General features: G+C 36.6%; 1 long non-coding RNA gene across 3 annotated transcripts; it reads left to right on the forward strand.

Moving 5' to 3' along the window:
- The first annotated feature begins 343 nt into the window (after positions 1 to 343).
- LOC107970690 (uncharacterized) lies at positions 344 to 35,273 on the forward strand. Of its 3 annotated transcripts, XR_001713451.4 has the most exons (6): positions 344 to 498; positions 660 to 773; positions 16,938 to 17,079; positions 19,203 to 19,378; positions 19,959 to 20,065; positions 31,919 to 32,254. It is a non-coding gene; the product is annotated as an uncharacterized LOC107970690 (long non-coding RNA). The 3 variants fall into 3 exon arrangements; XR_001713452.4 differs by lacking the exon at positions 19,203 to 19,378 and having other exon boundaries at positions 19,956 to 20,065; positions 31,919 to 35,273; XR_001713450.4 differs by lacking the exon at positions 19,203 to 19,378 and having other exon boundaries at positions 31,919 to 32,577.
- The last annotated feature ends 36,816 nt before the right edge of the window (positions 35,274 to 72,089 follow it).

The following is a 72,089-nucleotide window of genomic DNA, read 5'->3' on the forward strand; positions in this document are numbered from 1 at the left end:
GACAACCAAGTTTGTCCCTCTAACTAGAGCATCTTTAATATGTGGTTAAGTTGACAGTCCAAAAAAGATGATGTAGGCATTCAGGGGAAGCTAAGTACTCAATTTGCTTGGGAAACCCTATGTATTTGGAGTTAAGTGCAGAGTTCCTGGAGAACCAAGAAATAATCTTTATTCTCCACATCACTCCGGGTTCTTTTGCAATTTCAGCAATGTATGGCTAAAAATTATTTTTACTCTCAACAAATATTTTGGAAGAAAATGGGACAAGTTTATACTCTTATCCTTCTTTAAAGAGAATTTTGACACTGGTAAGAATATTAGTTATGTGTTCCTGAATTAACCTATGATGTCATAGTGCATTTGGGTGTGGTGTTTTGGTACTTAATCTAAAACTATCCTATCAGGAGTATCTAGAATTAAGACACTGAGTGGCAAGAGAGATACAAATATGTCCATAGAAATATGGAAGGTTTTAAGCCAGAAAATCCTTAAATGAAGGTCTGTAGCAGTATCTCTCCAGATATTTAAAAATACAATGATCACCAAAATATGCTATAAATGTTTAAAATGGACTCCTATCGAAAATTCAGAGGTTAAAGATGATGTTGTTTATGGTACTCCTAGAAATTGATTCTTCTTTATTTTTTCTTTTCGTTAAGAGTTTAATTGCCACTAGAATTATTTTCAAGTTAAGAAGATAAGAGGATTGACTTTTTAAACTTCAAAATGAACTTCCCTGCTGTGACTGACTATATTCCCCAGTATGGAGAATTGTAAGTTTTCACAATGAAATCATAAACTTTTAGTGTACTTTTACTCTCTGCTTTATGCTTCATCCATCTGCCATATAGGAGCATTCTAGTTAGTGTACTGATAATAGCTTGCGTGCTTACCAGGTACAGTTTTAAACTTATTACTTATCATATAGAAACTGAAATGCTATATATGCTTTAAAATATATTCTTATCTAAAAAATAATAAAAATAATTGATGACAAAAAATCTAATTTTAGGGTCTTTAAATAAGATATATTTGGGATTACTATACAGAGATTATCTATTTAATTTAAAAAATAAAGTTAGCTAAAAATTTTTTTAGTAAATTTCTCTTTCCTTCAGTTGGCATATAGGTTCATGTAAACATTGCTTCCCCAATTGAAAAAGACCGTGTTTTGGACCTCACTAAACTTTTTCCCATTATAAAAGACCATGATTTTTATTTTCCTAAAAGCAGGTTTCCTGTCATTTATTTTTAAATTCTCTGTACCCAGCACAGTGCTTACAAATGGTAAGCTAGCAAATATTTTTAGAAGAAATACATGAATCATAATGTAGTACTTCCTAATGGTTTCAACTAATGGCATCAAATTTAAAATACATACCACCTAGAAATTAAACTCACTAAAATTTTTATTTTACTAAAGTATCATGTATATTCCACTCATATGAAAAGAGATAGAGGGTCACAAAAAATCAGAAAATACTAGGCAGCTACATTTTTGACAAGATCAAGAGTCACTGAACTCTTAGAGTAACAGGAAGTTATATTTAGAAGTAGACTTAAAATATGACAGTTCATGACATGATATTTATTAAGGAACACACTTCACAAATGGGAGTTGGCTTTTTGCCCTAGTATGGCTTGCCTTACACCTCTTTTATATAGAACAAACAAAAGTGCTTTTGTACATGACATTGTGGCAGGGATTCTCAATTCGATTCTCTGATCTATTTATAAGAAAGGTTTTCTACTGCATAAGTTACCATGTCAATATTCATAAAAACTAAATATAAAATTGGTGTCTGCAATGTATTATTTCTAAAATATTTTTCTTGATTTTTTTTTCTTCTTTGATCATATCCCTAGCACTTACTTAATACTATTTTCACGGACCACTGTCTTAATCAGTTCAGGCTGCTATAGTAAAATATTATAGACTGGGTGGTTTACAAACAATAGAAATTTATTTCTCACAGTTCTGGAGGTGATAGTTCAATATCATGGTCTCAGCTTAGTCAGGTTCTGGTGAGTGCTCTCTTCTCAATTGTAGACTGATGACTTCTTGTTGTATTCTCACATGTTGTAAAGAGTGAAGAGCGCTCTCTAGGGTCTCTTTCATAAGGGACCTAATCTAATCTCATTCATGAGGGCTCCATCCTCATGACTTAATTACCTCCCCAAGGCTCCGCCTCCATATACCATCACATGGGATTAGGGTGAATTCTGTGGGGATACAAACATTCAGTTCAATGGAACCAACATCCTCATGCTCTCCTTGCCTGAGGGTAGAAATAGAAAAATGTCCAACAAAATATTTTCTCCTATTCTTTCATAGTAAATTTGTTGTTGGGCATGTAGCTGCCTAGCTAGAGACGTTTCTCAGACTCTCTTCCAGCTAGATGTGGTCCTTTGGCTACATTTTCACTAATGGAATGCGACTAAAAGTGAAAATGACACTTCCAGCTATAGGTCTTAAAAATATTAGTCAAGCAAGTGTTTTTATACTTTCCCTTTCCTGTGAGCTGCAACATGGCCATTTCTGGAACTTAGCTATGGCCATATGGATGAGAACAACAGCCTTGTTGATGGCAGAATTACAATGTAAGGAACATGAATCTCTGAATGACCTCATGGGGCAGAGCTGTCTGCTTTCCTGGACTGCTACTTACATCTGTGACACAAGAAAGAATTAGAGTTATATTTTTTAACCTCTATACTTTGGACAGTTTTATTATAGCGGCTTAGTCTTCATCTTAACTAATCAGGTGGACCCAGCAAAAGTTTTAACTCATCTTAGTCCAGGATGAAATCAAACTCATTATTTTACATGCTGGCACTTTTCCGTCCAAAATAAAAACAGATTTACTTTTATCTATTGATTAGTGCATCATATTAAAGGTGATATGTTCATTTAAGCAGTGTTCATATGAAAACAATATTTAGTTTGTAGTGACTATTGAATAGAATTTCAGCCTATGTTGAGGTGAAAATGTTTAGGTTATTTAACAATGATCAGATGTATATAAACAGATTCCACCTTGTAAGATACTGAGAGTTCCAACATTACACAGTGCAGATGTCCAACTGACTGCTGCTCTCCAACAGTGATACTAAAAGGTAAAAGCCAAAGAAAGACTTGGTACTTTTCATGGCCTTTACTTCATTTGTCCTAGAAGCTCCAGATGATTGATGGTCTTCTCAACCTTGACGTTATCCATCAGTTCTATTTTGCTTTGGGCAGTTGTATGAGTTATCATCTGCCTGACTTTAAGCAGAGAGGTATGAAGTTCAGTTAATAATATATGCATTCATTCAACAGATGGGTGATAGAGGAATGAATGAACATGTATTTACTTATTGAGTTTATCATGAGTTAGGCGTTATTCTGTTAACCAGAGATTCAGCAATGAATCAAAGAGACAAGTTTTCTTCCCTGGTAGAACTTGTCTTTCAGTTGGCATAGAGAAGAGCACATACAAGTAAACAAACAAGGCAATAAATAAGAAATATTTAGGTATTGATAAATAATATGAAGAAAATAAAAGCAGGATGATAAATTAGAGAGCGACTCAATGGAGAGAAACAATCTTAGAAAGTGTGCCCCCAAATTTCCTCTCTGAGAAAGTCATAGGAAGCCACATTCTGAATAACAAAGTGAGAGCAGACATTGGAAAGCTAAGGGAAGAGTGTTTTAGGCAGAGAGACCTCTGGCAATGTAGTCAAGTCCTTAGAAATCTTTACGTTCATTTTTGGATGCCACATATATGCTATTTACCTAATGATCATCTAATAATAAATAACATGCTAGTGATATGAAATAAGAATCAAGGGAATTGATATTTCTATAGAGAGCAAAAACTGAAATATTCAAATCTCTGTCTTCACTTGGTTTAGTATTAGATGCTATGTGAATGAGGTATGCCAGTTTCCTAACTGCTGGAAAAGGGTTATCATCTAAAATTGATTCAAACAAGGGATCTTGTTTATTATAATAGTTTATTTTACTTATACTATTTTCAGTGGGAAAATGTAGGCCCCATTAACTGTAATGTTGTGCTTGGCAGGTACCATTAGGAAGTAATTGGCTTTGACTAGTAAAATCTCATGAATTGTCATGACTTTACTTTTAATTGAGTCTAAGAAAGAGGCTGGAATGATTGAACAATAAAAAGTTGAAGAGGTCTGTTGTTTTGATGTATCATCTAATAGACATAAATATAATTAAATAATATAGACAGTAACTTAGCAAAAGGAGGAAAATCGGAAGTTCCTCTTGAGCCATGCTTATTAGGAATCACTGAAAAAATACTGGAAATACATACACTGTTACTCTGTAAAAATGTCCAAAAACCTGAACTTGAGCTCTTCTGAGGATAAACCTATTAAAACATCACAAGAAATGTAATCAGTATCTTGTAGAAGCTAGTAAGGACAATTTCACTGCTGAGTAGAGTATCTGTGACCTGGAAAACAATATAAGGATTAAAAAAATGACTCTCAACAGTTATTTTAATAGGTTCAGGTAAATTGGAAATCAAGTATGCAATATGGCACTTACTTTACCTCTATATCCTGTCTGCAGTGCATGAAAATATCAAAATGATATTTGCAATAACACAACATGAGCCAATCTATGAAATTTAATGTCCCAAAAAAAGATTCAGCATGTCTGAACAAGAATACAATGAAGAAAAAGTTACTATAATTATGAAACTTATGACCATCAAGCATCAAGTTACTTATGTTCTATACATTTGCTGCATCTTTTTTGTAAACCTTTAAATAAGCAATCTAAGAAAATAATTTTCTGGGAAATGACTGAGATAACCAGAGATAAGAAATTAAAATGAATTATTTGGCAGCCACTGTATAGTAACATCAGATTCAATCCTACTGTTGAAATTGCCTCTGTATTGTGAGCAGTTAGAAAACACTTTCTCAAATGATCAACATCTATTTCCAAAATTGTAGTTATGGATAATATGCATAGCTACAAATGATCATGGACTTCCTTCCAAGAATTCAAGGAGAGGAATTCAGACAAATAGGTGCCTTTTAATAAGTCAAGTTCCAGCTGTGAACTTCAAGGCAATTATAAGAGATAAACATAAAGAGTCCAGGCAAATACAAAATAAATAAGTTCTATAAAATTGGAAATTTGCAGGGTTCTAAATCTTTAGGAATCCACAGGATGTTCGCAAATGCATTTGGAGGGCAGGACTTTCAGAGCTAACATAAAATCGGACTCATTATCTTTCTGTAATTTAGTATTTCCTCTTATAAGAATTCTAAATAGAGGGTAGCTAGAATAGCTGAATTAATCAAAACTTCTTTTCCATCAAAAGTTCGTTACCAGCGCCCTTGGCTCTGTTCTCATCTCCTTCATGCCTGCACATCTCTCCTGCATGACTTCAAAGGCAAATCTCCACACAGGAGATAGGAACGAGAGGCTGGGGGATGAGAACCGGGCCACCTCTGTTAAAAGAGAGGCTTAATTAAGTACATATTTGAAGAGTGCCTTTCACATGAAAAAGCAGTAAGAAAACTCAGTACTATTAACACTGAACAAGAAGTGCCTGGTCCTGGGAGCAAAGCCTTACTGAGATTAAGGAAAATGTTTATATTCTCCTCCTCCAGGCAAGCATTTTTCAATGGGATTCTTTATTGATCTGTCATCCTAAGAGAGTCTGTAAATCTAGCATCTGCATATTGATTCCTAGTTGGTTTGGAAGAAGAGGAAGCAGAGAGCAAAAGACACATCTTTCTTAAGTCAGAGTAAAACTGCATGCTTGCAAATGTGCACTCATTTCTCTGCAAAAGGACTTATAGTACATGTAAAATTTGGAGACAAACACTTTTTGTGTGTGTAATGAGAAGATCTTAATTTTCATTTGTTACTTAGAAACTTAACTGGCATGATTTATTATTAAAATGACCAACGTTATTGTAACAGCATGTTAAGGCCAAACTGTTATTTAATGTCATACCAATAATTTAAAGATAAATCAAAGCATGGATAAATATTAACTGTGATTTATGCAATGTATTAAGAATGTTAGACAAAAGTTTTCATCAGAAATGAAAACTTGGCAGGTATATTCTAATGGTTCCAGTAGATGTACAATCATTGGAAGTTTAGAGTGAGGCACCATATTTCCACAGATACAAAGTCCTGAAGTGAGATGCCAGGTCGAAAAACAAATCCTCTGAGAAAAATAACTGGCTAGAAGGCTCTAATTCTGATGATAAAAGGACTGAGTAAGAAAGTAAAGTAAAAATATATTTGCGAGAGATTTCCTTGAAAGGAGCTGATGCTGGGCTCTAAATCTCACCACCCCTCTCAAAGGTGAGGACTGGGAATCCATCCTCCTCAACCTGAAACTTAGAAAGAGGAGCTTCATTGGGAGTATTTGGAAAGCTTGAGAAATGGCTCCGGAATTTAGGGAACTCTGGCCTACTGTCTGACACATGTCCTGACATTCTTCAGGGGAAGGCCATGACTTCTGAGGTAGCATGTTCAAAAGAAAGAAGAGTCTGTTTGTATAATAATCACATTCCCACTAGTAACAGAGCAAAAGCTCATTTGCATTTCCTGTACACCAGTTGTAGATGACAAGAGTGGGAGCACATTCTAGCAATCACGCTTGGCGGGACTTCCAGGATAGGCAATAGTACTCTAACTGCTAGTCTGTGTTGAAGAGGACACCGTGGAAGTTAGAACTAAGGGAGAAGCAGACATCTGAAGGAAAGGTACTGAACAAGCAGTCACAGATGTTGTAGCCAGGGAAGGTTAGCTTCCAAGGTCTGCAAAAGCTTTGAACATCTGCCAGGCCAAGTTCCTATAATACCATCTTGTGATAATACCTGCCTAAGTGAAAGCTCCCTGTCTGCCTTTGGCCTCCAATCCTTTTAATTTACATGAACAGGTGAGTAGAGGAGGAGATGAGTTAGATAGAATGACCCATTCCCTCCATCCTCTACCACTGCAATGGCTACACTACAGTCAGGCTCTGATTGAAGAGGGGAAAAGTTCAAGGTTGTATTTTTGATTACTGTGGACCGAACAGTGTCATTTCTGAAACAAGACTATGCTTGTGACAGGAATGGAATGAGGAAACTTCAATTACCTAAAACCAACAAAAGGATCATGAAACCTTCAAATGTTTCATACAGTATTGGAAAACTACCTGCAATAGACACAATAAGACAAAGTGGGTAAAAAAAAAAATAGTTTTGTCTTCAGTTTACCCTTTGAATTGTGCTTATTAAAGGCAATAATAAGCCTAAAACCAATTGTTTTTTCAAAGAAACTGCAGCTAAGAAGCAGCTGGTTAAAATGAGACACATCTGTCATTTTGCTAGCTAATCAAAGTAATCACCATTGAACACAAACATTGTTATAAGTAAAAATACAAATTTCAAACTGAAGGGGATCGTAGTTGAATAAAAAATTCACCAAGGCCTTCAGCCATATCTTCAAAGATATTGAAGCAAGAATTAGTCTATTTATAATTGTACCTGTAAAGCCAAACTGTTATTTAATGTCATACCAATAATTTAAAGATAAATCAAAGCATGGATAAATATTAACTGTGATTTATGCAATTTATTAAGAATGTTAGACAAAAGTTTTCTTCAGAAGTGAAAACTTGGCAGGTATATTCTAATGGTTCAAGCAGATGTACAATCATTATTTGAAAGGTTGATTAGATGTGTCACTTAAAAAAAGACTCAGTGTTTCTATTTCCTTGTCTGAGTCTTCAATGGAGACATTAATAAGAAGGAAATATCTATTCATGGAAATCTAAATATTTATAAATATTTATTAGTTCCGCCATGCTGTTTGGGTTGTGAACTTGAGTTAGGTAAAATCTCTTTGCCATGATTTGTCAAAAGCAGATTTTTTGATGACTTGAGTGGATTTTGTTTTCTGAAATCAATTTGGGCAATAGTGCTTCAATTCTCCTAATTAGCTTCCTTGGCCCATTAGAAAACTGAGTTTCTGTCCTCCATTTTAGAAAGCAAAGACTAGGACAAAATAGCACATTACTGTAGTGGTAGCGAAGAGACAGATAAGGTTTGAGCTACAAAGAACAGTTTCAAAAAAGTGGTTCTGAGCAACCTTCAGTTAGTAAATAAAATCTGTGCAAATAGCTATTTGTGAAACTTGTATTATTTTCTCTTTTTTGAAGTTATTTGCAGGATTGATCCAGTGCTTAGAAAAATGACTGACAGATGAATCAGTTTTGAATCTCTCAGTTTCTATTCACACTGTCTAGATCAAACCTTCATCTTTCAACTAGGTTTTGACAATACCTTCTTTTTTCCTAACTTCCCTTACTTCAATGTTGCTCTCCTCTAATGAACCCTTCATTATACTGACAGATTATTTTTAAATGCAAATCAGTTAACATTTGTCATCGTTGTTTAAAATAAATTGTTAGACTCCCATTTCCTAAAGGAGTGTTTCTCTACAATTTTTTTTCTGCCTTAACATGCAAGATAGCTGGTATTCATACAAAGGACAAACAGCGTGGACATACATAGCTTTAGTGTCATTAGCTATTTACTCCACTTTTTTCTTCCTACTCACTCAAAAAAGCATATTGAAATGCAAGAAACTGAAAGGCATGTAAGACTAGAACTCATTTATTAGAAACAGTAATCAAATTTTTACTGACTGCTATTATTAACAAATTATTGGTATAATCGTGTATCAAGACATTGTAGTTAAAAACCCATTGGACTACAAGATAAACCCAAACTACTCAATTTGATATCCGTAGTACTAGCCTAACTCATTTTTTGCTCCTTCTTCAATTATATATGCCTCTGAAGGGAAAGAATACAAATCACGCAGGAGGGGAGAATTTCTTAGCAGAGAACACGTAGAGATATGGGAAACCAGAGAGCAACAGACCTCTGGACTCCACAAGTTCACCTAAGGCTGGTTTGGATCCATGAGTCTTCTCATACATTCAACGGACTATCTTAACTAGGCTTTCTTACATTATTGACAGTGTTTCAGTGTATTACTTTGATAAAATAATAGAATTTAAAATATGGATCTGTGACATAGTTAAGTCACTATACTTGTTAGTAACTCAGGAGATTATAGGTTTATAATTTAAATTTCATAGTCATGTACATTTTTTACTACCATGTGAACTTTTAGAGGGGCAGAAAGTCCCAATCAAATAAGTAGATTTCAGTTATTAATATTATATTTGATTACCTTATGTATTTTTAATAAAAATATAAAGAATTCTACACCTATGAGATTTATAAAAATAAGATTAATTACTATATCTGCAGGTAGAGTAATTCATCAGAGCAGAGAACTGATGAATTACTGTCTCTAAGATAATTTATCTTTGAAAATTCTGTTCTAAGCTGAATGTGTAAAATTTCCCATCCATTTTTATAGCAGAGCACTTTTCTTAGCCACGGATTTAGTAAAACTAGAATATCTTGTGCACAAATGTCTAAGTTCTGATAAAGAAAATCTCACATTCTTAAATTCCACATACATCTTTTTAATATAGGTTTTTCTTTCTAGGTTTAATTTTCTTTCTAAGCCCTCATTTGACAATTATGTGTCACCTTGAGTATGCTTTTTGATGAAGTTTTCTGTCTTCCTAGCTAAATTATGGTTTCTTTAGAGGAGCAAATATGTATTCTACTCTTTGTCTCCTGAATATATAGCACAGTGCTTTGAGGATAGTCAGGCAAATTTAGTTTAGAGGAAACTCATTTTGAGAGGAAAATTTATTAGCTATTTTTTCAAAGTGACAAAACCATTATCAATCAACAAATATTCAGATGCAAACACTCTCTTAGGTATAGCATATGTTTTGCGACACTTGCCCTCAAAGTCCTTTTACAGAGACAAGCCACATAGCCAAGGCTCATTTATAAAATACCTAAATGAGTGAAATATATATATAATATATATTAATATTTAATACAAAGGACCTAAATGAGTGAAATATATGTGTACAGTTATATATTATATAATTTTAATTATATTTAATTATATATAATTAAATTATATATTAAATTATATATTTAATATATATAATTATATATTTCACTCATTTAGGTCTTTTGCATTAAATGATATTTTCTATAATTTTAGTATATAGAATAAGTAGAGATTTTTTAAAGATGACTTTACAAAAAGATTATCCTTGCACTTGTACATTAGGTAAAGAGACAGTTTGAGCTCATTGATCCTGTGAGAAAAGGCTTCCCCAGGCACAGGTTTACATGTATTTAAATGTATCACTAATATTACTTTGAGAACTAGACTTCTCTTTTTTTTTCTATTGCACAACTATACTTAATAAGAAATCATGCACATTTTGTAATGTAGTTTCATATTTACAAAAATCTCAAATTAGAATCATGGAAGTACGGTAACAAATTTACTGCTACTTTTGCTTTGTCAAGTAGAGAAGTTCAAAGGCCAGAAATTGAAGAAAAATAGTGGTAAAGGCCACTATTTACAAAAATAAATGAAAATAAATTGTATCCATGATAATGTACAATATTTCAATAGTCTTGCACTGTCATGGCTAAGCCTTGTGAGATAAGAACAAAGGCCTCTGATTTGCAATTTTAGTTTTACTAAATTACAAAGGGAAACTAAAGTTCTGGGAGCTCTAACCCTAGATCTTATATCATATGCCAGTTCTAGTCTATTTGAATTCCAAACCCATATTCTTTCCACTTCACTGTATTAAAGTTTACCTGGCCACTTATGCATACATGCATATGTATGTGCACACACACACAGGTTTAATTTTCTTTCAGGTTCGGGGAACAATTTTGGCACCAGAGATTTCTCTCGGTTGATCAATACTATGTTAATAATTACATAATAAGAATTCCTGCTTTTCCTGTTGCATCTTTGCATTTCTACAGTCATAAATATTATTTACGCATTTATATATTCTGCTAGGTACTGAGGATAAAGAAGACAGTCCCTATATTCTAGGAACTTACTGACCGATTGAGAAAAACAAGTATGCGAACAAATATATACTACAGATAATTAAGATGAAATTAGTTTTCAGGTTCAAGGAAGAAATAACAAGGATGAGTGGACAATTCATTACATGGGAGCTCCAGTAAACTGGAGCCTCTGCCTTCTGAAATCTGTTCTTTGTTTGCTGTAGAGATAAGACAGTCTTATTACAGGGTCCTTTTCATAACTACAGTTTACCAAGTTCTTGGAAGGTGTCCAGCAGTGACCTCTCAAATGATGAATTTAGCTCTTTTTCTTGTGCCTTTCTTTAGCCTGTACATAATTCTGTCATAGATGTTGAAACATTTTAGTCTTTATTATTTATTTCTTTATATGTTCTAACTTATCTAGACTTGCACCCTAAAGCCAGTGTCTTTATTCTCTGTTTAGCTAAATCCTAACACAAAATCAGGCTTATATAAGGCATCCAATAAATACTCAGTAAAGTAAATGAAATAAATATGCAGCATTTGACAGTTTATAGTTTATAAATCCTTCTACAAAGTATGTGACATATATTTAATTCGTATATATGAATACATATGTATATACACACATATGTAGGTATATGTATATGCGTGTATGTGTACATATATACACAATATATATTTATCATTATTATTTTAATACAAAGAAGAAATTGCATAAATAAGCAATATTTCATCTGAATTACTGAATTTTTAAAAATTCTAATAGTAATAAGCAAGATAGATCAAAGACTAATACATTTATTTTCATCTATTAGGAAAGTGATGCTTAGAGAGTTTGTTATTAAGGCAAGTTTGGGTGGAAAGCCAGAACTAGGGCATAGGTTTACTGATTCCCAGATCAATGCCCCTCCATTTTACTACACTAGTAAATGCACTAACACAGGAAATAAGAATAATAACACCTATTTGTTCCTTTCACCCAAGGTTCTCAGCATGCCTTGCTAATTGTATCTACAGTCAGAGAAAATAAAGCTCTTACCCCTTCAGGATTTTGTCTAATTCATTCTGCAGCCAGTGGCTGAGCCCAAAATACAGCCCTTCTTTCATTTTGATCAAAAGATCATATTGGTTATACCAACCTATTAGTGTCTAAAGAAGCTGTGAGTTAAATTTCTGTGCTTCAAAGGATAAAAAGCATTATTTCTGTTTTGAGATGGTATTAAAAAAAAAAGATTCTGCATGTAGGAGGTTCATTCAGCACACACACTTCTAACATACTTTTAAATCTATCTTAAAATAGAAATCTGTCTAGTTCCTCTGGATCTCTTATAAATTGCTAATGTCAATGCTAAGAATATGTTATTTAGTTTGAACTTTTAAAAGCAGTATGGTTTATAAGTTAAGAATTATTACATAGGATCTCAATTAGATAATGCAAATGTTAGCATTTAAGTGCTTATATTTTTCATCCTTATATCAGTTTTGGGAGATCATATTTATAAAAGATGGTTGTCATACTGCAGCCGTTCTTTAATTCAGTTCTTTGGAGTAAGTGATGAATATGATCAAGCATTTATAGATAATATTTCTGGAAATAAATATGTGTAATAAGGTTACATAATGAATCAGATTAGAAATAATTATAGCTAAAATGGTGGAGAAAGGTTTACATACTTGAAACTTGTGGGGTTAAACATACTATAAAATATACATATTTTATAAATTTTAAATCTTACTCTTTGAGCCTTTGACTCAAAGCCTCTATCTCATCTATATTTATTCAACTATTGCTTCTTTATTATATAGGTACTTTGGTTTCTGCAGATCTAAGATAATTCTCCTTTTCAGAAATTATTACATAATAATCAGATATTTAATTGGATTCCCAAATAGCCCGATTGGTTATAGCGGCAAAAATAATGAAATTGTTGTTTTCTGGTTTAAGTACTGACACTGTTACATTATCTAATTTATTAATCTATAAAACTCTTTGGGAGTCTCTAGTTGGTAAGTTGGGACTTACTGCTCGATCTTTAATGACACCTGTTAACTTTCAGAGCTGGTTGCTCCCCATAATGTGATCCTTTCTGTCAAGAACATCCATTCCAACACCAGTCCTCGGTCTGCAGCATTTTCTAAGATGAGCACAATTGGCCAATCAATTTAATAATTATAATTATTAAGTACCTTAAATATGACAATAGTATTGTGTTAATTGCAAGAATATAAACATTACATGCCATGTTCTCAAAGAACTTATTAACAGAAGACAGAGCATGTTTAGCACAGCTACTGTACAGGAAAGTTCATGGCAAACAAATTAAAGGGTATATAAATTGAACAGGAATACATTTTAAAAAGCTAGATGTAAGATTCAGAGACAGTACAATGTATTAGTTTTGAATATTGTTTCTCTATCCAGACTACATCCGTTTAAATTACAACTTAGCTAATTAGTTGTTGAGTGATTTTGGGCAAGTTACTTGAACGTGCTAACAGATATTTATTATGTGTTACTTCTTTATTTATAAACTAGTGATAATAATAGTATATATGTACTTCAAAGATATATTGTTAGAATTAAATAAGTAAATATACATAATAGTGTCTGGCACATGGAAAGACTGTATGAGTGTTAGCTTTTATTAGTAGTAGCACTATATCTAAGAATAAGTAAGATAATAATGTATTGTACATGAAGTGTTTAACAGAATGCCTGTTTTACAGTAACCAGTCAAAAATGTTACTTTATTATCAGCATTATTTTATGTGCTGGATTGCTGTGCTGTTTTGAGAAAAGTAAAACCAAACCAAATCAAACCAAATGAAAAAATATATGCACAGAATGAGTAAGGACTGATAGATTCATACAACTCTTCATCTAATTAAAAAACAAATAATATGTTTTGATGTGTTTAAGAGATAGATTTTGAAAGTTATATGGAAAAGGGGATGAGGGATGGTCTAGGAAATTAATACCAGAGTACGTCTCAGGGTGAGACACACAAAAGTAAATAAAAACCACCAGATCTGGTATTGCTTCTGTATTCTGGCTGTGCTGAAAGTCAACTCCCAATATTAAACCTTAATCAGTTGCCATATGCTGGCAAAATAAATATTTTTATTCCCTGAAAAATGGCATAAGGTCTATAATGGTAAGATGAGTGCTAAAAAAGAAAAACAAAGCCACTACAACCTAGAACTTCCCCTCCCTCCCAAAATAGCAAACAAAAATGAATATAACATTCTAAGTAAGATTGCATGTATTTATGCCTCCAACAAAGACTTGTAAGATACATCTCTGTTAACTTGACTATTTGGAAGAGAAGTCAAATGAATTCTGGAGAATGACAATGGGTTATCATAAACATAACCACTAGCAATTCCAATTTCTGTTACTATTCTAGATCTGTTCTCTTTATTGGAACAAATCAGTGCAGCATCTGGTAACTGGTATGCAACTACTGAGTTAGTGAATGCTTTATTTTCTATGCTTAAAGACTACCAAAAGAGTTTTGAACTCATTTGGCAGAGTTAGCAGTACTCCTACTGTCTTAGTCCATTTGGGCTGCTATAACAAAATACCATAAAGTGGATAGCCTATAAACAACAGAGATTTATTTCTTACAGTTCTGCCCACTGGGAAGTCCAAGATCAAGACACTAGCATGTTCAAAGTCTGGTGAGAGCCTGTTCCTTTTTGCATAGATGACATATTTTTTGCTACAGCCTCATATGGTGGAAAAGGAGGAAAATTTCCCTTAGGCCCCTTTTTATTTTTTTGCAGATAGGGGTCTCACTACTTTGCCCTGAGCGGGCTTAAATTTATGATCCTCCCACCTCAGTCTCCCAAGTAGCTGGGACTACAGGAGTGTGCCACCATGCCCACTATCTTTAGCCTCTTTTATAAGGGCACGAATCTCATTACAAAGTCTCTGTCTTCATGACCTGATCCACCTTCCAAAAGGCCCCACCTCCTAATATCATCACCTTAAGGGCTAGGATTTCAACATAGGAATTTGGGAACACACAAACATTCAGATTATACAAAGCACCTACTCTTTCTAAATTCTAACTTGTCAGGTTTTCTGTCATAAGCTAATCTCCAGGGATTTTGCTTAGTCTGCCATTTCTTAGAACATCATGCTGATCTGCTACACCTAAACGTATCATACATATTAGATTTGGTGAGAATGACTTAGTAAATAACCCATGCACATGGTGACTGATATGGTTTGGCTGTGTCCCTACCCAAATCTCATCTTGAATTGTAGTTCCCATAATCCCCACCTGTCCTGGGAGGGACCCAGTGGGAGGTAATTGAATCATGGGGATGGTTTCCCCCATGCTATTCTCATGATGTGAGTAAGTTCTCACGAGATCGCATGGTTTTATAAGGGACTTCCCCCTTTGCTCTGTTCTTATTCTTTTTTCTGCCACCCTGTAAAAAGGACATGTTTGCTTCTCTTCCTACCATGATTGTTAGTTTCTTGAGGCCTCCCGAGCCATGCTGAACTGTGAGTCAATTAAGCCACTTTATAAATTACCCAGTCTTGGCCAGGTGCAGTGGCTCACACCTGTAATCCCAGCACTTTGGGAGGCCGAGGCGGGTGGATCACCTGAGGTCAGAAGTTCCAGAGCAGCCTGGCCAACATGGTGAAACCCGGTCTCTACTAAAAATACAAAAATTAGCCAAGTATGGTGGCGGGTGGCTGTAATCCCAGCTACTTGGGAGGCTGAGGCAGGAGAATCGCTTGAACCCAGGATGTGGAGGTTGGAGTGAGCCGAGATCACGCCATTGCACTCCAGCTGGGCAACAAGAGAGAAACTCCATCTCAAAAAAAAAAAAAAAAAATTACCCTGTCTTGGGTATGTCCTTATAGCAGCATGAGAATGGACTAATACAGTGAGTTACATGCATGCCAGAGAGTAGGAGATAAACACAATGGAAATTTAGGGGATGGGACCTCAGTGGTGGAAGAAATGGTGCACATTACGGTGGCAAGAGGAAGAGTAGGTCACGGCAGGCATTATGGAAATTTGAGTGGGGCCTTAAAGAGTGGATGAGTCTTTTGTTGTTAGAGATGGGGGAAAATGATGCATTTCTAGTAGAGAGAAAAATATGGGGGAAAAACATGGAAATGAGAGAGTGGAGCAGCACCAAAGCTGTTTTGCAAATGAACAGTAAAAACTGGAAAATAATGTAACTGGAAATGAAGCTGAAAAGGCAAGCTGGGTCTTGAATTGCCAAGCTAAGAGTTTGAGTGTTATTTTTGATAATGAGGTGTGCATTTGAGCTAAAGGAAATGTTTCCATAGACCTGTTATCCTACAAGAAAATGCAGGAACTGACAGGAGGAAGTGGGTATGAGGGGAACATCCTATCATTTTTTCCCTTCCCCAACTCACTGACCTCAGGAGTCTGGTAGATTTTTATTGACTCCAAGGTAAGAGCTGCACCTTTAATTGAACACTTACAAAAATCGGGTAGGTTCCTTTACCTAGACTTCTAAAATCTCAAGTTGTAGAAAAAAAGACATAATTCCAAATCACACTTTCATGAATGATAATATCCACTGCTATGGCAGTTGCTCTGTCTGTTAGTTTTTAACTCTTTGAATAGCCAATCCCTTAAAAAGAGAAATTATTATAGCAAATTACAATAGCAAATTATTGATTGGATTTCTTACATAGAAATGGCCTGAAAGAAAAGGAATTGTTGATATTTGTGCTTTGTAATGAAATTTTTCCTTAGTGGGCTATATAGAAAGATGTCACTGGTCCACTCTCAAGGATATTTGCAGTTTAATAGACTTCTCTTGGTTGCAGAAGGAGTAATAGCGATAGCGACAGTGGTAGTAATAGTAGTGGTAATATTATAGGTCATATTTATTTTGAATTTCCATGTCAGAAATAGTTCTCTCAATCCTGCCAACTACAGCCCTATGAAGTACTTGCTATTATTATTCCTATTTTACAGATGAGGAACCTGTTGAACAGAAAAGTCTCTGACCATAATCAAGGTCACACAGTCAGAAGGCATCCCAGCAGACACTCCACACTAGCCAATGTGGATTCAGAGACTGCACCCTTGATTACTGTGTTGTTTCATGATACTAGTGGTATGATTCATCCTTCATAGAAATATAATAAGTCTTGGACATAATTACTGGAAACAGATTAGAGTTGTTTGTGTTTGTTTGTTTTTGATGGGTGAAAATAATTAGCCTATATTTAAATATGTGATCTCTGCCCTATTTGAATGTTTCTCTAACGCCAGCCATAATGAATCATAAAGGTGAATATGAATTATTATCATTCCTTCTTTTTAATCAAGTCACAACAGTTGTTAGTCATTTTTTAAAGTTTATGGCATTATTTTGAAAAGTATAGTTAATGTACAATTTCACGATTATTCTGAAGTCGTGACTTTTTGGTCAATTTACTTCCAATATAGACTTCCTTGCATTACACAAAGGACTTTACTTTAGATTAAAGTGTTTGGCCTTGTGACCAGTTACGTTAACACTTTGTTCTCTGTACTTCATGTTAATGCTATTGCATTTGTTACAGACATGTGATTGTGTGGCTTTTGATTTTTATTTTTCTGTGTTCAAATATTTAAACCTCATTTGTGAATCCTGTTTTTAGTTCCATCATATAAGATAGCTCAGGGCTGGGCCCAGTCAATCCCTCTAAATTCTAATCATCATAATTCTTATCTTGTTTGATAAAGGTATAAATTATGCCTAAAGGACAGTGTTCCTATGCCAGAAATAGGGAGGACCAATTAGTAAATGAATGACTCATCTTTTTGTTTATAATTTCCACAGTCTAATTTTGCTTAAGCAATGCCTCATGCTTTAATCATGAGGTTAGTGTATTAAAGCAATGGTTGATTTTTGGCTCCTCCCATATACTGTACGACATGATATGCTAATATATTCAGAAACCTAGGAATAGTTTCATTTATTGCTAGTGGTAATGGTCAATAATCAAGGCATAACTTCATAATAAGAAATTCACTTTCAGAATGAAAACACATCTAAAATAAGAAGTTTTAAATTTTCTAATTGTTGTCCTCTCCTGTAGATGATAGTTAAACTATTTTGTCAGCTATGATTTATAAGTACAGTACTCATTATATTCCTATTCCTTTATATTTTACTATGTTCTTTTTACCTTTCTCAAATGGGACATTTCCTCAAGATAATGTATATAATTATTCTCATTAAAAACTGGTAAACCTAGAGAAAATACTCTGTATTTTATTACTTAGCAAGTCTTTACCAAACAGGTGATTTTTGAAAACATTTAATACTCTTGTAATAATTAAAGCCTTTTTGTTTCATTCCAATAACATTTCTTAGCATTTCTCTCCAGGTGAGTACATTTTGTGTTTTTAAGCTAAAAAAATGCAACACGGCCTGCCATATATCATATTTGTTATTAAATGGCTCAAAATTTTAATTATATTTTTATGTTGGAAAGCAAGCATGTATTGCAGAAATCTGAGGTCACTTTTAAAGTTCAAGAGACTTTTCAGAATGGTAAAATGAATATAAACTTTAAAAGAAATGTCAATGTTATTCGATACAATTACTGTTAAAAATGAAATAGTTAAGGATAACATATTTTGAAAATTAAAAAGGAAAAGGGAAAACAAAATTATGTTGCTTTTCTGGTGTTGTTATGTTGATATTGTTGTAATTTTACAAGGTTTGCTATATGTTAATTTTTTTCCTTTCTTTATTTTCTCTTCTTTTTACGTAAAAAATGTTGCTGTATTCCACTATGTAATGGACAATTAAGTATTAGAACCAGCTGTTTCATCTCTGAATCTTTTGCTTATCATTGCTGGGCAAGAAGCAATCTTCAGTGGGACAAAATGAGAGTTAATGTTATAAAATAAAAACAAATCAGAGAAAGTGAAAGGCTTTTTGGGCAGACAAGCCTTATGGATTAAGGATGAAAAGGGCCAAGTTTAGGTCCCAAGTTCATGAAAAAATTCATTCTGATTACATGGACATCTTATGGCTTCTGAAATAATTATTTAAGCATGTAACATATATAGTTTGGCTTCTCATTAAGGAGTAAAGAATTGAAAAGTTCTTTAGCGGAGAGTTGAATAGAGTACATGAATCTGGCATTTTAATAGAAAAATATTGCTAGCACCTATGAGGTTTTCCATTTTATGTTGATTGGCTTGCCTCAACTCATTTTTGGTTGTTTGCTTTTTGGCTAGCACCTTCATGAATCAGAACTTTCCATATATGGAGGTTATTCAGCATGTCCTTTGTGAGTAATGGTTACAGGTATAAGGTGCATACAGGTAGATGTGAAGAAGGCAGTGGAGGATAACAGGAAAATGGAAGAGAATGAGGAAATGTATGGTCCTGTGGAAGAAACACTGGAATTAAGGTCAGAGTTCTCAGCTTTAAATTCATACTGCACCCTTCTAAGAGTAACTGTGGACAATTTCTTTAATCTTCTTTTGAGGTTCACTTTCTCCATCAGCCTGTAGGAGAATACAGGGTCTGAAAAAAAAATCCTTGAGATGCTTGCCTCATAGGCTCCTACATCAGATGATGTGTGATGGTGGCTTGTAAGTGGGGACACATTATTTAGATGTTAGGGGGTATTTGCAAACGAGTGCTGCAAAATTTGGAGCTCCTAATACATATTCCAAAATGTCTAATAGTTTCTCTGAAACATAAATATTTATGGTGAAAAAAAACTTATGAAATCCTAGGTACAGTTTGGATGACTCAGTTTTAACAAAACATCAACTATTTCCTAGGTACTTCCCCAAACATAAGAGTTAACTACAAAATAAAATAACCTGTCTTTCTTCTTAGATTTCTATAAGAAACTTTCAGTGTTGTTGATTTGTTCATTGGCTGATTTTACATGTTCTCGTTTTCTTTTTATAAAGCATATGTAGGAAGAAAGAAATCTGAATTAAGATTTATGCTTTCTTGTATTATTTTTGTTTAAGCAGGCATCAATTGCGGGCAAGGCTGAATCCAGGTTTTGGGAGCCTGAAGCTTAATCGATGTGGAGGACCTCTTTGAGGAAAAGCATGCAAAATTACAAATACAAAATTAGGTATGAAAGTGGAATTTCATGTAGAATGAGAGAACAAATTAAAATAAATCACGTCCCTTTTTCTCGGATCTTTTTTGGCTATTTATTGGAAATGCTTACATAAAAATGCTTCATGATTACAAGCTGACTTTCCCTCCTCATGTGGAACTTTACAAACCCCAGCAATTCCTAGCAGCCACATGGGCTGGTACAAGGTTTATCTGACCCTGGCTGTGAGGAAAATCTGTTAAGCTCCTTTTGCTCTTGTTTCTCTTCATTGGGGCTACCAAAGCACCCCACACAACTCTTTAAAAAGCAAGAGAAGACACTTTTTGAAGGATTACAATCTTTTACCCCTTCAGTGTAACTGCTAAGTGTTATCAGGCAACGATCACCCAAGGGTTCTTCATATAGTTTTTTGTTTGTTTTTGCCTATGAATTTTAATAAAATTTCCTAGAGGTTAGACAAGGAGGCTTTGAATGATCAATTGCTTTCTACCTCAAGGAGATTTGTATTTTGTTTTGTTTTCCAACTACCCTTCTTCCTTCCTCCTCAAGGCTGGTGCAGGCTTCATTTACTTATTTATTTTTAGTCTCTTTAATTTCATGGCATATAGTAGTCATTCTCAAACTTGGCTGCACATCATCTGGAGAGCTTTCAAAACTGCTCACGTGCAGTTACACTCCCAGAGATTATTATTTAATTAGTCTGGGGTGATTTTACCATGCAGCTAAAGTCGAGAACCATTGTCTAAGATCCCAACAATCTATATTTCCTTAAGATCGATCTTTATTTTTTTTAAAGGGGCAGAAATGGCTGAAAAATCTAGTGGTAAATATGCATATAAGGCCCATTAATTTGACACTGTTTTGTTTAAAAATAAGATGGCTGCTGGGTTATTTCCAAATAGTGAAGATAATTGTTATCTTACTGAATAATTCTTAAAATCAATTTGGACATTGCAATATCCTCTTAACCACTGAAAACATGCAGAATTTAGAGATTAACTTCATTCTGGTCTTTAGATTTACTAACTTTTTAAACTTTATTGAAACTAGATGGCTCCATTTATCAGGCTAGAAGTTTTTGGTTTTTTAAGATTTCTTAAAACTTTGTACTTGATGATCCCTTTACTTGAGGAGAGTCAGTGGCAAATCAGAGAGTACAGAGCAGGGTAAACATAAAAGAGAGGGCTGAAAGCTGTGCTATACAGTAGAACGGCTCTAGGATGGGGAAGGACAAATGGGAAAGTTGGTGCGAGGTACTGATTCTAAAGTCCAGTCAGACATTCTGCCAAGTTAGAGGATGTGAGCAAGTTTCTCTGTCATTCTGTGCAGGGAATGACAGTGTAAAGATTTACCTTCTGAAATAAATCTGTTATTTCAGTGATGGGACTAAGGTGAAGAGATACCTTTTGAGGTGTTCTCAACAACCCAGCAACTGAGGTGTGATGCTGATCCGAGTGCTTTTATTAGACTTTTTGATGTGAGTAGATGTGTACAACCAGAGGGCATGTTTTTTTCCAGAATGAGGCAGGATTCTGTAGTGGCTGGGACTGAAGCAAAGGACACATCCTTTTGTGAGTAACACAATCAATTTAGGATGTTGTGACCAGCACTTAAAAATAAATGAAATTTAATAGAACTGGTAGAAAGTGCTGTGGGGTAACTGCTGCTTCACAGAACTTAAATGGATCAACCTAGACTCAGAGTGTGTGGAATGAACTTCCAACTAAGCGTATTTAAGAGAGAAGAAACATAGAACAAAGGGAATCCTCACAGTAGCTTGGTACTTTTAGTTCTAGAATATCTGAACAAAAGCTAAGAGTTGTGAGTAGGGTAGTGGAAGGCTGGGAATTATTTCAAGTGCCTCCTCTGCGACTTAGGAAGAAAATGGGCGAAGTATGGTATTTTGATAGGGTACTGTGGAAATAGGATGTCTTGGTAGAGAAAACAGTGCATCTTGGTATAAGAAAAAGTTTTACTGTTTCGAATATTAGTGAAGAATGAAGGTAGCCACTAGAGGAAAAAAAATATACCAGGATGTCCACATTTCTAAGAGGAAAAAGAAGAATATATAGCAGCTTGATTAAACCAACCACACTAAGAAAATAGGTAACAATGTATGATAAATGATAAACATAAAATAAGATTTAAAAAGTAAAATAAATTATTTAAATCATTGAAAAAATGTTTAAGGCAATTCTTCTGTCAACCTAAAGAAAAGAACTGAGGCAAAATTAATATAAGTTGAGAGTTTATTTGGGCCACGTTTGAGGACTGCAGCCTGGGAGCATCGTTTCAAGTTGCCCTGAATATACACCCTGATTAACCACAGCTATAAGAAGGTTTTTAAAGGAAAAGAGGAGACAGTTCCTAAGTGGTTTACCAAAAATTTATATTAAAATAACATAAGCTATTATTGGCTACACATTGTTCTTTGTATCACAAATTTCAGGAACATGAAGATAATGGGTGAGGCAGCTGCTCAGGACCAAAATTACTTTAAACAATGACCCCTGAACATGGGGAGAATGTGACTGAAGTACCTACTCTTGTCTCTCTGGACCTGATACATTTTGAATACCTCACATAGCTCAGAACACTCTGAGCTATTTTCCTTTTCTCACTTCTGTTGAAAGGAAAAGGGACAATAAGCTAAATAAAAACAGAAACAAAAATTCCAGTTAAATACAGCTTATAAAAATAATTGAACAAAGTAATAAATTATGCCAGTAAAAAAGATATATCTGGCCAGGCGCAGTGGCTCACGCCTATAATCCCAGCACTTTGGGAGGCCGAGGAGGGCAGATCACGAGGTCAAGAGATCGAGACCATCCTGGCCAACATGGTAAAATCCCGTCTCTATTAAAAATACAAAAATTAGCTGGGTGTGGTGGTGTGCACCTGTAGTCCCAGCTACTTGGGAGGCTGAGGCAAGAGAATCACTTGAATTAGGGAGGCGGAGGTTGCAGTGAGCCGAGATCGTGCCACTGCACTCCAGCCTGACAAAAGATGGAGACTCTATCTTAAAAAGAAAAAAAAAAAAGAAAACATATCTCACTGTGAGTTATGGTCCAAAAAATTAATAGCCACTATTTTAGGTAGTTGGATGATTTCAACCTGAGTGTTATGTACTTAGTTGGTTGATTCACTTATTCTTTCATTTATTCAACAAATATTTATTAAAATCCTTAATGTTTTTCAAGTACTGGGGAAAATGTGTGCATTACAAAGAAAATAAGAAAAACAATTCCTGATTTCATGGTGTCTACATTCTAATGGAATAGATAAGTAATAAACTATTTAGTAAGCCAAAAATAACTTCTTGCTATAATAAGAGTTCTGCGGGAAAGAGACGGGGTGCTTGCTATAGAATAACAGGAGGTGACATAATGTAGAAGGTGTGATCAGGGAAGGTTACTGAGAAAGTGACATTTAGTTGAATTCACTTCAACTTCTGTTGGATACAAGGTTTGAATTTTCACATCTGATATTTTACCGCTAGTTTCCTGTTTCTCAACCTCAAACCTCACATAACATTTATAAAGGGAGTTATTTCATTTCCCTCTATAAAATGAGGATCTAATTTCCACAGAATTACAATGGGCTCATCCACTTAATTAAATTATTTGGAATCGAATTAGACTTATTGTATTTGCCTTTAAGTTTAAAAAGACATCTGAATTTGAAGGGAAGGAAAAGAACCTCTAAAACAAATCTCTAAACCAGTCTTCTAAAAATAACATCAAAAACCCAAGTAATTAGCTAAATAGGCTTCATATTCAAAGAGAAATTACCAATTAACCTTCCCCTGGCCCCCTATGAGGAAAGACAGCGAGAGAGTTGAAGAGTGAGGAATTCCTGCAGTGGGAGGATCTGATCCATTTTGCGGGACGCCCTTGCTGAAGGCAATACTCACTTGAAAGAAAATCCCAGCCACTGATTCCACTTAAGTTTAGAACCTCTTAAGGGCTGAAAGGGCGAGCTTTGTTTGCTGAGAGAAAAACAATCAAGATGCGGAAGGAGTTGGCTAAGGAAAGTCTGCCCAGAGTCAGGTCTGTTTTCTGTCAGTAAGTTTGGGTTTGGCAATAGATACAACCAAGACAGTTGTTTTATTTTGAGCTCAACGCTGGTGAGATGCAATATACAAATATTGTCTAAGCTGTATAACCTTAATTTGCTGATAAAAATTGGATGTTATGTTTGTGTTAGAACCTAATGCCTTTCTGGAATTCAGACACTATGTGCCATACTGACTGCTTCTCCTTGGTAGGTTAGGCTGTCCTTACGTGACTTACAGAAGCAGCATATTTTAAAAAAATCCTTACCTGAAAATTGAAAATAGAAAATCAAAAGCTGAGTATTCTCTTTTCATTGCTCCCATAACACTATCTGTCCCTCTATTTTTGTATTTAGTGAATAGTTTTAACACTGCTTATAAATGTTTTCCTTTAGATTATGAACTCCTTGAGGGATCTTGTATTTTTCTTTCCTTTCTTTCTCTTTCTTTCTTTTTCTTTCTTTCTTTTTCTTTCTTTCCTTCCTTTCTTCCTCCCCCTCCCTCCCCCTTCCCCTTCCTCACCCCCTCCCCTCCCCTCCCCTCCCCTTCCCTTTCTGTCTCATTCTATCACCCAGGCTGGATTGCAGTGGCACAATCTCACTGCAACCTATGCCTCCCGGGTTCAAGCAATTCTCATGCCTCAGCCCCCAAGTAGCTGGGATTACAGGCACATGCTACCATGCCTGGCTAATTTTTGTATTTTTAGTAGAGGTGGGATTTTGCTATGTTGGCCATGCTGGTCTTGAACTCCTGGGCTCAGGGGTGATCCGCTTACCTCAGCCTCCCAAAGTGCTGGGATTATAAGCATGAGCCACCGCACCCAGCCAGATCTTGTTTATCTTTGTAATATCAGTGCCAAACCATTTCTGACCTACTTAGACAATGCTGAATTTAAAACAAAATTGGGAATGCTTTATCAACCTTACTTAAAACGTATAAACTCACTCCAACTTGGGCTTTTGTCCCTTTCCCTATGATAAAATTATGTTTGCCACTGACTTCCATGGCCTTCAGTGGCCGATACTGTACCTATTGTCAGCGTTGGGCATGATTAGCTTTGCTTTCCTTCTGGGACAACATAATTTTTTGTTTTTCTCCCCTCCTCAACCACCGGAGTGCCTCAGGGCTCAGGTCTAGGATCCGTTCTTCATCAGCACTGTCCACATGATCTTTTTTACTCTCTTTGAATGTGGCATCCACATTTGTATTGAAACCCCAAGATCTCCCCGTTAAACAGCAGTATCATCCTGCTAGTAGCTTTCTCTTGGTTACATAACTGGGATCTCAATAGTACCTGGTCAACATCAAGTCCTGATTTTTCTCCCTCAAGCCAGTTTCTCTGCAAATCTTTTCCTTCTTTATAAATGGCAAGTCCACCCTTCCAGGGACTCAGGACCCCAAATTTGGAATGTCCTTAACTCCTTTTTCTGCTATCCCACGCAATGAATTTACTAGAACAATCCCATTGTCTCCTCCTTCAATATGTATTCAGAAACTGACCACTTTCCCCCACTGCTATTACTATTGTCCAAGCCAATGTAATCTCTCATTTGGACTAAGATTTGAAGCCTGAGCATTTAATTACAAAGTTCATGCTCCTTTCACCTTTTCTAGGTGGTTTTCAAACCTGGCTGTACCTTAGAATCACCTGGGAAACTTTAAAAACAACTAATATCCAGGCATCAAATCACCTCAGATCCCCTGATGTAATTTTTCTGGTGTGGAGCCCAGGCATGGGTATTTTTCTTATTTTGATAATCTATGGGTGATTCAAAGGTATAGTTGGGATTGCGAACCACTGCTATATCATGTTGAAGGTGTGGGTGGGGGTTGAAGTATATCATAATGTAATGTTTTAAAAGTGTGGTCTGCGAACCCCAACTATCTGAGACAGGTCTCAGTCAGTTTAGGAAGTTTATTTTGCCAGAGTTAAGTATGTGCACCTGTGACACAGCCTCAGGAGGTCCTGATAAGATGTGCCCAAGGCAGTAGGGGCACATGGTTTTATACATGATTTTAGGGAGATAGGAGACATCCATTAATATATGTAAAATGTACATTGGTTCCATCCAGGGGGCTTCCAGGTCATAGGTAGGTAAGAGACAAACGGTTGCATTCTTTTGAGTTTCCGATTAGCCTTTCCAAAGGCAGCAGTCAGATATGCATTTATCTCAGTGAGCAGAGGGATGACTTTGAATTCTGTCTGTCCTTTGTCCACTAGGAAATTCCTTGTGAGGGAGGTGTGTATCTTTTTTATTTAGTAGCTATCCTTTTTTTTTTTTTTTTTTTTTTTTTGAGATGGAGTTTCACTCTTGTTGCCCAGGCTAGAGTGCAATGGCGCAATCTCGGCTCACTGCAACCTCCGCCTCCCAGGTTCAAGCGATTCTCCTGCCTCAGCCTCCTGAGTAGCTACAATTACAGGCACCTGCCACCATGCCTAGCTAGTTTTTTTTGTATTTTTAGTAGAGACAGGGCTTCCCTATGTTGGCCAGGCGGGTCTTGAATTCCTGATCTCGTGATCCACCCACCTCGGCCTCCCAAAGTTCTGGGATTACAGGTGTGAGCCACCGTGCTTGGCCGCTAGCTTTTTAAAGAAGAAAATGGGAGGCAGATTTGCCCTAAGCAGTTCCCAGCTTGACTTTTCCCTTTAGCTTAGTAATTTTGGGGTCCCAAGATTGATTTTCCTTTCACAGGTCCAAGATCAACAGCATCAGTCTTCTCTGAGGACTTGTCACAATTGCAAAACCCTGAATTAGAGACTCGAGGCTTACGGTTTAACAACCCACATTTTAACAAGCCATCTAATGCACAGCCAAGTTTGAGAACCCTTAACATAGAGATTAAGGGCCTTGACTTTGGGTTGAAAAAGATCTAGGTTTTAAATGGACTTTCAACACTCGATAGCCATGCACACTAAATCAAGTAACTCAACGCCTCTAAGCCTAAATTTACCTAGATGTGAACAAAGGTAATGTTATTTACTGCTCTGAAAAATAATGAGTTAGTTAATGTAAATCACTTGGCCCATACCAATTGTTCAACAAATAGTAACTAATACTAAGGGGTATTTTGGAAAGAGTAATGAGTCAGAAACTGAGCCTATAAATAAGCCTATTTTTAAAGATCTGGGGAAGACAGTTATGGGAATGTGAAGCAGGTAATCTGAGAATTGTATGAGTAGATTATGCTTTAGAAGACATCAACAGCTAATATTGAAAAATGGACAAAAATGTCCAGCCTATGGAATATTTAAAGAGTTGATTTCCTCAACAGAATTGGAACTAACTCATGCACATTGTTGGACATATAGTAGTTATATAACTAATAGTTATACTAACATTTCCTACTTTTTCATTTTGTTAGATAAAGATATTGCTGACTTGCTTTTAGGGTCATCTGTTTAAATACTCTTTGGATGTTTAGATAATAGATTTGGTCATGCAAAGTACTGATGGCAAATGGGTTAGATTTGAACTTCGGGCTTATGTAAACTTCCTTTTTGAGCCAGGCCTCACTCCCTCCTATTCTCCCTTAGAGATCCGGAGTCTAAAAGCATTTGTACGTGGCCAACAGGAGGAAGGCATGTGTTGAGAGAATGAAAGGATTCCTGAGATTTTAAATCAGATTCACCTGTTTATTCTAGAATTTTTCTTTTGTGGTTTAGTGGCAAAGGACTTTGTATGTGTATGTATGTGTGTGCACATGTGTGCCTCTTTAAGATATCCTTACAAGGTTACCAAATATTATCATCTGTTTTAAATTACTTAGAATGACTGCATGTTATATCTATCTATCTATCTATCTATCTATCATCTATCTATCATCTATCTCTCTCTATCAATCAATCATCTATTAGTCTATCTATCTATCTGGATGTGTGTGTGTGTGTGTGTGTAAATTGTAAAATAGTAATGCCAGAAAATGGCCTTATAGTCTTTTAGGGTGTTTGTAATTGGATTTACTATTACCACTGAAATTGTCATAAATTTGAGGAATGTGAGATGTTGTACAAAAGAATTGAACTCAAGCTTGATTCCTTTGCTTCAGAAGATGCTTCAGGTAGATTAGATAAAATTCTGGAGGTGCTTGAAAAGTTTTGAAAAACAATGAGAATTTAAACTTGGAGATAGGTAGATAGAAAGAAAAATCATTGAGCAAGATGGAAGTATTGATTTGAGAACATTTGCTGAAAAATGTGAGTGCAGGGGATATTGCATAATACACTGGCACATACACATGAAGAGAGTTCTCAGAAATATGCCATGGTGTTGGAGAGAAAATGCCAAGAATAATTTTCCCATTGATCTAAAAGTTCAGTTTTTGGTTTAATATTTCTCATGAATTTAGGATAAAAATAATTGATCTAACTAACTGGTTTATGTTTAAATATGACTTTAACACGTATTCTATCAGGAGGTAAAATTTTTATTCATGGAGTTTAGAATATGATCATGTCACTTATGTGAAAAAATAACAATCAGTGAATCAAAAGATATACTATAGTATAGCAAATTTTGAATTGTGGTTCTGGCATTGATTTCATTAAAATTTCTTTTATTGAAATGAAAAAATAACATAAGCAGATATACATTTGGATGGTCAAAAAGGGAGAGAATCTCAGTTTATGCATTTAAGCAGTTTTCAGTAATACATTACTGCAAAATTTATAATACCATGAATTCTAGATCAGTACTCTAAATGAGGCAATTAAACCTTTGTGTAAGTACTTGTGTCTTTCTTCTGAAAAAAATACTGGTCACTAATTTTCTGTTTTATATTTGTTAAAAAGAAAGCTTTATAGTTTAATTTTACCCTGGTTAACCTTAACTTGTCAACAGATTATTGAAGATTTGTAAGACTATTTACTAATCCATAAAAAATGAGGTTACCATAGTAACTAGAATGTCTTTAATACTCTGCTTATGTAACCTCTGAGATTCAGAATAGTTTTTCATCTGAACTCTTCTATTAGCTACACTGATTTCAGATGCTCTATTGAACTTCGTACTATAGAGGGAAGTGCTTTCTTTACTGATTATGCAAGCCTGAGTATTTTTAGACAATTTGTTCATAATATAGTCCAAGTGCCTTGGATGTTTGGGAAATTTTAAAGGTAGAAATAATTTAAAACCACTTTCAAAAGACTTTGGGAATAGCAAAGAGGTGGTGTTGGAATATTTGTTTAAGAAACTGTGGACTTAAGAGTTTCAATTTTCAGAAATGCCTTGAAGTAAAAAGGATCAGTTGTTTGATGCATATGTTATTCTGAGAAATTCTTCTATAGGGAGATTACATCTTGTTATTGGGAGACTATCTTATTAACTCGGATCATGTAAAGAAACACAAATCTTGCTTACTTCCTAATAAGTTCTACTACAAATAATATATACATGATTTTTGCAAGGAGTGAGTGGAATTGAGGTTCTGGAAATTTAACACACTCTTCGTATGGCTCATTTTCATGCTGTTGCCTCTATTTGGAATGATTTCATCATTTCTGCACACCTCCATCCCTAGCATGCCCCTAATATTTCTTGGTTTACTCTTATTTATTCTTTACATCTTATCTGAGATGTCATATTCTCTAGGAATATTGCTACGTTAAGACTTTTTATACATGCTTGTATAATATCTCTTGAAGATAGTTTCATGACTAATTATAATGGTTGGTTCACTTCTCTGTCATTCACTTGCTCAGGTGTCCTGAAGGAAAAGGCCAAGGTATTATGGCTTGGCCTTGGTGCTGTGGGCTTGAAGACCCATTTAGTGCCTTCATTCATAGTAGGTTTCCAATAAATATTACGTCCATTAGCTGTATTAGTTTCCTATGGCTGCCATAACAAAATACCACAAACTGGGAAGCTTAAAACAACAGAAACTTATTTTCTTCAGCTCTGGAGGCTAGGTGTCTGAAAACAAGGTGTTAGAGTTCGTTCCCACTGGAGGCTTTCAGGGAGGATCTGTTCCATGCTTTTCTCCTAGCATCCTTGCAATTACTGGCAATCCTTGGTATCCCTTGGTTTGCAGTCATCACATCACTCTAATCAATCTCTGACTCTTATCTTCACATAATGTTCTCCCTTGTGTCTTTGTCTGTCTCTTCTCTTCTCTTCTCATAAGGACACCAATTATGTTGGATTAGGTCCACCCTATGACCTTATCTTAACTATGTCTCCAAAGGCCCTATTTCCAAATAAGGTTACATTTACAGGTATCAGAGTTTAGGATTTCAAGATATCTTTTAGGGGACACAACGCAGCCTGCAACAGTAACCATCTAATGCATTTTGCCTTTAGGACTGGATTGATATACAATCTTAACCAGGGGCAGGTTAGTCACTAAGTTGCTAACTAGTTCATTGCTTAGTCATTTTACTTAACAGGATGACATTCACAGAATGAAAAGTACTTGGTCTGATTATTTGAATTGTCTTGACATCCAGACCTGATAACTCCTTAGAGAATTTTACATACTGATAGTGGTCTCTGTGATTCAGTCAGCAAATGTATGAACTAGTTTGCTATATGGATACAACTTCAGCAGTTCTAAAAAGGATAAATTTATTTGCAGCAATTTCAGAAAGAATTAGACCCCAGGAACTGTGTCGTATTCAGGGTTGTTAATTCTTATGTGTAACTCAAATTCTCACATTTTTAATTTGGGTCATCTTTATTTGGCACCCACTGCAAGGCAGGGGGAGAGGAGGCAACAGAAAAGTTATTTCTTGGCATTTAGAAACTAGTTGATTAACATGCAAATTTTATTCAAAGTAATACAAAATATGCATCTATTTGGTTCATCAGATTGAGTTATTTTTAATTTTAATAAGATGCAACAATAATTAAGTGATTTAAAATATATAATTTAATAGTGAACTAGTTTTGTAGTAGCAATGATTGCCAGGTTTCACATGAAGCTCCAGGTACAGTATCAGCTACAAGATCCAACAGGCAGTAGGCAGAGAATGGGACCTGGAAACAAGCCCACATTGGTGACAACTAGAGAAGTTTTTAGAGTTCCAGGGAGAGGATAGCAAATAAACTTGAACTGGCACTAGGCAAGAGAGGGATTTTTACACGTGTGTGTGTGTGTTTGTGTATGTGTGTGTGTCTGTTTCCTTTTTAAATATTGTTTTAGGTTAAAAGGTTGATGTGGTTTTGGATCTAATTGGGTTTGAATGTGGACAGGTGGAAATACACATGAATGTTGATGGGTCTGTATATTTAGTACATAAATGGATATTGCAGCTACTGGTAGATGCTTTGCAACTTCCGAAAGATATGTGTCCTAGTTCTCTAAATTAATAAGACGTTAGTGTTTTAGAATATAAAAAATTATCACAACGGGTTTTCTTGTTTTTATTATTCTACTAAGCCAGCAGGGGGAAGTCACACATTACTTTTTGGTGGGCTTCAGAAATATTTTTTCAGACTTTTTCTTAAAAAGGTCCATGCTCTTAGTAAAAAAAAGTAAATAATTTAAAATAGAGAGCTTGTAGTTATGATTCTCATAAGCATGCTAGCATCAGTTCTAAAAAAGCAGCCTGAAACTTTAACTTCTTTACCTTTTCTAAATAAAAAATATACACCTCAATATTCCTGGCAGAAAATATTAAATAATTACCTTGTTGTTGAGATATGAATAATGTTTCCAAATGGTTAATTTTATTTGTAACATCAGAAATGTAATCACTGAATTTAAATGGCACTGCAAAAAGTAAAGGAGAATCTCTTCGTCAATGTTTAGTGCTAGAAGTAAATTATTTTGATATATGCTACTGTATTCTTCATCTGGTTTTTTATTTTTTGCAGTTTAAAAACATCTGAGGAAGATAGAAAACATTTTATCTTTCAAGATAAAAAAAGAAAAGCTCTTTGCCAACAGAAAACATAATATGCGGACTCTATGGCTATTGTTTCTGAAAAATATAAGAGATGATTACATCACATTGTGTATTCTGTAGGAAAAACACTGTAATGCTTATATGGCTAATAATGGAATGATCTAAGTCAATATATTGTGCAGTTTTGAGTGACAGAAGAATTACACCATTATTCTTTGTATTTTGGTTTCTGCACTAAGTTAATCATGTTCACTGTTTCATCATCAATTATCATTCACTCATTTTATAAAATTTTAGCATCTGCATTTAATGTTACTGTATGGTTTCTGTTTACTACAGCTGGTTGCAACAGATGACAATTTCAGAGCTGTGTATAAAAGGTCACAAGAAGTAAACATTCAAAACAGAAACATCTTACTTCCAGAAAGTATAAAATTGACGTATGAGTAAGATGTCAAAAGTTATGAAAACTGGAATGTGTTCATCTCATTACATGTAAATGCATCTATTCGAAAAATGTGTTTTTTAAAGTAGATCATTAGGTAACATTAGTCTTAAAAATCATAAATTCTCCATCATTATGATTGTTCCATGTTGCCAATTACATATAAATGTTAAATTACAGAGAAAACAAATAGAAAATAATCATCACATGTTTAAAAATTTGCAAAAATATAAAAAGTTATAAAAAAATTCAGTTCAAGAAGTAGAACAAAGGGCATAAAAATAGTACTTGCTGTAAAGACAAAACCACATAATTTATATAATACATATTTTATAGAATTTTAGTTATACTACACACACACATGCACACACACACACACACTAAATGCTAAAATGTGGAATAAAAAATTTACAGTGGTAGGGCAGGCAGAACAAGGTGACAAGATAGCTATACCTCCAAATCTATATCCTCCATCACCAAGACTTATCTCGAAGTGTTAAACCTAGAAGTGTATCCAGTAACCAGCCTTCAGAAGAATATTTTTTCCAAAGTGCTGTTGAATTAAAATCATAAACAGCTAATGGAATAGGAATGAAATAATTATTTTCTTTCATTTGCTGGAGAAAATACTGAGCTATGAGCTTTTCTTTTCACTACTGGGGTTAAAATTTTAAGCATTCTATTCTTAAAGGAGTGTCTTTTTTCTAAAGATTTACGTTCAGCAGCTGAATTTTAAAGCTCTGAGAACACAGCAGTTATATGTGAAGCCTAGTGCAAACCTGACCTAGATTATTTTCACTGGCTAAAAATTATGAAAAATATCAATAATTTTATTGGCAAAAAGATACATAGAATAAGTAGTAATCTTAAGAACTGAACAAGGCATCCAGACATACTGAAAAATTTGGAGCAAAGCAATTAGAGAAAAATTAGTCATTTTCTTCTAGATAGATTATATATTCTTTAACAGTAAGGTTTATGACTATTTATTTCCCCACCTGCTCTTCCAGGAATAGCTGCATATAATAGTTACTAAATACATATTTTTTAAATGATCAGGTTTCCTTTTAATTCATGTAACGTTTTAATCTGTAAATGTAATCACAGAAAGTCACCTCATTTTTAGCTTTACTGATTGGAGATGAGGATTGATATTACGATAAGAGTGATATAACATATGGTAGACCTAAGTGCATGAATTTTGTATTCCCAGGTATCATTTAAATTTCCTGTCATTTTATGTTGTTATTTGTAATATCTTTGTGTTAACATGCCTCATGGTAATTTAGGAGCAGTGACACAGTCTTACTAAAAAAATGCTAGGGCTCTTGGCTTAAAATGTTCACTTGCATTTAATATTACAGAAATTTACATGTTGGGATTAAGTGGCCTGAAAATGTAAGATAAAATGGAAGTAACGCAACCTACTGCAATAATATTGTGCCAATATTCAGGCAGGGCACAGAGGAAAAACACAACAGGTTTTGAAACCAATCAAATTAATCACAGCCTAAGCTGGACAAGAGAGAGGGAACAATTGCTATTCATCAGATCATGCTGTGATGATGAAGGAAACAGATCTGATAATTTGATTACTGGGCTATAGATACAGAATTTTGGAAATCTTTCTCAAGTAACTAACTTCTGGGAATGTGTGCGAGTATTTCTATGGCTTGGAAGTAGGAGTTGAATCGCTCTTATAACTCGTATGTTTTAAGGTGAGCAACCCAGACACAACAAAAACTGTTCAAATATGAGATCAAGCAATAATTCATGATTCACAGACAACAATCAGGGAAAGGGAGCTAATAGTATGAAACTGATGAACAGAATATCAGAGTAGTAGCCCTTGAGGTATTATGAGCCAGAGATCTATACATGCAATTATAGGCTTCCACTTTTCATTTTAATGTCATGTTAACCCCTTAAAACCTTTTATTTGTGTCCAATAGAATCAATGTACCTAATAGTCATTCACCTCATAGACTCTACCTCAGGGTGGTAATTTGAGAGCCTGGAATGCCAGCTGAGGGAAGACATGGGAAGACAGCCAAGATCAGCACTGCCTTTCTGTCAGCCCCTACTTGATTTTCCTTGCATCAGTGGTGCTATCTAAAGGAATTGCTAAATGGACTGATGGATGTATTTGTTAATAATGACTTTATCTATATAATGAAGTGATGGTTGGTACTCCTGGCCTCTGAGAATTTTTGAATCCAGATTTTATAAAATATATAAGTCTTGCATTACTCTGAGGCAGCAAGACAGTGTATCTCTTTGAAATGAAGGTGAACTTGACTAAAATTTCAGGTCTAACATTTTCTAGCTGTATGACTTTGGACACCTCGCTTATTCTCTTTTCCTCACTTTCTTCTTTTATAAAATGGAGATGTTACATGTCCATTTATATGGTTCATATAGCAAACACTTCATATGGTTGCTGTAAAGAGAAAATGAAATCATCTATGTGAACTGCTTACTGGAATACTGACAGGTAGAAGATGCTTACTTGTTAATAGCTATTTCTATGGCCACAAGATGCTCTTAACTATTTAAAAGCTTCATCTTTTGGAAGTGAATACTATTATGTAAACTTGGGAGCTATCAAATGCATTTCATATTTTCTGTTTGAAAAATATGATGTAAAATAAGTTAATACCAAGGAAATATTGGTAGTTCACAAAGTCATTTGCAATAGTCTCCCAAGACTGAATACTTTGGGGCACCACATTATGGAAGGCTAGATAAGTGCTTCTGCATTTTAATAAGTGAAGCTGATACTATAACTTTTTAAAGTAATGATGTATTTTCATGGCTCCTGTCTCTGTAAAAGCCAAGTGTTCAAAGAAATGCATTAAAAAATTAATGGATATACGAATGCTTTTGGTCTCCACTCTCTTCTTGCTATGACAGACAAAACAATGGGTGAAAGGAGAGCTTATTATTTCAAAGAGATAATTCCTTAAGTTAAAATGGCAGTGTTTTCTTTCTTTCTTAGGATTTCCTTTTACAGGAAGAGTTAAACACCTATTACAGGTTGAATTTTGTCCTCTTCAAATTCATATGATGAAGTCCTAACTCTCAGCATCTCAGAATGTGAACTTACTTAGAAGTATGGTTGTTGCAGATGTAATTAGTTAACATAAGGTCAAATTGGAATACAGTGGGCTGCTAATCTGATAAGACTAGTGTTCTTTTTTTTTCTTTTCTTTTTTTTTTTTTTTAGACAGAGCCTTTCTCTCTCACCCAGGCTAGAGTGCAGTGGCGCAATCTCGGCTCACTGCAACCTCCGCCTCCTGGATTCACACCACTCGCCTGCCTCCGCCTCCCTAGTAGCTGGGACTACAGGTGCCCGCCACCACGCCTGGGTAATTTTTTGTATTTTTAGTAGAGACGGGGTTTCACCGTGTTAGCCAGGGTGGTCTTGATTTCCTGACCTTGTGATCCACCTGCCTCGGCCTCCCAAAATGCTGGGATTACAGACATGAGCCACCACGCCCAGCCAAAGACTAGCGTTCTTATAAAAAGGGGAAATTTAGACACAGACATGCACAAAGAGAGAATACCATGTGACCACGAAGGCAGAGATTAGGGTGATGCATCCAAAGGCCAAGGAATGCCGGTGGCCGCCAGCAAACCACCAGAAGCCAGGAGACAGGCATAGAATGGATTCTCTCTCACAGCTCTGAGAAAGAATCAACCGTGCTGAAACCTTATCTTGAACTTCTATCCTCCAGAAGTGTGAGACAATAAAATTCTGTTGTTTAAACCAGCAGTTTGTGGTACTGTGTTACAGTACCCCAATGAAGTAACACCAGATAATTAATTAGAATATGAATTCTGGGGAACTGTGTATAAACTTGTATTCATCTTCACAGAGTTATTGCTATGAAATAAGTTACCATGATTAAGTAGCTTAAAAGAACACACATTTATTATCTGACAGTTTCTGTAGGTCAAGAGTCCAGGCACAGGTTAGCTGGATTCTCTGTTCAGTTTCTCACAAGGCTGTGATCAAAGTATTAGCCAGGCTACATTCTTGTTTGAAGGCTTGGAATAGGGAAGAATCTACTTCCATGCCCATTCAGGTTGTTGACAGAATTCTTTTCCTTGTGGTTGCATGACAGCTTCCTGTTTTTTCCCCTAATTGTTGCCTGGGGACTAGTCTCTGCTCCTAAAGGCTATTTGCTGTTCCTTACTTGGCACCCGCTTCACAGTCAGTTCACAACACTGACTGTTCACTTTTTCAGGGTTCTCTTACTCCATTCTACTAAGTGTAGGTGTCCAGTGGAGCAGTGGAGCCTTATGTAATGTAAGGTAATGTTAGTAGCATCTCATCACCTTTGCCATATTTTATTGCTGAGATAAATTCACAGGATTTTTTTTTTTTTTTTTTTTTTTTTTTTTTTTTTTTTTTTTTTTTTTTTTTTAGACTGAAACTCGCTCTGTCGCCCAGGCTGGAGTGCAGTGGCATGATCTCGGCTCACTGCAAACTCTGCCTCCCAGGTTCAGGCCATTCTCCTGCCTCAGCCTCCCAAGTAGCTAGGACTACAGGCGCCCACCACCATACTTAGCTAATTTTTTGTATTTTTTTAGTAGAGACGAGGTTTCACCATATTAGCCAGGATGGTCTCAAATCTCCTGACCTCGTGATCCACCTGCCTCAGCCTGCCAAAGTGCTGGGATTACAGGCGTGAGCCACCGTGCCTGGCCAATTCACAGGTTTTATGCACACTCAAAGGGGGATTAACTACACAAGGATGTAACTCATTAGGAGTCACTCTAGGGTGGGCTGATAAAAAATGGTGTTTTTGTTTGTTTGTTTTGTAACAAAAAAGCACCATCAGCATTCACATGTGCACATGAGCAGGAACACACACAGACACACACACACACACAAAGCAGATCAGCTGTTCAATTAGAAAATCATCATAGCATAACAAAGCCTGCAACTCCATCAAAATCAAGTTCTAAGGACAGGGCTATAGAGTTCTATTTACCTGAGGAAGATTAACCACTACAGACCAAGCCAAGATACTCTGGGATGTCCATTGCCATTCTTCAAAAGGCTCTTTAGTTTTTCAATATTTCCCAAGCTATGGTTAAACGTATTACCATCTTTTATATACATAGAAAAGATATATTTAAACACCTCTGGTCTACACCTGAAATAAGAATGAAATGTTGGGGGGGGTGGAGCCAAGATAGCTGAATAGGAACAGCTCCAGTCTACAGCTCCCAGCGTGAGCGATGCAGAAGACGGGTGATTTCTGCATTTCCAACTGAGGTACCGGGTTCATCTCACTGGGGAGTGTCAGACAGTGGGTGCAGGACAGTGGGTGCAGCGCACTGAGCGTAAGCCGAAGCAGGACGAGGTATTGCCTCACCCGGGAAGTGCAAGGGGTCAGGGAATTCGCTTTCCTAGTCAAAGAAAGGGATGACAGATGGCACCTGGAAAAATCTGGTCACTCCCACCCCAATACTGCGCTTTTCCAACGGCCTTAGCAAACGGCACACCAGGAGATTATATCCTGCGCATGGCTTGGAGGGTCATACGCCCACAGATCCTCGCTCACTGCTAGCACAGCAGTCCAAGATCAAACTGCAAGGTGGCAGTGAGGCTGGGGGAGGGGCGCCCGCCATTGCCGAGGCTTGAGTAGGTAAACAAAGCGGCTGGGAAGCTCAAACTGGGTGGAGCCCACCGCAGCTCAAGAAGGCCTGCCTGCCTCTGTAGACTCCACCTCTGGGGGCAGGGCACAGACAAACAAAAAGACAGCAGTAACCTCTGCAGACTTAAATGTCCCTGTCTGACAGTTTTGAAGAGAGTAGTGGTTCTCCCAGCATGCAGCTGGAGATCTGAGAACAGACAGACTGCCTTCTCAAGTGGGTCCCTGACCCCCGAGTAGCCTAACTGGGAGGCACCCCCTAGTAGGGGCAGACTGACACCTTACATGGCCGGGTACTCCTCTGAGACAAAACTTCCAGAGGAACGATCAGGAAGCAACATTTGCTGTTCACCAATATCCGCTGTTCTGCAGCCTCCGCTGCTGATACCCAGGCAAACAGGGTGTGGAGTGAACCTCCAGCAAACTCCAACAGATGTGCAACTGAGGGTCCTGACTGTTAGAAGGAAAACTAACAAGCAGAAAGGACATTCACACCAAAACCCCATCTGTACATCATCATCATCAAAGACCAAAGGTAGATAAAACCACAAAGATGGGGAAAAAACAGAGCAGAAAAACTGGAAACTCTAAAAATCAGAGCACCTCTCCTCCTCCAAAGGAGTGCAGTTCCTCACCAGCAACAGAACAAAGCTGGATGGAGAATGACTTTGACAAGTTGAGAGAAGAAGGCTTCAGACGATCAAACTACTCCAAGCTAAAGGAGGAAGTTCGAATCCATGGCAAAGAAGTTAAAAACCTTGAAAAAAAATTAGATGAATGGCTAACTAGAATAACCAATGCAGAGAAGTCCTTAAAGGACCTGAAGGAGCTGAAAACCAAGGCACGAGAACCATGTGACAAATGCACAAGCCTCAGTAGCCAATTCGATCAACTGGAAGAAAGGGTATCAGTGATGGAAGATCAAATGAATGAAATGAAGTGAGAAGAGAAGTTTAGAGAAAAAAGAATAAAAAGAAATGAACAAAGCCTCCAAGAAATATGGGACTATGTGAAAAGACCAAATCTACATCTGATTGGTGTACCTGAAAGTGACAGGGAGAATGGAACCAAGTTGGAAAACACTCTGCAGGATATTATCCAGGAGAACTTCTCCAATCTAGCAAGGCAGGCCAATATTCAAATTCAGGAAATACAGAGAATGCCATAAAGACCCTCCCTGAGAAAAGCAACTCCAAGACACGTAATTGTCATATTCACCAAAGTTGAAATGAAGGAAAAAATGTTAAGGGCAGCCATAGAGAAAGGTCGGGTTACCCACAAAGGGAAGCCCATCAGAGTAACAGCTGATCTCTTGGCAGAAACTCTGCAAGCCAGAAGAGAGTAGGGGCCAATATTCAACATTCTTAAAGAAAATAATTTTCAACTCAGAATTTCACATCCAGCCAAACTAAGCTTCATAAGTGAAGGAGAAATAAAATACTTTACAGACAAGCAAATGCTGAGAGATTTTGTCACCACCAGGCCTGCTCTAAAAGAGCTCCTGAAGGAAGTACTAAACATGGAAAGGAACAACCAGTACCAGCCATTGCAAAAACATGCCAAATTGTAAAGACCATTGAGGCTAGGACGAAACTGCATCAACTAACGAGCAAACTAACCAGCTAACATCATAATGACAGGATCAAATTCACACATAACAATATTAAACTTAAATGTAAATGGGCTAAATTCTCCACTTAAGAGACACAGACTGGCAAATTGGATAAAGAGTCAAGACCCATCAGTGTGCTGTATTCAGGAAACCCATCTCACGTGCAGAGACACATATAGGCTGAAAATAAAGGGATGGAGGAAGATCTACCAAGCAAATGGAAAACAAAAAAAGGCAGAGGTTGCAATCCTAGTCTCTGATAAAACAGACTTTAAACCAACAAAGATCAAAAGAGACAAAGAAGGCCATTATGTAATGGTAAAGGGATCAATTCAACAAGAAGAGCTAACTATCCTAAATATATATGCACCCAATACAGGAGCACCCAGATTCATAAAGCAAGTCCTGAGTGACCTACAAAGAGACTTCGACTCCCACACAATAATAATGGGAGACTTTAACACCCCACTGTCAACATTAGACAGATCAACGAGACAGAAAGTTAACAAGGATATCCAGGAATTGAACTGAGCTCTGCACCAAGCAGACCTAATAGACATCTACAGAACTCTCCACCCCAAATCAACAGAATATACATTCTTCTCAGCACCACACCACACCTGTTCCAAAATTGAGCACATAGTTGGAAGTAAAGCACTCCTCAGCAAATGTAAAAGAACAGAAATTATAACAAACTGTCTCTCAGACCACAGTGCAATCAAACTAGAACTCAGGATTAAGAATCTCACTCAAAACCGCTCAACTACATGGAAACTGAACAACCTGCTGCTGAATGACTACTGGGTACACAATGAAATGAAGGCAGAAATAAAGAAGTTATTTGAAACCAACGAGAACAAAGACACAACATAACAGGATCTCTGGGACACATTCAAAGCAGTGTGTAGAGGGAAATTTATAGCACTAAATGCCCGCAAGAGAAAGCAGGAAAGATCTAAAATTGACACCCTAACATCACAATTAAAAGAACTAGAGAAGCAAGAGCAAACACATTCAAAAGCTAGCAGAAGGCAAGAAATAACTAAGATCAGAGCAGAACTGAAGGAAATAGAGACACAAAATACCCTTCAAAAAATCAATGAATCCAGGAGCTGGGTTTTTGAAAAGACCAACAAAATTGATAGACCGCTAGCAAGACTAATAAAGAAGAAAAGAGAGAAGAATCAAATAGATGCAATAAAAAATGCTAAAGGGGATATCACCACCAATCCCACAGAAATACAAACTACCATCAGAGAATACTATAAACATCTCTATGCAAATAAACTAGAAAATCTAGAAGAAATGGATAAATTCCTTGACACATACACCCTCCCAAGACTAAACCAGGAAGAAGTTGAATCTCTGAATAGACCAATAACAGGCTCTGAAATTGAGGCAATAATTAATAGCTTACCAACCAAAAAATGTCCAGGACCAGATGGATTCACAGCCGAATTCTACCAGAGGTACAAGGAAGAGCTGGTACCATTCCTTCTGAAACTATTCCAATCAATAGAAAAAGAGGGAATCCTCTCTAACTCATTTTATGAGGCCAGCATCATCCTGACACCAAAGCCTGGCAGAGACACAACAAAAAAAAGAGAATTTTAGACCAATATTCCTGATGAACATCAATGCAAAAATCCTCAATAAAATACTTGCAAACAAAATCCAGCAGCACATCAAAAAGCTTATCCACCATGATCAAGTGGGCTTCATCCCTGGGATGCAAGGTGGGTTCAACATATGCAAATCAATAAACGTAATCCAGCATGTAAACAGAACCAAAGACAAAAACCACATGATTATCTCAATAGATGCAGAAAAGGCCTTTGACAAAATTCAACAACGCTTCATGCTAAAAACTCAGTAAATTAGGTATTGATGGGACATATCTCAAAATAATGAGAGCTATCTATGACAAACCCACAGCCCATATCATACTGAATGGGCAAAAACTGGAAGCATTCCCTTTGAAAACTGGCACAAGACAGGGATGCCCTCTCTCACCACTCCTATTCAACAGAGTGTTGGAAGTTCTGGCCAGGGCAATCAGGCAGGAGAAGGAAATAAAGGGTATTCAATTAGGAAAAGAGGAAGTCAAATTGTCCCTGTTTGCAGATGACGTGATTATGTATCTAGAAAACCCCATCGTCTCAGCCCAAAATCTCCTTAAGCTGATAGGCAACTTCAGCAAAGTCTCAGGATACAAAATCAATGTACAAAAATCACAAGCATGCTTATTAACCAATAACAGACAAACAGAGAGCCAAATCATGAGTGAACTCCCATTCACAATTGCTTCAAAGAGAATCAAATACCTAGGAATCCAGCTTACAAGGGACATGAAGGACCTCTTCAAGGAGAACTACAAACCATTGCTCAATGAAATAAAAGAGGATACAAACAAATGGAAGAACATTCCATGCTCATGGATAGGAAGAATCAATATCGTGAAAATGGCCATACTGCCCAAGGTAATTTATAGATTCAATGCCATCCCCATCAAGCTACCAATGACTTTCTTCACAGAATTGGAAAAAACTACTTTAAAGTTCACATGGAACCAAAAAAGAGCCCGCATCGGCAAGTCAATCCTAAGCCAAAAGAACAAAGCTGGAGGCATCATGCTACCTGACTTCAAACTATGCTACAAGGCTACAGTAACCAAAACAGCATGGTACTGGTACCAAAACAGAGATATAGACCAATGGAACAGAACAGAGCCCTCAGAAATAATGCCGCATATCTACAACTATCTGATCTTTGACAAACCTGAGAAAAACAAGCAATGGGGAAAGGATTCCCTATTTAATAAATGGTGCTGGGAAAACTGGCTAGCCATATGTAGAAAGCTGAAACTGGATCCCTTCCTTACACCTTATACAATAATTAATTCAAGATGGATTAAAGACTTAAATGTTAGACCTAAAACCATAAAAACCCTAGAAGAAAACCTAGGCATTACCATTCAGGACATAGACATGGGCAAGGACTTCATGTCTAAAACACCACCAGCAATGGCAACAAAAGCCAAAATTGACAAATGGGATCTAATTAAACTAAAGAGCTTCTGCACAGCAAAAGAAACTACCATCAGAGTGAACAGGCAACCTACAGAACGGGAAAAAAATTTTGTAGTCTACTCATCTGACAAAGGGCTAATATGCAGAATCTACAATGAACTCAAACAAATTTACAAGAAAAAAACAAACCACCCCATCAAAAAGTGGGTGAAGGATATGAACAGACACTTCTCAAAAGAAGACATTTATGCAGTGAAAAGACACATGAAAAAATGCTCATCATCACTGGCCATCAGAGAAATGCAAATCAAAACCACAATGAGATACCATCTCACACCAGTTAGAATGGCGATCATTAAAAAGTCAGGAAACAACAGGTGCTGGAGAGAATGTGGAGAAATAGGAACACTTTTACACTGTTGGTGGTACTGTAAACTAGTTCAACCATTGTGGAAGTCAGTGTGGCGATTCCTCAGGGATCTAGAACTAGAAATACCATTTGACCCAGCGATCCCATTACTGGGTATATACCCAAAGGATTATAAAACACACTGCTATAAAGACACATGCACACGTATGTTTATTGTGGTAGTATTCACAATAGCAAAGACTTGGAACCAACCCAAATGTCCAACATTTGGATAGACTGGATTAAGAAAATGTGGCACATATACACCATGGAATACTATGCAGCCATAAAAAGGATGATTTCATGTCCTTTGCAGGGACATGGATGAAGCTGGAAACCATCATTCTCAGCAAACTATCGCAAGGACAAAAAACCAAACACCGCATGTTCTCACTCATAGGTGGGAATTGAGCAATGAGAACACATGGACACAGGAAGGGGAACATCACACACTGGGGCCTGTTGTGGGGTGGGGGGAGTGGGGAGGGATAGCATTAGGAGATATACCTAATGTTAAATGATGAGTTAATGGGTGCAGCACACCAACATGGCACATGTATACATATGTAACAAACCTGCACTTTGTGCACATGTACGCTAAAACTTAAAGTATAGTAAAAAAAGAATGAAATGTTTAGAGTTATATAGAAAAAAATAAGAGTATGTTTGAATTATAAGAATCAAAAGAAGAAAAAATAAAATTGACCAAAATTATTGGTGTATTTTGATTAACTACTTCTTTCAATGAGATAAATAACTAAATATAGTTAGTAAAGGGCTAAAATACTAATATTGTAGATAAATTTTCGAAATTTTAATTAAACATAATTGGAAAAGTATTTTCCAAGTCCTAGGTCTATTTATTCTGAAAAAGTTTAGACATTGTGATTCAGTTATAATTTAGACATATACTACAAGGTAAATTGCATTTCTGTTAATACTATATTTTTCTAGGTATACAGTTTATAGATAAAAGGGAAAACGTTTCAAAATTTAACTCAAACTTGTATATTATCTGAGTTTATATTAAAATCATGGAGTGTAGTCTCTTACTTGTATCTTTACATTTAAAAAGATTTTTTTGAAGTGATATATTGATTAAACAGACATTCTGCAGAGTTGAAATTAAAATGTACATACCATATAAAAGGGTCAGTCAGCAAGGATTGCTTTCGACATTTTACGTCCCAGACAGCCATCAGGCAGCCAGCAGAAAAATGCCTTTCGTAGCCATGGAATCTCCAGTTTATATCTCTGACATTATGTTGAGATTTGACAGATGGAAGCCCAGCAGTAGACATGCAAAGTGGATGCCAAATGAGGCACATATACATAGCAGAGTGGTGCCCCAACCAGGTGGTCATCTTCTCCTTTCCAGAACCTTTCACATGGCTCAGTCCAAACTTGACTACGCTGTAGCGATATTGACATGTTCTTCAGTCAGTGGTGAATGTCAGTGGGCTCTTGGATCTGTGCATAAGAAACTTTAGCATGCTTTCTGCTCTGTACATATGTCCAAGTTGGCAGTGAGTTGGCATGGTTGCTGAAGTGTCTCTATCTGTCAGAAATCCTCCTCACCTTTGGGACAGAGATAGACAATATGAGTGTGTCAGCAAGAATGCTATCATTGGCTGAGAAAGGATGTCCTTGGAAATAAAAATTTGGGGATATTTTAGAAGCAATTTTATAAGTTATCTCTATCATTTAAATCAAGGATCTATTAATCTTCTCTAATACAGGAAAAATCCAATTAAAACAGAAAAAAATTATGGCCAGTTTAGCTAAGATTTCCATAATCTTTCATAGTTCATTATCATACCTTGAGCAATTGAGCCATGAGTAGAGATCAACCTTGTGGAGGACTAGAACAGATTTCTAACATAACATTGTGCAAGGTATTAAAAACAAACGAATAGCCAATATTTTTAATAAATTAAAATTACATGAACAGTTGACAAGAAGCAGAATTATGCAAGTACTCTAAATCAAGCTTGTCTAACCTGCGGCCCCAGATGGCTTTGAATGTGGCCCGATATGAATTTGTAAACTTTGTGAAAACATTATGAGATTTTTTTTGTATTTTTTTTTTATTTAAGCTCATCAGCTGTCGTTAATGATAGGGTATTTTATTTCAGATCTAACATTTTCTAGCTGTATGGCTGAAGACAATTCTTCTTCCGATGTGGCTCAGGGAAGCCAAAGATTGGACACCCCTGCCTAATGTTCACTAATAAGTTTCCAAATATTTTCAGCAGGATGTGTAAGTTTCTGCTCTCATATGCACATATGTCTATACTTCCCATTTATTCTCCTCATCACCCAGCTAATGGAAGACATCCAAATCATTTTTGCTTCAAATTTGTCAGGTAACCTTGAAATAATTGGTTGAACTGGCTCCATTTTAAATGAACTTCTCTATTATCTTTTCATGTCCGTAATGGTATTTTTAATTGTTATATTCATTCATTCATCTATTCATACCAACAACTATTTACTGAACTCATGACCTCCTCCTGTTCAACACTTAAAGAAGTCCCTCCAACTCTGCTCCCTAACTAATTGCATGAATCACTATCTGCTCACTCAAGACAAAAACTTGAGAAACATCCTTGACTTTTTCCTTTTACTCACGTCTCACATGCAATCAGTTCTTAGTCTTCTAATTCTATTTCCTAAATGTCACAGATCAGTCATCCCGTTTCCAAAGCCAACAGCAGTATTTTTTGCTATGTATTCAAATAACCATGAATAGAACTGTTCAACCTAAACGTTGGGAAATATATCAATGTCATTCTCTTTTATGATAGTAAGGACACATTTTTCACAAAAGGATAAATATTACCACTTTTAGTCATCCTTGGAAGAATAATTGTGAAATAGTATGAGTAGGGATTAGAGCAAATTATGGAAATAAATTTTTCCTCTTGCATAGGAGTGGAGGTGAAGGACAATTGAATCTCATTTTTAGATGTGGAAAAGTTGTTAAAATGCTCTTTAAAAAATTAAACTTATTATTTCACTGACACGCCTATATCAGGAATGGAAACCTTAAACTTTTGCTTTTTTTTTTTTGGTGGTATTGATAGGATAGAAACAGCAGACAAGAGATTGTTAAGTCCCTATGCAGCCTGAATCCAGGACATTTCTGGTCTACTACAGACCAAGGGGGCTTACCTGAGTTCTAGTTCGATGGGTGAGTAAGCTGCCCAATGCCCTCCAAGAAAAAATGAATAATAATATCTAGAACATTCTAGGGCAAAATAAAGAAAGAGAGGACTTGAGATAAGACTGGAAATACTGGCTGGAATCCTGACATCAGTCATCATTGGTTAAGTCCTATGTAGTTGCAATGGAAATTAGTGGCTACAAACATGAGATCTGGCGGTAGATTCGGCCCATGAGCTTGAATTTGGATCCTCCTGGGATCTTTAGCAAATAATTTACCTTCTCTGTGTCTCAGTATCCTCATATAAAAAGAGACATAATAATAATAACACCCATCTTGTAATTGTGTGATGAGGTTTAAATGAGATAATACACATAAACATTTAGTACCCCATTGGCCATGGAATAAGTGAAAAATAAATGGATGATATATACTAACTCTGATCGCAATTCAGACCATATAGCTGAAAGTGCAATTTATACTGACTTCACTTCCACATTCTACCTGCCTCCAGGTTGCCCTCTCTAACTCATCCTCCACCATTGCTCACATAATTGCCAGAATGTTCCCTAAAACTAGAATTAATCATGTCATTTCCCCAGCCTCACTTTTTCTGGGAACTCTTCATAGCTTTCAGGTTAGATCAAAACTTCTCAAATTGAAATGTTAGTAGGGTGACCATGATTATCCTAGAAGGTTAAGAGTGAGAATTTGCACTTTTAATTACTTTGGACAGCAGGCATAACTCTGGCCTATCCCAGGCAAACAGAAACATGAATACAAAGTCCTTCTGGGGTCTGTTCTCCAACCTCACCAGTCAGTTTCCTGGTCCTTTGCTGCAGCCACACAGACCCAACAACTGTCCTTGAACTATCTATCATATTTTTCTGTGCCTTTGTACATATCACCCTCTTTGCCTGATAACCATTACAACCCTCACTCTCTCCTCCTCATTCATTCACAAAATTATTTGTGTTCTTTTAAGCCATTGCCAAGTTTTGGAAATCTCCCTAGATTCATGAAATCTGAATCATTTATGTTTCTATGTGTAATGCAGTCTGGGCTTTCTTTATCACTGTAGAAATAAAATGATAATAGTTGCCAGATATATAATGTCTTCAATGCCAATTACCCTGATATCAGGATGATTTTTTTATTTGTGTTTTCTCTAAACAACTCTGCAAAGTGTACTTATAATTTTTGAATTTTTAAAATTCAAAAGTAAGTGGTGGAGACAATGTTCAAGTTCAGATAGATCTGTATCTAAGCACATCTTTTCACCAAATTGGCCTCTCAACTCATCAAAACACTTATTACAAAGAATTGTGAGAAGCTATTTATTATCTCTCTGCCTACATTATAGATTTCTTGAAGGTTAATATTATTCCTTATTCATTTTTGCTTTTAAATTTTCTGTACCTTAGTCCAGTGTTTGGCACATGATAAGAGTACTATAAGCGTTTGATGAATGAATACATCACTAAGTCTTGACCAATTCAATGACTTCGTGAAAAATAGCCAGTGTCTTTCAGTTCAAAGGCATGCTTCCTGAGTTTTGTACCATTGGACATATTTCTTCACCATGAATGGGGCTCTGGTTCTTATATCTCAGTTGACTACCTAAGAAGGTCCTGGAATCCTAAAACCAGCACTGGGTTAAAGCATTTATAAAAAGGTCAAGGTAATCTACACATATGGGAAGGCACAAAGGGAGTACTTTATAGAAGGATAGTGGATCAGGAAAACAAAACATTTACTATATGATGCATCAGGAATTTTAAATAAAGACTGCCTCCATTATTTTGTTTTAGAATTAACCAGAAATGCTATTTTTCAACAACTGGCTGAGAGCATTAGCGAAATGAAAGTTTTGATAAGGTTAGGAAAAGGAAGAATGAGAGGTAATTTTGGAGCATAAGGGTACTGTGGAGGAGGCCAGGTCTTAATGGGATTTTGAAGCAGGGGACTTTGGATAGCTAGATGACAATATGGCGAGAGTGACAGTATGGTGGCTCTGAGATTCTGGTGATTTGGGGAAGGGAGGGTCAGCTCATGAAAGAAGGGCAGTGGCACAGAAAATAGTTTAGTGCTGGGAACACCGAAAGGCAAAGCGAATCTGCGGTTTGACTCTCATATTCCTGTCGACCGCAGGCTGACTGCTGCAGGCACAGATGGAATACCTCATAAACATGATTCCTTGTACTACGGAAAGAAAAAGTGTCTGAGCATACTTTATGACATGAGCAGCTGAGCATGCAAACCTTTGGAAGGATCTGTGGAAATCAGTGACCTTTAATGCTTTGGATCTAAAATGTTAAACTCTTGCTATGCTATCTCAACACAATACAGAAATCCTCCCAGTTTTTATTTCTACTTTGGTTTTACTTGAATTACAGTGGGTGTGATTATGCAATATCCATAACATAGGGAGAAACTTAGACTATCAGAGCTAGAAGAGGACTTATGAATCCCCTAATTCAATGACCTAATTTTATAAATGAGAACATGGAAGCAAAGAGACGTTATATGATTCGTCTGTAGTTACTCAGCTAGATCGTAGTAAGCTAAGCTGGTCCAGGGTTCTGGTTTCTAGATTCAAGCTTCAGGTTTTCTTTCCAGTAGTGCACAGTTCCAGTGACAATTATGTTATCAACTTACTGCTCTCTCTACATTGATAAATGTCTGATAAACAGTTGTTACATATATGCATGTGTGTGTGTGTGTGTGTGTGTGTGTGTGTGTGTGTGTATAGAGACAGAGAGAGAGAGAGGGAGACAGACTCTCACTATGTTGCTGGACTCAAACTGCTGGGTTCAAGCTGTTCTTCTGTCTCATCCTCTCAAGTAGCTGGGATTACAGGAGAGTGCCATTATGCCTGGCTTGTTCATATATATTTGAATATTTTAGAGCTTCATATAGTTAGGGAAGTCAGGATATTTCCGATGAGAAGGGGTAGATGCTGCTAAAGTTGATGTATAACACTGAAATATGAAGTATTGCTAAATTTATTACTAGTAGATAGAAGTATGGAGGACAATAGCAACTTATAGGAAAATGTACTTCAATTAAGAGGAATTGTTCAATGACACAATTGTCTCTTATATTACACTCCTTTTTTTTAAAAAAAAAACTTGTTTCTCAATATGTAGTCTATAGGGCAACACTGTTGGCATCACTTAGGAGCTTGTTCTAAATACAGTTTCGAGTCTCATCCCTGACCTACTGGATAAGAATTTGCATTTGGAACAATTCTCAAGAGATTTATATGCACATCGGATTTTTGAGAAGCACACTTCCAGAGCACTGACTTTTTTTCATTTTTTCCCACCTTGAAATAAACCCTAGAAACTGATTTTCTTTTTAAAAGCACCTATGTCTGTATGAAAGCTCAGATCAGGCTTTTATGAGGCTACAAGTACAAGAGAGTTAAGGTTAGGGTAAGAGACCTTTATGTTTTCTTCCAAAAATAAAAACTGTTGATCTGTAAAGGAACTAAAGTTGAAGCAAATATAAACTGGAATTAGATCACGATTTTGGTCTTTTCTGGTTATTTTGGACACAATACCAAAACAGTTTCTTTATTTGTTACAGGTGAGAGTAATTATTCCTCAGGGCCAGACTCCTCAGTGAGGTGCCTCATGGCCCTGAGAGTGGGAATCACGCACCCTGGCCACCTTACTTGCCTCCTCCCAGTTCCAGCCTGTTATTCCTACACCACAGCATTTTTGTGGGAAGTGCAAGAGGAAGGTATTGGAAGGTGCCATTTATTCTTCATTTATTCAAAAACCACTCATTGCACATCCTTTATAGCACAATAAATGAGACATTGTCCAACACTGAGAACATCACGGTTTGGATAGTTCAGAGGTGGCCTTCAGCAAATCAGTGCTGCAATAGGATCCTGAAACCAGAATTCTCTCTCACCTCTGCCAGTAATGAACACACGATCTCAAGCAAATCTCTTGGTCTTCTTGTGTCTTGATTTCCTGACGCTTAAACTGAGGGTGCTATGCAGGATAACCCTCAAGGTACTTTGAATCTTTAGAAGCTTATATTATTCTTAACTATGCTAGAAATGCTGAAAAAGCGTGGAATTTTGGAGTAGCCAGATCTAAGATAAAATCTTCAAATCACCACTGGGTAAGCTTGGGAAAGTTATGTATCCTATCTGTAGCTCATTTCCCGTCTGTAAAATGGAGTCATATTGCCAGCCTTGCAGGCTTGCATGCGACCGTCAAATAAAATCAAATGTGTAGCTGGCATCGTATCCATAGAAGGTATCAAAAATGGGAGCTATTATCAGGACATTTTTACAGGCTGAGGAAAGTCTCATTTCCTATGAGAGGCATGGCAAATGGAAGGCTCAAGTTACTGTTTGCATTCTTTACCCGTGAAGGTGTCCATGAATTGAAATTAGCACTGTGTGTGAGCCTCATGGGATTTGAGTGTTGCTAAGGCAACCACTAATTTCCAAATCAGGGTAAACAGTTTCACAGAATGTACAGTTTCCTTTAACAAATTGGATTCCAGTGAAGGGTGTACCTTTCCTTCCCCTGCTGCTCTGCACCCCAGTTAGGGTTGCGCACCTGCAGATCTGTGTGCCAGGGGCTACTTTGATCTTCTGCCAACCACACTCTAAAGGTAACAGTCAGTAACAGAGATCCCTGAGGTCTGTCAGCTTTACCCAGTATTTACCTTTTGTATGTTGTCAAGTTGGAGTCACTTTCTTGACTCACACAGTAGGGCACTGAAACAGCTCCTTGGCACATTCGTGTGATAGACTTCTAAGCAAAGAGGCCATGCGGTTCGCAGTCATGTCGTTCTGCCTTCCTTTCCCTGCCTCGCAACAATCCTTATTTCCCCTACTCACTCAGGAATTCCTGCAGAGAATGAACCTATTATTAAGCCAGCATTGCCTCTCTGCTACATTCTTGTGTTAAATTAGTCCTCTTCATTGTTGCAAATAATAGGCAACCACTTATATATCAATGAAAATTCACTGCACTGCTGTGGGATTATTTCAGCTCTCGATAAACTACACATTCCTGCCATTGTTTATGGGTAGCGATTTTAAGTCTCTCTTGCTTTCTTTTAAATCTTTTCTTGTGGGAGGTATGGCCAATCTTCCTCATGTACTTAGCATATTTTCTCCTTGAACCCCTCTCAACAATGGATACTGTAATAGTGGCATCTTTTTGCGATAATTCCTAGTATTGGCTCCTGCTTTTGAATATGCCAGGAGCAAAGCATGGATACAATACTAAAAACACATAGAAGCATGCTAATTACCTTCTTTAGAATATTTATGATTTTTTTTTCTTTTCTGGTCAAGTTCTGAAATCAGAAATAGCTCTACTAGCTTTTTCACAGCTACATTAGGAAAAGAGCTTGGTCATTCACTTTTGCTGAGGTTCCACCTTGTGCCAGGCACAACATTACGCCTCTTATGCATGCTATCTCGCTTAGAATTTAATATAACTCTGCAAAGTATGTATTGGTTCTGTCCATTTTACTAATGTGGAAACTGATTGGAATTTTTAAAGATTTAACATAAAAAAATTTAATCTGGAAAACTCGTGTATCTCTGTGGTGCACCAAAATTACTGATATCATTCACTAAGCCAGACATTTTTCCCCATGCTAAAAAAGGGCAAATATAGGTATATCACACATAAAAGGGAGCATATACAATGTATATATTTACTGTAAAGAATAAATAGTAAAACAGACACTTATGTACTCACCACTCACATAAGGAAAAGAATTTACCTTCCTACTGTGCTTGTCCTGGGCCTGTTGGCACTCAGATCCCTTGTTCTCTATCACAAGAGGGATGGCTCTTGCAGGTTACATTACCCCAGTTCACTTGTACCTGTGTTAGGTCAGTGTGATTCATGGCAGGAAACTGGAAGTCAAGGAGGAAGTGAGAAACTATGGTGTCTCCTTTCCCCAACCCATCTTGAGTAGCTTCCTTGACTGTGGCTGTGTGTTCTCCAAAGCTCCAGACAGGCCCATGTGGTTCTAGTCTGGACTCTGTTAATATGACCTCCTCCCTTTTTCTCTTTGACCCAGAGATGATAGTGAATTTCTGCTTTTGCTAATTGCTGCATTACCTTACTCTCCTATTTGGTTCCTTATCTCTTCCATCACCTAAGTCAGTAATTCCTGATTAAATTGTCTGTGATGCAAATACTTGAAAGTTGCTTCTTTCTTTCATGTTTAGATCCTAATAAATCTTAGAAGCCCTTGTGTGCTCCCCCTTGATTACACCTCTTACTCAACCCCAGAAGCAACCATTTTTAATCTTCGCATTCTCTTGATCTTCTTTATTGGTTTTTACAAGGTGTGTGTCCTTAAACACTGTATTTACTGTTGCCAGTTTTGCATTTTATATAAATGGAATCACGCACTGGTTTCTCTTCTGTGACTTGCTTTCTTTTTGCAACAATATGTTTTTGAAATTCAAGCATATTGACATAGGCAGTGGTTCATTCATTTTCACTGCTATGTAGTATTTCACTGTATAAAATATCACAATTTATTTATGTGTTCTACTGTTGATGGACTTTTGCCTGTTTCTAGTTTTCACTTTTATAGATATGCTACCATGAACACTTCAGTGTGTGTCTCCTGGTACATACGTGCAAACAGTCTCTCTGGGACATAGGCCTATGAATGTAGAGCTTCAGGGTTGTAGACCACATAGATGTTCAGGGTGACATGAAAATGCCAAATTCTTTCTCAAAGTAATTGTACCAATTTACAATCCCAACAGCAGTAAACCAGTGTTCCATTTATTCCAAATTTTAGCCTGCACTTTGTTTTATTAAGGAGTATTAAAGACTTATATGTAGACAAATCTATAAAATATATTTAAATAAGTTATAAGGTACTCTTGTGTTGATACTATTTGTGTATTATGCAAGCAAATACAAACATTTCCACAGTTTCTATGTAAGAAACTCTTGCTTTTTTGTAGATAAGACTCCCATAGCTCATTATGGTCAATCTTTTCATTTTATGGAGGTTAAGTGTTTTGTTAAAAGTGGCTAGTTAGAGTGTAAGAGGCTGAAAAAATTGTGGCTTTTTGTAGCTCATGTTTGAATGAGGCTTCAAGATGAAGAGAAAGAAAAGAGAGCAAATCATTCCACAATGAGGTTCTAGACCACTTACTCCTAACTTGCTGAGGAGATGCCCCGAATAGGTTTTATAATTTTTAGCCCAACGCCTACTTGAGTAAATAAAGCATTGAGATTGAAGGGACTAAGAAAAATATTTCTTTGAAAAAATTTGTTGCATTCTCGTAGTATCCTCACCACCCATGGGAGAAGGAATAATGTGCTTTTCTCTCACCTTATGCTGAATCTGAGGCTCGTTAAGGGAACACCTTAAGAGCTTGACTTCGGTTGACTGCATATTTAGGCACATAAGATGGTGTCAGGTCCATTTCTAGAAAATCCTAAAGGTAAAGGCTGAGACTGGGCAGTTGCACTGATGGGACAGTAAGGAGACCAGGCTGTCCTGGAAGCCACCTGTACTCTAAATGTTTGTCAAGTCAAAGGATCTACAGACTGCAATGGCCTTGAGAGATAGCTTTGTGCTAGAAAATTTGGCTGGAAGGACTGTAGGATCCAGAGAGTCTGAGCAGGGTGGGTTGCCAGAGGTTGAAGAGTGAGCTGTAAGCAACGCCACAGAGGAGAGTCTTCACTGTGTCAGCTGAGCTACATTTGGATGTTCCCAGGGTGTGTGGATAAACATGAGCATGATGTCTTCCAAATATGTGCAAAGGATGTCAAGGGAAAGATTCACTTTTGAATGCACAAGTTTAGAGAGCACCAACCCCAGATCACTGACGTACCAGTAAGCCAGTAAAGTAAGACCTTTCTTGCTCTCTACCTGTCTTTCTCACTCCCTCTTCCCAGTCCCTACAGAACCTGAGTTATGAATGACAGGAAGAAGAAAAGAAGCACGTGGTGGGGAAATAGAAAGCTTCACTCACCATGAGGTCCAGCGTTACAAATGCCAAAGCTGAGAGAGAGGACAACTGAAAATTCACAGGAATTTCTGAGTTTTGCTATTACCTGTACTGGACAACTTAATTACCTGAACGAAAATGTTTTGTGAATAAGAGTGACAGGAGAACATTTGAATGATGACAGAAATCATAGGAAAAAAAAGGCAGTTTGAATATAAACCGTTGCCTCTTTGCTATGTGAAATGCCAATTAAAAGTTATATATATAATATTTTTAAAGATGTAAACCCTTTGGGACAAAGACAGTAGGAGAGGAGGCAATAGGAGATCCAGCAGCCAAAGTTTCCAAGCCTGTACACCAGCAGGGCTACTGGTACCGACAAAGCAGAAGCAAGAAAGCTCAATCCTACAGATTGGGAAGGCCAACAATCTGTTTGATTTAATTAGAGACTTACTAAAAGACTCAGAAGTTGGCTAACACTAGACACCTGTGGTGAAGGTGAAGGTGGGTAAAGCAGGATTATTAAATGTCTGTTTAAATAGCATTAGGCTGCTTAGGTAACCTCCAGATTGTTTGATGTCTATATAGCCCTTGTATATATCCCTCTATATTCCCAAATAATATGCTTACATTCTCCTTTCTCACTTTTCACTTTCAGATATTATCTTCTAAGTCCCAGCTATTTACTTCCTCATACCTTTTTCTATCCCTGCTAGTTTTACTGTCATTTTGGATGTTTAATATATGTTATTTACATTATTACGACTGTGTAAATGCCACTTACTACTGAGCCATTTAGGTTAGTTAATGATTTTTCCTAAAAATGTGTTTGTTTTCCACTGTATTAATACATTTTTCCTTTTGAAATATTGATTAATTGTATATAAACACATGCGCTCAGTGGAATAAAATGGTGAGTCATGTGGCTGTTCAGTGGGATAAGAACACCCGCATTCACAAGATAAAGGAAGAACTTTAAGAAAAAACTGAATCTTGGTATCAGCAAAAATGTCTGGAATTAGAACCACCAGGCAAGTTATATTAATTGGGGGGTTTGGTGTCACTTCTGTTCAATTAATTTAATATATTATACTCTGCATAAGGCACTTAGAACACAAGCATACTCATTTTTATATATGATTCATGCCTCGGCTGTAATATTATAGTGTTGACAGAGAGACAAATAACCAAAAGTTATATCACAATGTATTTGAAGAAGTGTTGTGGGGATGATGATAAATCAGAGAAAGCTTCTCAGAGTTGTGAGACTTGTTAATTCTTATGAAACTGGTAGCAATTAACTAAAGGAGATTGAGGAGAGTGGAGTTTCAAACAGAGTAAATATTTACAGAGTTGTTTAGTATATTATGCTATAGAAAATATTGTTTAGTGTTGTCAAGGATGAATAGAGAGAGGGCAAATCTGGAAGGAGTTAGATCAGTTTGGAGCTATTGCAGTAGTCTAAGCAGGGAAGGATGAGGGGAGAAACGAACACTCTGTTTTGCAAGAGGAAGAAAACAAGAAACTGATTAGAGATTGCATTAGTCTGTTCTCATGCTGCTAATAAAGAGGTACCTGAGAATGGGTAGTTTATAAAAGAAAGAGGTTTGATGGACTCACAGTTCCATATGGCTGGGGAGGCCTCACAATCATGGTAGAAGGCAAAGGAGGAGCAAAGTCATGTCTTAAATGGCAGCAGGCAAGAGAGAGTGTGCAGGGAAACTGCCATTTATAAAACCATCAGATCTGGTGAGACTTATTCACTACCATGAGAACAGTATGGAGGAAACTGCCCCATGATTCAATTATCTCCACCTGGCCCTGCCCTTGACACATGGGGATTATTACAATTCAAGGTGAGATTTGGGTGGGGACATAGCCAAACCATATCAGAGATCTAGTGTAAAATTTGAATGAATAGGACAGTGTTATTACCTGCACACTGGGGATACAGAGGACTCGGTTACTTAGATATTTTTGTTTGGGCTTATTAGACGAACAGTCACATTATTCACTGAGATATTCACACAGAAAGCTGATAGGTTTGGGTGGAAGATGATGAGTTTTAGATCTATTGAGTGTATATTATCTATGGGACATATATATGAAGAGAATGATGAAGTAGGGTAACATTTTGAGATGTAAATGATGTTTAAAATATTTTCTCCTGGAATCAGTAGATCTCCTAGTCCAAGCAGCTAGGATATTTCATCCTCACTGCCCCAAGAGAAGAGATGACCAACACAGAGCAGATAAAAAGAGTTAATTCTTAAGTTTGTTTCCATAAGCTTAAGCCCTGACATAAAGATTTTTTTAGAAATGCATCATGAAAAAAGATAAAATATTCCTTTTCTGTAACTCTCTTCCCCTCCTTAGACTAGAGAAAAGTTTTATGGGTTTCAGAGAAGAAAGAAAGGGACCACTGTCATTTAACTTGAGTCTGGAGACTTGGTAAATTATGATGTTCTCGTACAACAAGCAAGGGCAAGAATAGGAACAAGTCATCTTTTGCTATGTCTAGGTAGACTGGCCACACTGGGCTTCACAGATTTTCCCACAGCCATTAGTGGTTTGGGATCAGAAAAGGATTTTCCACATACCTTAGGATGTCTCCTACATGGATGAAAGAAGGCTGAACTTAACGCAGTCAGCAAAGAGGTTGCAGCACTGGTTTTTATGGATTGATGAACAGAGTACCAACCAGGAACAGGGACATCTTAGCAGATGACAGAATGAGTATGTAAACAGATTGCTCTCCAACTCTCCCATGATCCCAGAACTTAAAAGCAAGTTTGGGGAGAAGGCAGATTGTTCCTTCAACTTATTAAAATTAAGCTTTAATTATCAGGTGAAATGGGTTCTTAAAATGGAAATAAAGTTCAATTATTGAAAAGTAAAGAAAACTTATTTTTTGGGCCTGTGATTTTGTGGCCTGGGATTCATACTTGCTGTATACAATGGGTGTTTGAATATGCTCTTCTGAGTTTCAAATGATTAAGCTCATCTGGAGGTATTGACTTGGAAGTCAACAATGTACAAGAATCAGATTACCTTGGTAACATGTGGAGCAAGAGAGAAAAAAGTTGAGGGTCAAATGTCTAAAGAACACCAAAATTCAAAAAGGTGGAAGAAGAGGGTTCCTTAAAGAATACCAAGGAAGCATTAATTTTTTAAGAAGGCCTGTATCTGAAGGTCTTATGTTGTTGCCTTTGTCCATTTCAATTAAAAAGAGCTAGCACCTATGTGTCTAGGTATTATAAGAAATATTATGTATTGCTAAAACAAAATGTCTTTCCTGCCTTCTTTCATTCACACAATTAAGCTAAATGACTTCTGAAATTACTTGTTTAATATTAACTTCAACTCAGGCAGCAAGGAAAATTTGAGCATTGCTATGTATAAACAGTTTCATGAACTTCTATTAAAAAAATCAGTGTCTATCTCCCTCAAACAAGGAAGAAACACTAAAAACAGTCTTCAAATAACATGCATTAGATTATGGGAAACTATGATTCCTCATAAACATCTGTATTAGAGAGTATCCTGAAAATTCAGAGGTTTAATAGTTTGGTAATTCTTGAGTCTTTATTAGAGTTTCAATTGCCTTCAAGTAAACCCATAGTAATGAATTTCCTCTGGCATGCATGCAGTATGCTCAAAGACTTTAGAGATGAAGGCTCTTATACAGGATGAAGCTGAAGAGGCTGCTGATGCTTTATGTGTCAGCCTTGGTAAAAACTGACGTTCGTGTGTTTCTGTCAGTTGTCATCTGGGATGGATTTCAGTTGCCATTGTGAATATAAAAAGCTCACTATCCCATTACTAATTCCCATGAGTTATTTAGTCCTGTCTTTCTTTTTCTAAAGGTTAAACTCTTATCTTTTTGCTAAAAAGTTAGATAATTAACATTCTCACTTACAATGCTTCCATAACATCTGTAGATTATGCACCATTAATCAAGTTCCTCTGCAGGCATGATTGACTTTTGCAAAGCAACTTGGGGAATAAATCCTTTCTCTTTAGTAATAACTTTGTTGTTATTATGGTTTTAAAAAAATCTCTTTCTGAGAAACTCAATTTAGAGTAACGGTCTCTAGCTACTTAAAATTGTTATCATAAAACCATGTAACAGAAATAAGAGCAAATGACGTATTTTAAAACCTTTAAGAGTGCTGACATCTCTTTGCATTCAAAAACTTTAGAATTTGTGATTTCCAAAGCACTGCATATTTATAAAATCATTTGTATTGACATTTAAATTCTCCATTTTCAAATGACAGAAGCTAAAATTAAGGACATACGCTTTATCAGCATTTTAACTTGAATTTACAATAGACTTGTATGGAAAAGATATATCAAAACTCAGATTTTTAACATTCTAGAATTTCTGTGCCTGAATTATTTGTCAAGAACACCTGCACAAGGCAAGTGCTGGACATTTATAGAAAATATGTCCTAGAAACGATTTGCTCATGAAAAAAATCTATTTTATATCTGTGATGTTTCCTTGACATTTTCTTTCTGCTGTAGGTTTCTCATAACGCTTCCTTGATCTGTCTGAGGAGATAAATTGTGAGAATTTTTTGGAAGCTTTAGAGATCTATTAAACATAGAAATGAAAACTTTTCTATCATAAGACCCTTTTTTCAATTTTCTTTCTCATGTTACTTTCTCCTTTCTTTTTACTTCCCCTATGTAGGTGGTAGAAAATATTTTTTGAAGAAAATGAACTAATATAAGGGTTTCTTTTGTTGTTGGATAACAGAAAACGAAAATGAATTAAGTCAGTAAAACTAATTGTAAATGTTTTATGCCCAAAATCATAAATGTCTTGGCCCAAATGACTCTTCCTCTAAATTTGGAATATAATCAAGATTTTCACAGAAAACAGATTGTCAACCTTGACACAGGGGCATCTTTTTTTTTTTTTTTTTTTTTTGCTTCCTCAGTAGTAGCCATAGAGATAATATTTTAGGTAGAAGACAGAGTTATGGAAAGGGGAGTAACAATGAAAAGAAAACCAGGCGGTATCAGTAGATCATGATTAGTTGTACTGATAACATTATAGAGTTTAGGTATGTTCTAAAGGTTTTCCACATAATCAAGATCTTTGTATAAGACTCAGGTCTCAAAAAGATGAGATATACTGTACTACATATACTTGTCAGTCATGAGTAACTTGTCTTCTATTTATTAAGAAATTTGCTTGTGAGAATCATTACATTTAGTGTTCAATTAAAGCTTGATCTCTAACCATTCTGAATTATTCACAATTACCTATACGTTTTAAAATCTTTAAAAATTGGCTTATATTAACCTCTACTTCTTTCCTACTTGGTGAGCCTCTACTCATTCTTTAAAGGGCAATGAAATATCTTCTTTTTGAAGGTTTTGGAAACTCTTTATTCAGAAACAGTTTCCTTACTATGTGTATTAGTCTGTTTTCATGCTGCTAATAAAGACATACCCCAGACTAGGTAATTTACAAAAAAATGTGGTTTGTTGGACTTACATTTCCACATGGCTGGGGAGGCCTCACAATCATGGTGGAAGGCAAGGAGGGGCAAGTCACATCCTACATGGATGGCTGCAGGCCAAGAAAGAGCTTGTGGAGGGAGACTCCTGTTTTAAAAACCATCAGATCTTGTGAGACTTACTCACTACCATGAGAACAGCATTGGAAAGCCCTGCCTTCATGATTCAATTATCTCCCACCAGGTCCCTCCCACAACACGTGCAAATTATGGGAGCTACAAGATGAGATTTGGGTGGGGACACAGAGCCAAACCATATCATTATGATTCTATATTACCTGGAGCACAGCTTAATTAATCAGTTTGGATCTTACCTTCTTGCTTAGGTCTTTTGTTTCTCAATGTCAAATGTGATCTTGACAAGGACAAGGGGCATATCTCAGCCATCATATACACAGCAGTGAGCTCAGTGCAGACACAAGCAGTCATAGTTCAAAAATATATGTAAAAGTAAAGAAATTTATATTAGAGTTAGGAATGAGAAGGGCACAGTCAATATCTTGAGCACAGGAAATGCTTCTTTCTTCAGCTATATACAGCCTTCATGATTTATTATTACCTTCCATTGGGAACTAAATTAAGAGTAAAAAGAGCTAAGAACTGAGGTTTAAGTTGTAGATTGATGACACTGTAAAATTTAACATTTTGAGGAATAAGCCTTGTGACAAATATTTTGGAAACTTGCACTTCAATAAACTATTATTTAGGAAAAAAATGGGGAAACACTAAGCATTTGGAAAATGAGAATGTATTTCTAGATTGATCTTACTTGAACTTTAGCAAATAAGCAAGCACAGTGATGTCAGAGTGTCTAGGATATCAATTATCAATTTTTACATAGAACTAATGACCAAGTAACCTTTAAAGTATATTGTACAAAGAATTCAGTACATATAGACACAAGTTAATTCTACTTGCATGTTTGTTCTCACAACTTTGAATTTTAAATGTATATTTTCCTTTTTACTCTTAGGTATTCTGAGAACAAAGTTGACAAAGGAGATGGAAATTGTTCTAATATGCTTCTAATTTAAGCATGTGCAACTTTTCTGTCTTTTTTTCTCTCTCTCTTTCTCTCTGTCTTTCTCTCTCTCTGTCTCTCTCTCAAAAATCCTTGTTTAGACAAAGATTGGTTTTGGGAGTTGGATGTATTTTTTTCACTACTTAATATATATGACTGACACACGGTAGGAACTTGATAAATATTTGTGGACAGATGTACATTTCTATTCCACCAAGGTAGGTCATGCATAGAAACAGAAGACATGGTTCTTATTTTGTAACTCATGATACCTGCATAACTAGAAAACCTCTAATACATACGCTCTAATCAGCTTCAGTAACATGCTTTCTGATAAAATTTGAAATATCTTCATTCTGTTTTCAGTCTAGCATTTAATAAAGATAAACTAATTACAAGGCCCTGTAAGTAAGCCAGTGTTGGTCTCTGTCCCTTAAGTCCAGAGACCAAACTGATATTATCATTGGCCACTCTGTTTCCTCTAATAGATCAGTTTGGACTTTGATTGTAATATAATAAAACATATTTTCTAGAAGACGTAATAATAAATATTGTCAACAAGAGAGAAATCAAGTATTTATCGAGCTGTTTGCAGAGTTTCCACTGAAAAAAGAATGCTTAGCTGTAACAGCAATGTGTAAAATTTATGGGCATCCAATAATCTTAACATTTTAGAGTTGAACTTTTTAGAGTTTAAAGAGTCATTATTTCCAGGACCTTACATTTTTAAATAAGGAAATAAAATGTAGAGTGTTTGAGTGAGCAAGGACTCTTAGGTGGTTAGTCTCCAGAAGAGAATTCGTAACTCCTGGCTCCCCATTTAGCACCCATTTCAGTGCACCCCTACTGTGAGAGTACCCCATAATTTAATGAAATCCACATTCACACAAAGTGTTAAACTAATTTGGCCATTAATGTAATGGAGAAAGAAATGTCTTAACATAAGTAACAATAATACAAGCAAATTGGGTCAAGAGACTGTGTTTTTCTTAATTGATAGAAAACCACAGCCTCTGTATAATGCATATATTGTGAAGCACGCGATAATGTAGAAATTTTCAGAACTTCAGTGTAGATGATTCCATATTTCACAAGCCCTTGGCATTATGATAGGCCATATCTTTCTTTTTTTTTTTTTTTTTTTTTTTTTTTTTTTGAGACGGAGTCTCGCTCTGTCGCCCAGGTTGGAGTGCAGTGGCGCGATCTCGGCTCACTGCAAGCTCCGCCTCCCGGGTTCACGCCATTCTCCTGCCTCAGCCTCCCGAGTAGCTGGGACTACAGGCGCCCGCTACCGCGCCCGGCTAATTTTTTGTATTTTTAGTAGAGACGGGGTTTCACCGTGTTAGCCAGGATGGTCTCGATCTCCTGACCTCGTGATCCGCCCGCCTCGGCCTCCCAAAGTGCTGGGATTACAGGCGTGAGCCACCGCGCCCGGCCCATATCTTTCTTGAGGTTGTGAATTTTATTTATCCCCATTTCTCTGCCTCTTCAATAGAATTTTTGTTTGTTCATTTGTTGTTGTTGTTTTTTCAAATCTAATGCAAATCCCTGTTTATGAAGGCTATTTTGTGCCACCACCAACAAAATGGAAGGCTCTATGTTTGGGAGGCTGGTGTGCAATGTTATTATTGGTTGTTGTGAATAATTTTTTAAAGCACTCCAGCATTTGAAAAGCAGTATATGAATCAATAAATAATTAAAATAATGATGATGATGACACAGGAAATCCTATGGGGAAAGTATCTCAAATCGAATCATTGAATTAGTCTTTCAGCATTTCAAGGTATCAACCAGAAAGGCAGACAATAGAACATATACAAATTAATATCTTGGTCAGGTGGAGGAGTTAAAAAAGTCCTTTAATAGAACTGAAAGTGTAGCTATTGATTTCTTAGGAGATAGGATTGCTAAAGGCTGAATTGCTTCTATGATTAAATCACAAGCTTCAGCTCTGGCATCAGTGTTTCCTTCAGTCAAAATCACAGAGGATATCTGCAGATCCCTAGAGCTGTTTCTCTGAGTAAACTAGTAAAACATAAATATTTCCCTGAGGGGTTTTAATCCAGTGCTAGATTAGCTGCCTGAAGTTGATCATTTCAGTTTTTCTTGGAGAGATCTATAGAAGCTAGTTACCCTCTTGACTTGCCCTTCTGTATCTGAGAATTAAAACGGATAACCGTTGAAACCTCTGCATTTATTTAGTGCACTGCAGGGCAAGATGGAAATGCAGGTTCCTAATGTATAAGCCTTTTACGCTTCCACCTTCTGGGTTAGATATTACTGCTTTTGGTGTTTGAAGATATTATATCCTAGAAAGGGAATGTATATATTTAGAGTTCAGAGTTCATTACCAAGCACCTTTTAAATCTTGTGAGTAAAATAAACCACCATTAAAAAAATGTTATGTAACAAATTGTACATACATCAAATCCCCAAAACCCAAAATGCAGCTTGCAATAATGAAATGATTAAAGTTAGTGGGGTGAAAGAGCAGCAGCTAAGGTTGTTAATCAAATACATTTACTGGGCAATCTCAACTAGTGGTATACAAACCCTGAGATAGTGTTATTTTCCTCCTATCATTGCCTTCAACCATGCTTCATTGATTGTTCTTTTCCTGATCCTTAATGACATCCTGGGAGATCCCATAGCTCTCCCATCACTTTCAGTTATTAAAAAGTGCAGTCTAGTCTTGTCCAATTTAAAACTTCAATTTCATCACCTTTTCTCCTCCCAGTGCTGACCAAGGACCATTGCATTTTCACTACTTTGCTCCTTACTGGATCAGACCACTCCATTGCTAATGTGGGAGGAGGCATTGCAGAAACAGCCAATACTCTTTTAATCTTGCTGGTGCTGTAAATACTGCTGTACAAAACAATGGCCAGCTATGGATGTCCTCTGGCAGGTAGCAAAGGCTGCTTTTCCAGAGCACAAGTGTAATTCTTTGGGGGCCATAAGGTCTTCTTTCCATCTCATAATCCCAGAGGCAGCAGATTCACTGGCTCTATTTCCTCTAACCTCCTTTCCTGACATTCCTCCTCCTCCATCCCCAAGGCTTCACCCCTATTCTTATAACCTCTCTTCTCCTTGTGGCCATCCATTCTTGAGAGGGGACCAGTAAGATGGCTCAAATCTGGGTACCGTTTGTACTATCTGCTGACTTATTAAAATCTGCTGTATTCTCACCACATTAAACTGTGGAAATTCAGCCTGCTCCATTGTTCTTATCTCTTTACTCTGTCTTTTCTAGGTAATTCTCTTTTCTGCTAAAATAGGCCCTAGAAGAAGATTGGTGGGTTCGTGACATAAACCAACTTTCATCCAAAAAACAAGATGCCAATCTTTCCTTCTAGAAAGGGTTGCCCCCTACTTGCCTACTGGGTTAGGGTGATTATATGTTTCAATGTCCAAACCAGGTCACTTTTGAGAATAACATATGGCTGTAGGCATAAAAACCTGTTTATTTTGGGGGAGAGGATAGGGCGGTAGGGATGGTTGGTGTGTGTAACACAGTGGGTTTGGCCACAATCAAGGTGTCTGTCACTAAATTACTTCTGCTTTAGTTTAGAATATTAGATGTTTGATGCCCCTTTTTCTTGGATTTCAACTTTTCATATCATTTATCGAGTAAGAGGAAAAAAACATATTCAACATCAACTTAAATATAGACATTTAACTGTACAAAATCAGATGTTTCAGGAGTCATGATTTACTATAAATTTAATGTAACCCAATTATTTTCAAGTAGCCACATGGCAAGAAGTGTGGTTTCCAGGACAAAGACCCTGACACTCCAAGACTATTGCCTTCTCAATAACTTTCATTCTATGAATATCTATTTTATCTCTCATGTTATTCATTATTTCCTCTCTACTGGCCAATTCTCCTCAACTTATGTAAATACTATAAAATACATTTTACCTTACTGAAAAGGCGATTCCACTTTTTGTGTCAACTACTGCGTTTTCTCTGCTCCTTTTCATTTCAGAACTTCTCAAAATAATTGTTTATGCACATTGTCAAACTTAACCTTCATTTTCTTTTCAGCCTTCCAAGATATCTCCCCTCTTCTCCACTCACATTGCTGTGTCACGATTACTAGTGGCCAAATCCAGTGGTTACCTCCATGTTTTCCTCTTGACTTCAGCAGAACTCAGGGAAGTCGGCCTTCCTTTCTTAATATATTTCTTTATTTGTTCTCTGAAACATACATACTCTTGTTTTTCTTCTTACTTCAGTAGTAGTCCAATTTGAATTTCTTTGGGGAGTTCTCCTTTTCCAAATCTTCAAATTATACAGTGATTCAGGGCTCATTTCTGGACCCTCTACTTTCCTTCTGTATACTCTTTTATTAGGTGATCCAGTCCTATAGCTTAATATTTTATCTCTATATAGGTGATTTTCAACTGTACATTTCTAGCCTTGATCCCTCTAGTTTCATAGCCAATGGTGTTCTCCATACCTCCACTCTTGATTATCTTAAACCTTCTGTTCAAGACAGAGTTCTTGGACAGTTTCTTCTATATTCCCCAGATCAAGTAAATGAGTCCACAAGCAGCCCAGAAAATATCTTAGGAGTTAGTCCAAATTTTTCTCTTTCTCCTTCCTCCCATGTCTAATCCATCAGTTGAGTCCAATAACTTTTATTCCAAAGTTTATTCATAACCTGTCCACATAATCTCTATCTTAAATGCTAACACCTTAGCCCAGATATTATAGGCTATCTTTAGCCAGGTTATGTCTTGGTATTTCTGGTCATTTTAGTAGACAAGTAATCATTTCTATAAGTAAAAACTTCTACACAACTCATTTTCCCTGATATAAAAATATGGATATTTAATGCTCTTTAGGATGACTTTTATTTTAACTTTTTATTTTCCACATATTCCCATAACTTATTTCTTCTTTAGTGGATAAAGCAAACAACGACTATAAGCAAAAACCCCAAACTCCCTAGATCCAGGTTTGAGACTTGAAATCCTTTAATAAATAAGTTAGCTCTCATTTATTATTTATTATAACAGTCATACTTTAGGTTATTTATACCATTAAAAATCTCTTGCATGTTAAAAACACTATGTGCTTACCTTGTCCTTTGATGACATAATGATGCCTTTATACTTTTACCCTGACTGTGATGGAGAGGAGTGGAATAGGATATCAAGGCTTTTAAAACACAAGCATATGCACGATGTGAGCCAAAGTAGAATACATATGATGGACATTGTGGTTCTTTCCCCAGAGCTATTATTTTATTTCTTGGTAACTCCCCATACAACTTCTAAGAAGTGTTTTGGAGGAAATTGGCTTTATGTTTGGATCTGGGGTTGGGTCTAGTTGCCTAAAATCTAAGGCCATCAACAGAAACCTGTCCTTAGAAAGGCACAGATTCAAGAGTGGTTATTTGATTCCATTTGGGTTAATGAGACATGAGAAGAGGTTTTCCTGAGAACTTTGGGGAGACAAATTGACTATACTTCTGAGATAATTTCCAAGAGTGACTATCTTGTTGCATTGGAGTTAGATTCAGAATCAGGTAGTCCTGGCAGTTGATTGTAGTCATCTTGTGTTGGATAAATCAACCTTAGAATGAAGCAGAAATTCTGGGAGATGAATCCATGACAGAAAGAAAATGGATTCTTGGTAAGATCATCCTATCATCCTGCTGTAGAATTAAGTCACCTCTGAGGCATACCTTCCAAGCAAGAAAACCAATGTATCTCTTTTTTATTAAACAAATTTCAGCTGTGTTTTCCATTGGTTCCACTTGATTACCTCCTAAAAGGTAGAGTGAATTAGAGGAAAGGGTAAACAACTCTGTTTATTTTAGTGTGTCCAATAACCTGAGAGATAAAAACATTTTGCTTTTGAAAGAAACCAGAGCAGGAAAGAAATGAAGAAATTTGATAACTTTATGACTTCAATCCACTTGTAATGTTTTCACCATAGCCTCAATATTGTGTGAAGAATAAGCATCAGAAATTCGTGTTCATATGTTAATACAGGAATCATTATACAACATTGAAACTGTTTTCCCATTAATGAATTACTTCCCATTAATTAATTTCCAAGTAATGAATTACTTCTGTTTGACCACAGTGTAAGCTATCCAGAAAACTGATTGATATGGTTTGGCTCTGTGTCTCCGCCAAAATCTCATCTTGAATTGTACTCCCATAATTCCCACATGTTATAGGAGGGACCTGGTGGGAAATAATTGAATCCTGGGGGCGGTTTCCCCATATTGTTCTCATGGTAGTGAATAAGTCTCATGAGATCTGATGGTTTTATAAGGGGTTTCTGCTTTCGCTTCCCTCTCATTCTCTCTTGCTGCTGCCATGTAAAAAGTACCTTTCACCTTCCGCCATGATTGTGAGGCCTCCCCAGCCAGGTGGAACTGTGAGTCCATTAAAACTATTTTTCTTCCCAGTCTCGGGTATGTCTTTGTCAGCAGAGTGAACATGGACTAATACACTGATCAAAACTAGAAAGAAAGCACTGCCAAAATATGCTATTACCAAAGAAATAAAAAATTGTAAACTGAAGTTAAAAGTATATTTTAACAATATGATAAAAATAATGAGATCACTGAAAGCACACTGTAATCAACCTCTATGCTTTACTGGCTTTGTTTAGGGGTGAGATGTCTCAAGAGCTATAAAGGCAAGCCTCTTAACCCAACATTTCTCCTCCTCCAATCTATTTGAACCTATGTCCTTTTGAATGGGAAAGCCAAGTCATATTAATATTCACTTTTCTCCATTAATAGTATAAATTTAAATTTTTGAGGCATACAGGGCTCAAAAAAATTCTTCAGTTAGAAAACTGATTCATTCAATCAAATTTGGGGGCTTTGAAAACTATTATCTCTATTTTGGTTTTAAGAATCCATTTGTCAGTCAAGATCTAGAATATGATACTTTTCTTTTCTTTTTTTGAGATGCTCTGTTGTCCAGGCTGGAGTGCAGTGGAACCATCTCAGCTCACTGCAACCTGCCCCTCATGGATTCAAATGGTTCTCCCGCCTCAGACTCCCAAGTAGCTGGGATTACAAGCATGCACCACCATGCCCGGCTAATTTTTATATTTTTAGTAGAGACGGTGTTTCACCATGGCAAGGCTGGTCTTGAACTCCTGACCTCAAGTGATCCTCCCACCTCGGCCTCCCAAAGCGCTGGGATTACAGGTGTGAGCCACTGTGCCTGGCCAGAGTACAACTCTTCCTAGTTTATCTCTCCTTGAAGTTAATACATCTCAGCGTTAAGGTCTAATTTTAGCTATGGAAGGACAAACCAAACAAACAAAACACTAAAAAAACCTTTGGGTTACTATTTCAAAATGCTAGCCTACTGTGGATACTTAGTTTATGTAAATCAGAGGTTTTATGGGTCCTCCCTTCTCTTCTTGGGTGGGAGTGGATTCTCATAATTCACTAGGTAGTTAGCAGTGTAAACTTAAATGTCTCTTCATTTATCCTCCACAAATGTTCCTCTGGGGTATGGGTTTCTCCACAGATGCTCTTTGGGACTGCTTTTTGGTGCTGTTGATTAACATTTGGATTTGCAAGTCATCATAGACTTAGTGGCTTTTCTTTCGTGGGCATTTTGGAGTGCATGGATGGAGCAGAGCTTCTCCATTTTTGCACCTTGTCATGCAGCCTCTGAAAGGCTAATGCACAAAACTGCAAGTATGTACGGTGGGAGAAGTTGCATGAGGATATTACAACATAGAAGGGAAAGAAAGCTCCAGACAGTTTGAACTCTCTTTTGAACTGGCTCTCCCAGGTCTTTACAGATGCGTCTTGATAAGAGGGGCACTCCCATGGTTACTTCCTCCTTTCCCGACCTGTTTTGTTGTTTATATACTTCATCCACCCCTTCAAGTTTCCCTGTCTGAAATTGGCCCCATCTGCCTCTTGAAAGATGCTGACCTTCCTGACAGGTGGAGCTATTAAATGTGTCTGGCTGGGCACAGCGGCTCACGCCTGTAATCCCAGCATTTTGGGAGGCCAAGGCAGGCAGATCACCTGAGGTCAGGAGTTCGAGACCAACCTGGCCAATATGGTGAAACCCCATCTCTACTAAAATACAAAAAATTAGCCAGGCATGGTGGCGTGTGCCTGTAGTCCCAGCTAGTCGGCTGAGGCATGAGTATCACTTGAAGCCAGGAGGCAGAGGTTGCAGTGAGCCAAGATCGTGCCACTGCACTCCAGCCTGAGCAACAGAGTGAGACTCCGTCTCAAAAAAACAAAACAAAACAAAACAAAAAAAGCAAAACAAAACAAAAAGTCTGTATCTTTCCTGAGTCCCACAGTCTCAATGGTGCTCCCAGCATTGGGTAAGTCATCCTATATGTTTGCAAATTTGCAGTCTCCAGGCTCCAGTTCCCTGAAGGAAAGTTAAAGTGAATCCTTCAATTTTATGATCCTTCCCCCACCCCCCACCTCCCACTGGTGTTTTCACTGTTACACAAACTCCTAAGAAAGCTCATCTTAGAAATACAAACATTTTAAAATAATAAATGTAATTGTGTATATTTAAGGTATACAATATGATGTTATGGAATACATATACCATAGATAGTAAAATGGCTGCTATAGTGACGCAATTTAACATGTCCATTTTCTCATATAGTTACCTAATTTTTTTTGTTTTTGTGTCAAGAGCAGCTAAAATCTATTCATTTAGCAAGAATACCAAATACAGTATAATGTTATTAACAATAGCCCTCAAGTTGTATATTAGATCTGTAGACTTGTTCATCCTACATATCTAAACTGTTTTTCCTATTTTACAGGTAGCATCATTTAAATCTAAATTGAGGAAAGAACATTCCTTCTGTTAGTAAAGCTGAGTGCTGCCAGTGAGTCGACAGCATTGTACACTGGAGCCCTTGGGGTCTGGCATCAGCCGAAAGACCTTAGTAGCTTTTAATGGTTGCATTCTCTGTTGAATGGGGAATGGCATGAGTCTTAAATTAATTCCTGGGATTCAGATTTTCCTCTGATGCAAAGGAAAGGGGTTGAAATTCCTGTCACCACATCTATATGGGAGTTCCTTTAAAGTCAAGCCAAAAGCTCATTTAATTAAAAAAAATTGCTTTTATTTCAACATAAAAGGTTTTTGACCTTAGGCAATTTATATTACTCCAAACGTAGTTTTGTTATTTAGCAACTGGCAATTATATAAGCTAGTCATTCTCCAAATATTGGGAAGCATTTAATATACAGCATTTTGTTTGTACCTCTAACTTAATCTTCACCTCATTCTACCTTGTGCTGTAATTACATAATTAGTCATGTATTAAAGATCTTTAATGAGACAATTTCTGCTAAGCATTGGTGAGGGAAATATGTGATCTTCCCACCGTCCGGGAAGCATGTGCATACGGATGTATTTTTCTCTCTTCCACTAGGTGGCGACATCCTTGAAGTGGGGGCCTTACTAATTATTCTATCTCCTATAACATGTAGCACAAAACCTTGTTCATCATCAATATCCAAAATAATTCAGAGATTAGCCACAAGAACGGAGGATGAAAAAATCATTTTCACAAAATTTGCAAGCCTATTACTGAAGTACATGTCATCATACACTGACCTTTCTCTCAAAATGATCGGAGAATAGTTCAGATCTTTGACTCCTCTAGTCCAATCATAGACCTTGACATTTTAACCAGGAACAAAAATTAGTGTGGCTTTTTTATCATGGCTTGTTGCTTGTAATCAAGTTTCAGTCATTGCTTCTGGTCAATCAGAATTATCACCTCCCAGGACCTATAGGTGAGGGTTATTTTTTTTCAAAAGAAGTTCTCATAATTTCTTCAGTGTGTTTGTCTGTTTTTCTTTGTCTGGTATGATACTTTCCAGGCTGTGGATGCTTAACAAATGTTAAATGATAATTCTTTATTGACCTGACTGGGTTTTGGGAGCTCACAAAATTTTCAGGGAAGTGTTTTAAATGTTTTGTAATCTTTAGGATTTTAAAATAGAATTATGATGACCTTTCCAAAGCAAGAAGGCAGGAAGTTGCTGTAAGCTTAAGGCCAAGCAGTTAAAACTAATATGATTCGTCTCTTTTGGCTCATTAATTGCATCTAAGTGGATACAGAGAGCGGAAGCTTTTGTTAAATAACTGACACAGTTAATTCCAATTCGTAATATGTTCTGGGAATGGTATTATAATAAAACACAAAATGGCCTCCATGGTTTAAAATGGAGTGCAAAGTCAAGCAAATGCTGCATGGAGAGCCAAACTAATAACTCAGATTCTCCCCATATCCTCAGTGTCAGTGTAGATGCCAATTATGACGCTTATAAGCTTACAGTGGCTTCATTACTGCCAAGACCATAGGAAAGGAGATCCTGTCAGTAGCCCTATACCACAGGTATTTTCTATTGCTGCTGTAAAACAAAATGCCAAAAATGTAGTGACTTAAAACAACACAAATTTGTTATCCTACAGTTCTGGAAGTCAGAAGTCCCAAAGGGATCTTACTGGGCTAAAGACAAAGTGTCAGTAGAGCTGTATTTCTTCTGGAGGCTCTAGGAAAGAATCTGTTTCCTTGCCTTTTCCAGTTTTTAGAGGCTTCTTACACTCTTTGGCTAATGGTATGATTCCTCCATCTCTAAGGCCAGCAGTATAGTATTTTCAAATCTGTCTCCTACTCTGACATCCCTGCCTCCTTCTTGTAGGGACCCTTATGACTGCCTTTGGCCCGACTGGATAATCTTCTGCTCTCAATATTCCTAACTTAAATTACATCTGCAGAGGCAAGGTTTCTTTTGCCATGTAAGGCAACATATTCACAGGTTTCAAGGATTAGAGCTTGGACATCTTTGATGGTGGGTGGGGGAAGAGGTCATTATTTTGCTTGTCATGTATTAAAAATAAAATTTCAAAGTATTTTAAAGAATAATTTTATATTATGATAATTTTCCAAGATGTAAGAGCAGATTATTGTTTCAATATAAAAATGATGAAATTAAAAATTGAGCAAACATGATGATCTGTGTTGTGGAAAAACAGGGTTTCCAATTGTCCTGGATTTTAATCATCTCAGTGCTGTGTATTTACTGTGTATATTTTCTGAGATAATGAGCTATAATGCCTGCCTCATAAGATTCTTTGGAAATCCTTATGCTGTTTTTTGCATTGACACCTAGCATGGTAATTCTTCATTAACATTAAGGGAGAACTGAAGTTTTAACCATTAATTCTCAGTCAATATATTGTCTGATAAGTACTTGAGTTGGTCAGTAAGTGACATCCATACTAGCA

The sequence above is a fragment of the Pan troglodytes genome, chromosome 2 (genome assembly GCF_028858775.2).
Source record: "Pan troglodytes isolate AG18354 chromosome 2, NHGRI_mPanTro3-v2.0_pri, whole genome shotgun sequence".
Taxonomy (NCBI): Eukaryota; Metazoa; Chordata; class Mammalia; order Primates; family Hominidae; genus Pan; species Pan troglodytes.